Below are 72,089 nucleotides of genomic sequence, written 5' to 3' on the forward strand. Positions count from 1 at the left end.
ACGGTCGCGAGCTGGCGGTTGTGTCCGTAGCCACGCCCCCTCCTCCTCGCATTGTTCAGGTCAAAGCCGTATATGGAGTGCAGAATTAAACTTTCTGCGCGTTTATAACTGCAGTTACGGTTCCTGATCTGCTTCACCTCACAGAAATCCTCAGTGCAAAGGTTTACACACCCTCATGGTACTAGATTTAGAGTTGGAGGATTTATCAGACTCAGGGCCTCATCAAACGTTTCTCTAATTTTCACTTTTCGTTTTAATTCCTTCAAAAAGATAAAAACACTCGGATTGTAGAACACACGCCGGAAGTCTGGAGCAGAACAGCCGGACGTCTGTACTGAAACAGATCGCGTATATGACAAGGGTCATACGCTGGATCTGGTGATTGCTAATGGCTCATTTGTATCGCAGTTTTCATCTATTGACATTGGACTGTCTGATCATTCAGTTGTCTTTTTTAACCTCGAACTGTATCATTCAAGTGAGCCTACCATCCGAACAGTAACCTTCCGGAAGTGGAAGTCTATCGATCACACAGCTTTCTCCAAATCTGTGGTTTCCATCCTAAACGATCTTCATCCCTCATCACTGGAGGAGAAAGTTCTGCAGCTAAATTCCACTCTTGCTGCTAATCTTGACACTTTTGCTCCTCTAAGGTCACATTCACCCGCACTGCTCCCTGGTATAATGACAATCTGCGCTCTAGAAAGGCTGTATGTCGGGAAATGGAGCGAAAATGGCGCCTTACTGGACTGAATGTCTACTATCAAGCGTGGAAGGATCTTCTGGGGGATTATCATGCACTACTGGAGACTGAAAGATCCTCTTACTTCTCTCAGGCTATTGTAAATAATCAAAATAATCCCAGACACTTGTTCCAAACCATAAACAGATTGCTTCAAGTTAATGCTACTACCACTTTGCCTGTTTCTCATCAGCTCTGTGATTCTTTTTTTTTTTTTTACAGTTTTTTAATTCTAAGATTGTTAATGTTCGTAAAGAAATTCCTGTTAACCCTGACTGTGCCACTTCACTCCTTCGTCCATCTGGGTTCACTGGTGCTTCTTTCACTCATTTCTCACTGCTTAATTCTGAGGCTCTCACAAGGGAGGTATCCAGCATGAAATCTACCACTTGCTTGCTGGATCCAATTCCTACGAATTTATTCAAATTGTGCTTCGCTGTGTGGTGCCCTACTATCCTCAGCATTATAAATGAATCACTGGAGACTGGGGTCGTTCCAGCAGTACTAAAGACTGCTGCTGTTACACCTGTACCAAAGAGAGAAACTGTTTCTGTGGATGATTTTAACAATTTTCGTCCCATCTCAAATCTTCCGTTTTTGGCAAAAATACTTGAGTGTGTTGTTGCCTCTCAACTCTGTACTTATCTTACAACCAATAACCTCTTTGAACCCCTTCAGTCAGGTTTTCATAAATTTCACAGCACTGAAACGGCGTTGGTCAAAGTCACCAATGACTTGTTGATGGCCTCTGATTCTGGAGCTACCTCACTTCTTATTCTTCTTGACCTTAGAGCCGCCTTCGATACTGTGGATCATGGTCTTTTACTTACCCGCCTTGAAAGTGTTTTTGGTGTGTCCGGGACAGTTTTAAACTGGTTTAAATCCTATTTTACTGACCGTTCCCAGTTTATTTCTGTGTGGCTTTAGGTCTGACACTTGCTCGGCGCTCACTGGTGTTCCTCAGGGTTCAGTTCTAGGCCCTCTACTCTTCAATATTTATTTATCTCCACTTGGGCATCTGCTGCGATCGCTTGGTCTCCATTATCACTTTTATGCCGACGATACCAAAATCTACATTCACTCTAAATCTGGTGAAAACATTGATGCTTGTTATCTTTCTGACTGTATTTCTGAGATAGAAACCTGAATGAACAATAACTTTCTGTGCCTGAACAGCGGGAAAACTGAGGTTATGCTTATAGGTTCCCGTCATCAAATTCGCAAAGCAGCTCCACTGTCTCTGTTTGTTGATGGCTCTGTTTTAGAGACCCAAAGTAAGCTGAGGAACCTTGGTGTAATTTTTGACCCCAGCCTCACTTTTGATTTTTTTGTTCAGGGCACTGTGAAGGCATCCTTTTTTCATCTCAGAAATATAGCCAGACTACGGCCAATGCTAAACTTATCTGTCGCTGAAAAGTTGATTAATTCATTTGTTGTCACACGGCTGGATTGCTGTAATGCCGTTTTAGCCGGAGTTTCTAAAACCACAATAAACAAACTGCAATATGTTCAGAACTCTGCCGCCCGGATCCTGACGGGAACCAGGAAATGTGACCATATTATGTGACCATATTATATTATATATATTATGTTTTGAAGTCCTTACACTGGCTCCCAGTAAGGTTCCATGTCGATTTCAAGATCATGATGTTGACATACAAGGCATTACATGGATTGGCTCCGCAATACTTATCTGGTTTATTAATCCCTTACACCCCAAATCGCAGACTGCGCTCCTCACAGTGTAATCTGTTAACTGTTCCACAAACAAACCTAAAATCTATGGGTGACAGGGCTTTTTCTGTCTATGCTCCTTCACTTTGGAACTCTCTTCCTTCTGAACTCAGGTAAGCCCAGACTTTTGGCATTTTTTAAGCTCTTCTCAAGACACACTTTTTTAAACTTGCATTCGACTGCTGATGTCTTTTTAGATTGTTTTATAATTATTTTTATTAATGTTGTTGTTTTTGTTCTTATTTTTATTTGTTTTATTTTTCTGTGGACTGTGATTTTATGTACAGCACTTTGAGAAGCTGCTTCAAAGGCGCTTTATAAAATAAAGTTTATTATTATTATTATTATTATTATTATTATTATTTAGTGTTAAACGTCTCATCACGAGAAAGCGGTGTGCGCTTTCCCTAGCGGCCACTAAGTGTACTGCAGTCACTAATACTGAAAAATAAAATAAATAATGACATCATAAAGGAGCTTTAATGAGACCCATTTATTAAACAACACACAGAGAGAGAGAGAGAGAGAGAGGGGTGAGATTAGAGTAAGGTGAAGAACACGTCTCAGACTTTCACACTGACAGCTTTCTCCAGAACTTTAGCCACCTGATCAGCGCTCATGTTGTCCAGAGGAACACTCTGCTCTTTACCCAGTGCTGGAACAATCACAACACAGAGCGGTTATTACATCTTATTTACATTACACACACACACACAGTAACACATAAACAGCTTGTCTGTGCTGAAACACTGAAACAGACTGATGATGGATGAGGAGATGAACTCTACAGAGTTTTAATCTCTCTGGACATGGAACAATCTGGACGTTCTCTCTGAACGTCAGACTGCAGCATAAGTCCGATTTAGCTGGATTACTGAGAGAGCTGGATTAGACTGTTGATGATTTGAAATGATCCAGGATTTATCCTTTCTGTAAATCTGTTAGAAGGCTCAAACCTTCTCAGGAGCAGATTATTCAGTGTACAGATGATTTAAACAAATTTATACAAGTTTTAAATAAACACAGAGAACCATGTGTTTGATGTATTAATAATTCTATTTTATTTATATGGTTAATACGGTTACTAAAAGAAGGTCGGGTTCATCTAACGTAAACGTGTGGAGTAAATATGTCTGATTCTGTGACTGGACACACGTGTGACTCGATTTAGTACGAGGATGTGAGACAGGCCGTTGCAGTAGGAGTCTCTATACTCTACACTGATACTTTACATATTCTTATTATTAATCTATTCAATTCAATTTAATCATCATCTGCATGGTTTGTTTACACAAAAAATTCATTAAATAAATAAAATATAAAGGCCACAATTTTATTCGTTGCAGGACTCGAAATAACAAACTGAGTCTGAAGTGTAATAACTCCCCGACTCGGACTACTACAGCCACATTACACCGACATGCTCACAACTTTCACAAGAAAATAAACCCTTTATTCTTCTCTCCAGGCTTCTGCCAATCACTGACTGATCAGAGTTTTGAGAATCGATATCTATCCACACTATAGGACCAAAAGTATGTGCACCCCTGACCAGCACACCCATACGTGCTTCTTCCCCAAACTGTTAACATAAAGTATAAACCACACAGTTGTATAGAGCGTCTCTGTACTCTGTAGCTTTACAGTTTCCCTTCACTGGAACTAAGAATCCCAAACACTGTTCCAACATGACGATGCCCCTGTGCACAAAGCGAGCTCCACGAAGACGTGGTGTGTGAAGGTTGGAAGAAGGTAGAAGAACTCGAGTGTCCTGCACAGAGCCCTGACCTCAACCCCGCTGAACACCTTTGAGATGAACTGGAGTCTCCTCACCATCATAACATCAGCACCTGAACTCAACCTCACTAACGCTCTTGTAGCTGAATGAACACAAATCCCCACGGCCACGCCCCAAAATCTAGTGGAAAGCCTTCCCAGAAGAGTGGAGCATATTATAACAGCGAAGAAGGAAAAAATCTGGAATGAGATGGTCAGGGGTGCATATAGTTTTGGCCATATAGTGTGTATATATATCTGCTCTTTCCAGGCAAAGCAGGAGTGTGTATGTGTACAGAGTCGTGTGATGACTCAATGATTCAGCTCACCGTATCTCGCCCACAGTCGGGGCTGAACACCAGAACATTCTCTGATCAGGATGGGAAACTCAGGATTCGCCTTCTTCAGGGTCACATAGTGCTGCTGTACAAAATCCCTTCACACACACAGTTACATTTACAGCAGGTTTGTTTTATTCTGGACATAATTTGCTATTTAATTTATGGTTAATTATCATTACTGAATTATTGACCATGATGATTATTATTAATAATCATTAATAATTATTTGACACTTATTTTGAAAGTTGTAGTTTTTGGCTCTAACACTCCTCATATAATTACTTTAATTCCCAGCAGCTGTAGTTTTACAGTGTAAATAAATAACACCAGTAAATTAGTCAACTAGTGTATATAATTAATCATATTAAAGCCATTTCTGACTGTTTGTTTTTATCCTGCAGAAAATATCCTGTCGCAGCTAATACCGAATAAAACTGATTGAAATTATATAACTCGTTGTAATTCTCCGTGTTTTAGGTTTTTATGATGAATATAAATAAATGTCCAGTGAACAGCAGGAAACAAGCTGTGTTGTGAAGGCTATTGTTACTTAGCTAGTGCTAACTCAGCGTTAGAGTTTATGAACAGTAGAATAATGTTAATAAACTCTGTATTAAACTCTTTACCTCGCTCCCTGACTGCCAGCTGAAGTCTGACAGAAATGAAGGCGAATTTCACGGAGGTTTTTACTGAGGTTAGAGCCGATCGCTCGCACTGCGGACGCCGCCATCTTGCTGTCCGACCTTCCCGGAGCTGCTTCTTCTTCTGTGGTGTTTGTGTTTGTGTTCGGAGGATCCTAAACCGCCACAACGCCACCTAGCGACCACCGCACACATTACACCCTGAAACTCTAACACTAATTTCAGTGTTAAATTCAACGATATGGAGATTTGAAAATAAACAATCAAATCTTAATCCAATCTAAATCAAACCTTTTATAATACTTCAAATACCCATCTACTGAATTCAATCAGATGTAAAAAAAAAAAAAAATGTCACTGTGATTTGAATACAGAACATATAGAGTTTTTATGTGCCTTTTTTGCTTAGTATATTATTTTAATGACTAATACCAGACAATGCGTTTAAATGTCCACTTTAATTTAGAAACTTATATTTAAAAAATGAAGTTCATAATTATTGTCCTAAACATTTTAATGAGCATGATAATGTTGTGGGAAAAATGTTATATAAATAATTTCTTCAAATCCACTATTTCTGGTGTTCAGAAAAAGAAGGTACTTTTCGCCCTTTCAGTTCAATATTTTATGCAAATCATAATTTAATATAAAGTAAATAAAATTTCTAAATACTATATAAGATAAATACATACAAATGATTACTAATTATAAGAAAAGAAACTATGTTAAACGGTGAGCTCACCAGGAGGCAGTGTTGACTTTAAAATCGGCTCAAAATATCTCCACTATGACAGAATATTTGTTTGTTTGTTTGTGTGTTTGTGTGTTTGTTCTAAAAATGATTTTTCTTTTCTTGTAGCGGGTTGTCTCCGCGACATTGTTCCGTTTCGGACTGCCCATGCGCAACACTTTCTCGCTTAGCGCAGGCGTGACGCGTGTTGCGCATGCGCAGTGTAAATCCGTGTTCGTATTTGGGTTTTGGTGCTCTTTCGGTTAGCACGAAATTATCCGGAGACATTTGTGAATTTTTATGAATTACAGCTCTCAGAGCAGCAGAACTCGGAGTCATCATGCCTGAGCGCGAGTGTAAGTGTGCTGTAAATGTGTATTGAGTGTGTTATATGCTGTAAAATGTGCAGTGGCTGTGCTATGTGTGTTAGCATGTTTTGCTAACACAGTGTTTTGGAGAATTTTTGAAAACAAACACATCGGATCTCATTTGTATGGAAATATATTAAAGGTGCAGTGTTGTAGTAATACTTTCATTATAAATGATTTATTTGTAATCAGACATATATTCGGCAGACACTGAAAGAGTAATAGTAAGCGATTTGGCAAATATTTGAGATTGGTTATTTGAGATGACCGGTTCAATCCTGAATGGTTCAATCCTGGATGGTTCCTGCTCCCTTTTAAGTGCACTACATTGGGCACGACATTCATGACCGCTGCGTTTAGCGTCCATTAACTCCTTTTTCCTCCAGGTCAGGGCATCAGTAATGTCCCTCTGTAGTCCATTAGGGAAGTGAATTCCTTCATTTCAGTCCAGAAGGGCGCACGGTGGCTTAGTGGTTAGCACATTCGCCTCACACCTCCAGGGTTCAATTCCCACCGTGGCCCTGTGTGTGCGGAGTTTGCATGTTCTCCCCGTTCTGCGGGTACTCCGGTTTCCTCCCCCAGTCCAAAGACATGCATGGTAGGCGGATTGGCATGTCCAAAGTGTCCATAGTGTGTGAATGTGTGTGCACGGAAGGAGCCTTCCCTGGCGCACCCTGGGCAACGTTCAGTATCATACTGCTGAGCGGCTAATCCTTCCACAACGGATATCCTTCCACAGATCCTTCCACAAATCCTTCCACAAATAATAACATTATGAAGTGGAACCTCAACACGAAAAGAAGAGAAGTGCAGAAGTAGATCACACAGTTGGAATAATACGTTTTGGCACCCCCGGCACTGTATCTGTCAGTAGGGCGTGATTCCAGGTGTAGGCAGGTGTTTGGGAATCAGCTGTCTTGTTTGATTCTCAGTTAAACTGTGTGTGTGTCCTGTAGCGGAGCTGTACTCCAACCCTCTGGCTCCAGACGGCCATGACATGGAGGATCATCGATCGGCTCTACAGTGAGTTTTTACCGCTGAGTGTGTACATCACACCTGACTATAAAACACACACCACTGACTCCCTTGTGTCTTCTTCGACATTTTCAGATCCAAGCTGACCAATGAGGACTTCAGGAAACTCCTGATGACCCCCCGGGCCACGCCTTCATCAGCTCCGCCGTCAAAATCACGCCATCATGAGTACGGCTGAGGTTTATTTCCTAAAAGTGTCTATATAATCATCTCAGTGATGATCAGTGTCTATCTTGTGCACTACATATTATACAGTAGAGTTATTATTGCTCTTCCTGCTCCATGTAGAAGAGCTTTAGTGTGCTATGTAGGAATCCTTCACTCACACAGTGCAGTTGTTTCTATTCCCTATGTAGTCTATTTCCATCTTACTCCTTATATACACTTGTATAGTAAAAATCTAGACGATGTAGAGTCAGACAGATAATCATGGCTTCCTTCCTGTTTGTAGTGCACTATATTAGAGCTGCAACAGCTAATCAATAAAATCGATAATAATCAATTATGAAAATCGTTGTCAACGAATCTCATTATGGATTAGTTGGTCTGCACGTGGCACGGGGGGAGATTTACTCATTATGTTACTTCTGTTCCGAAAACACGCTTCGGAGAGTAAATATTAAAGTTGTGTCCCAAATGAAGGACTGTACACTTACATTGTGCACTTTACCGTCTAGTGTATGAATTATAGAAAGGTAATATCATCTCAAATATAACACTAGCGGTTTTTTTACTAACCGGAAGTATAAGCTACGACAGCGCATGACATCATACGCACGTTAGAATTAGCAAACACCCAGAGTCACCGATAATGACTTTCTTCAGTTTACTTTCTGTCAGTGTTACCTTTTATTCCCAACATGACCTGTCACCATCAGACGGAGACAAAATCGTCACGTGACTGAGGAAGAAAGTGTGTAACCTCCAAATCCTCGTAAGACAGGGTGCATTTTAAACACCGTGGAAATTAAACTGATGCACGAGGACAAAGTTATGTTTGTATCCAAAATGCTCCACTGTGTGTAAGGGGCAGGGGAAACTGGTGCAAGCTGCTTAAAATGTTTAGTTTAATCTAAGTTTGTTGTCATTATATGGTGTATTTGCACGCTTGCAGTGTAAATTCTGTCGTTTATTATAACGGAAGTGATGTGTTAGTAACGAGGCCACGTTGTTGATCACGTGCAGTGTAGACGCGCTGATACAGAGTGTAGCGCGAGTAAGATCTGTAATGTCTAATTAAAACATGATCAAAGTAAACACAAGTAAAATAATATTCCTAAAGGCAGCGAGTAACAGAAACCACAAGGTGCAGTGAAAGTGAGTTTTTATTATTAGTTTAGGACTGTAGTTTAATTCGGTGCTTTTTGCGCAGCCATAAAAAATACTATAAAATTATTATTATTTATTTTTATTTATAGTATTTATGCATTATTTTTATGGATGCACAAAAAGCACCAAATTAAACTACAGTCCTAAATTAATAATATATATTCTGATGTGTGTGTATTGGGTTCTTTTCTGTTTTGGACAAACAGTTGTCTAAAGTTTTAATCTGAAGTTTATATTTGTAACACTCAGTTTGTGGATTTTATTTTAAATAAACAAAAAAAATGGTACTGAAAGTTTGCCCCACCCCATCCGATTAATTGAAAAATAATTATGATGAAAATAATCGTTAGTTGCAGCCCTAGACTATATGTTCCTTCCTGCCCTACATAACTGCTTCTATTGCCTAGGTAGTGCACTGTGTGCACTTTGTTTACATCTGTAACACCTCTGTTTCCCAGAATGCCTCGGGAGTATAACGAGGATGAGGATCCTGCTGCTCGCAGGAGGAAGAAGAAAAGGTGCGTTTATTTTTAAACTCCGTAATTTTTTTCTATAAAATAGAGTATATAGGATTTAGAAACTAGTCCCTGCACCCTAACTAGTGTACTAGATGTCCAAGAGAGAGTCATTTCACCTGCTTATTGTCTATAAGTGCAGCCATTGAGACTCTGTGTGCATGTGTGTGTGTGTACGTGTGTGTGCGCGCGCAGTTATTACGCTAAGCTGCGGCAGCAGGAGCTGGAGAGAGAGCGAGAGTTAGCAGAGAAGTACAGAGACCGCGCCCGTGAGAGACGAGATGGCGTCAATAAGGACTACGAGGAGACAGAGCTCATCAGCACCACGGCCAATTACAGAGCTGTGGGACCCACTGCTGAGGCGTAAGTGTGTGTGTGTGTGTGTGTAAGCAAAATACACACCAAAGTATAAAACACTCACATTATTAACCCAAACTCTCTCTCTCTCTCTCTCTCTCTCTCTCTCTCTCTCTCTCTCTCTCTGTGTCTGTGTGTGTGTGTTACAGGGACAAATCAGCAGCAGAAAAACGTCGTCAGTTGATCCAGGAGTCCAAATTCTTGGGTGGTGATATGGAGCACACTCACTTGGTGAAGGGTCTGGATTTCGCCCTACTGCAGAAGGCAAGTCTCAGCGCAGAACCTCCAAAAACTATCTAATGAAGCTCGACCTAATGAACCTCACAGAACTTTGCAGATCTGTTCACTCTCCCTGCCTGTGTGTAGTTGTGAGCGTGAGCAGAGAGAAACATCAGTCAGGGTTTAAATAGTAACTGGACCGCGTCCTAATTTTATCAGCACAACGGAGATGTTCAGTGCAGTAGCTCCGCCCACAACAGCTCCATCTCCTCATCCTCCGTGTTCAGAAGTAAATGGTGTGAGAGGAAACGCTCTGTAGTCTGGTGTAGTGATGATCTGATAATTACAGGAGTCACAGTGTTGATATAACTTGCTCCTGATACTCACCTGCTGTTTTTGTGTGTGTGTGTGTGTGTTCATTCTATGGTGTTCAGGTGAGAGCTGAGATCACCAGTAAGGAGAGAGAGGAGGAGGACATGATGGAGAAAGCACAGAAAGAAGTCAAGTATGACGCTCGTATAGACATGCACACACACATTGACAGACACACTCGCGCGCACACACACACACACATACTATACTAGGGCTGCAACTAGCAATTATTTTCATAATCGATTGATTATTTATTTTATTTTTTTGATTAATTGGATAAAAAAAATTCAAAGCTTTTTCTTGTTTATTTTAAATGAAATCCACAAGCTGATCTACAATCTGCACTGCAAGCATAAATACAGCATATAATCACAATAAACTAAAACTTTAAAGTAACTCGCACCAGTTTCTCCAGCCCCACACACACACACACACTAGAGCATTGTGGATATAAACACAAATTTGTGCTCGTGCATCACTGTCGTGTATCCGTGCTACACGAGCTCCACTTTATAAAGTCTGAAATGCCCCCCTGCCTTAGAGCACTTGGTTTATACTTCCGGTTACTAAAAAAACGTTCCATTTGAGACGATATTACCCTTCTACACTTCATACACTAGACGGAGGAGTGCATAGTGTAAGTGTATAGTACTTCATTTGGGACACAACTTTGGTCTGTATGCTCTGCACACAGACCAACTCATTGATAATAACATTCATTGACAGCGATTTTCATAAATCAATCTTTATTGATTTTCTCGATTAGTTGTTGCAGCTCTACACACTACACTATATTATACGTTTCATTACATTAATCTGAGTTTCTCCAATGACTGTTTTGTAGGAAAGATGAAGATCCTGAGCAGAAGATTGAGTTTAAGACTCGTCTAGGTGAGTGTGTGTATTACAGAATCTTCAGACAGTACACTTCTTCACGTTTAAAGATATTTCAGTATTATAAAGTTCTGATACGAATCTAACATCTGGGTTGGAAATAAGTCCTGAACACTTTATCACAGGCAGCCGTGTGTGTGTGTGTGTGTGTGTGTGTGTGTGTGTGTGCACGGTTTCACAGGAAGGAACATTTACCGCATCCTGTTTAAGGGGCGTCAGATTGAGAGGAACGAGCTGTTCCTGCCGGGGCGGATGGCGTACGTGGTGGACCTGGAGGATGAGTACGCAGACACGGACATTCCCACTACACTCATCCGCAGCAAAGCTGACTGTCCGACCATGGAGGTACCGACCCACTGACCCTCTGACACACCTCTGAGCTCAGACGTTACACACTGCACTGAGAGATGTGGGCTGATATGTAGACAGACAGATAAGCAGAGAGACAGACAGGAATGCAGGTGGGAGGCAGACAGATGAACAGAGAGACAGATGAGAAAATAGACAGCCTGAGAGACAGATACAGGCTTGTAGAGAGAGAGAGAGACAGGTGGATGACTCGGTAGTTGAATGGATAGACGATAGAATCCATAGACAGGTGTTTGGTCAGACAGATTGATGGACTGATGGGTTACATGTCTTAATAGCCTCTTTGGAATTTTTGTGCTAAATTAACCGTGTGTGTGTGTGTGTGTGTGTGTGTGTGTGTGTGTGTGTGTGTGTGTGTGTGTCCAGGCCCAGACCACTCTCACCACTAATGACATCGTGATCAGTAAACTCACCCAGATCCTGTCCTACCTGAGACAGGGGACACGCAACAAGAAGCTCAAAAAGAGAGATAAAGGTCTGTCTGAAGTTCTGTCTGTCTGTAAATTTCTTTGTAATTCTGTTTCCATCTGAAATTAATCTGTTTCTAATTTTTGTATTTAGCAGTGTACATAAACCTGATATGTGTTTGCTGTTTATTGTTGTTGTTGTTGTTGTTTATTGTTGTTGGTGTTTTTGTATTCAGGGAAGCTAGATGAGCGTAAAGCCCCTGAAGCTGACATAAAGTGAGTCTCAGTCTTTTCCCTTCTCTAATACACCTTGAAGTGTAGATCTAGTGTCACTGATCACATGCAGTGTGTCACTGAGTTAGTGTGTGTGTGTGTGTGTGTGTGTGTGTGTGTGTGTGTGTGTGTGTGCGCGCAATGGCGATGATGCTGCAGTATCTTTGATGACATCGGAGACTACCTCCCCACTACATCCAAATCCACGCGGGATAAAGAGAAGGAGCGCTACCGGGAGAAAGAGAGAGAGCGGGAGAGAGAGAGAGAGAGGGAGAGAGAACGGGAACGAGAAGAAGAGAAACGACGTCACAGCTACTTTGAGAAACCTCGAGCTGACGATGAGGTGATGAGTATCGCTACACACCGCTACCCACCATTACACACCGTTACATACCACTGCCTACCGCTACACACCATTACACACATCCTGAACTGTGCTGCTCTGTCACTGATCAATAATCTGTAAATCACTGAACATCTCACACTTGGATTCCTCTATGCAAATGCACACCTTTGTATCACATGTAGAAAGGGGCAGAGCATGTAGTGAATGATGTGTTCCTAATTTGCATATTCATACAATCTGGATTTGGTGTTGGTGCTTCTGTGTTTTTCTGACTAACATTTTTTGTGGATTTGTGAAATTAAGAATTATGTTTGTATGTGTGTGTGTTTTGCTGACCACAGTCTCTTGTTTTTCTCCACAGCCTGTGGAAATGGATAAAGGTAAATGAGTTATTTTGCTCCTCTGGTGCTGTGTGTCTCTGTGTGTCTGTGTGTGTGAGAGAGCATCATGGTGAGTTAATAAATGACAGGAACAGTATAATATACTCAGGTCATATGTTACTAAATAAAATGAAATAAAAAGCGCAGTGTAGCTCAGTGCAGGATGTTAGTGTAATCCAGCTGTTTGCAGCACTGCCACCTGGAGGACACTGTCAGTAACTACCTAAAATAATCATACTACTGTTTCTAATTTTCTGTCTTTTTTTTCTTAACTTCTTTTTTTTTAATTATTTATATAAGATTATCTTGGCTGAGAACTTTGCTGAGTTCTGTAGGAGTTTGACATTGGTGTGCTTGTGTCCCATCGTTTGTCTGTACAGGTCCAGGATCAGTGAAAGACCAGCTGAAACTCATTAATGAGAAATTTGCAGGAGCTGCTGCAGCAGACTGGCAGCAAACATATCCTTTCTTTATTTACACACACACACACACACACACACCTAGCTGATGTTCACTCAGCTTGTCATGTCTTCATCTGTTTGTTTGTTTACGTCCTTAACCGCTCCACACAGCTGGGACGAGACGTGAGGAGAAGAAACATTTGGGAGATTTCTTCGGGATGTCCAACAGTTACGCTGAGTGTTACCCTGCTACGTGAGTATATACGCACACATGCACACACACACGCACACACACATAGCCATATAGGCACACTGATCCTCATAAAATCCTGAAACACTGTTTTCATCTGGTGTGTGTGTGTAGGATGGATGACCTGGCTGTGGACAGTGATGAAGAGGTCGACTACAGTAAGATGGACCAAGTGAGTGCAGAGTGTGTGTGAGAGAGAGAGAATGTGGCATTCACCTGTTATAGCTGTTACAGTTACTGTAAAAACAGTATAAAGCGTCCGTGTGTGTGTATATCAGGGCAATAAGAAGGGACCGCTGGGCCGCTGGGACTTCGACACACAGGAGGAATACAGTGACTACATGAACAACAAGGAGGCTTTACCAAAGTAAGTGCTCTCACACACAGAGGAACCTAATGGCTACCTGCTCACCCAAACACAGCTGAGGGTGCCAGAACTTTAGTGAGAAGTCTGATTGTTGATTTAAAAATGTATTTTTTTGGGGGGGGGCTGTACCTCAAATGCTGTTCTACACTATGTATGAGGGGCCCTAGGCTCAGCTTCTTTATATTACACCCTATGTAGGGGTAAACAGGAAGTGATTGGAGATCTGATTTGGGATCTGGTTCTCTCTCTCTGTCTCTTTGTCTCTCTCTCTGCCAGCTGATGTCTCTCATTCAACAAAAACACACAGATGAATTGTCTTCTGTTGCTTATTTATTTTTATTATCAATAATGGTCATTAATCATTTTAAACAATCACTCACACTCCACAAACACACATGTCTCTAGTTCTTATTAATCTCTGGTGCTGCTGTGTGTGTGTTGCTTAGGGCTGCGTTTCAGTACGGAATTAAAATGTCTGAGGGCAGAAAGACGCGTCGTTTTAAAGAGACCAACGAAAAAGCAGAGCTGGACCGGCAGTGGAAGAAAATCAGCGCTGTGAGTCTTTACACATCGTCTCATGCACACACACACACACACACACAGTTCTACACACACCATCAGCAGTGGAAACTCTGTGCTGAGAGTGCCAAGAGGATCATCAGTCCAGTGCAGTTTGAGATGATCTGTTCTAGAGCTTTAACTCCGAGTTAAATAACGACGCGTTTTGCCTTCTCTCCGATTGCTCACGCTGCAGTACATTACATTTCTAAACCCAGCAGCGGAATAGTTTCATTGTGTAATTAGGGAAATAAAATGTGCACACTTATTCATAAAACCTTTTTTAATCGTATTTATTTAGACTAAACTACACATAAAAGTGCCAGATAAACCATGTTTGTTTCGCTCTGCTTCATGCAGCAGTATCTTTACATCATTATCCGTGAAGTTCATCGTCTTAGACTTTGTCCTGTTCCGTGGCGAGCAGCCTGCCGTGCTTTTTAAAGGGAAGCTGTTTACCATGTATGGCAATTTGGGTGTGTTTCTTTATGCAAATGAGCGTGGTCTTGCACAAGCATTTCGGTGAGATTTTTATTAATTATGTACAATTATGCACAAATTTTACCTTTTAATTCTCAGATCATTGAGAAGAGGAAGAAGATGGAGGCTGATGGGTGAGTTAATAAAGTCATATTGTTCTGTTATGAATATATAATTGCATACAGTAGATCTACATGTTTATATGACGCTGTAATTAAATTCACGTCTGTGTTTCAGGGTGGATGTGAAGAGGCCGAAATATTAAAACGTGCGTGCCGTGATTTACTGAAATGCAGATGTGATCACACATTGTCTGAGTAAACACATCAGATCACCAGTAAACTATATGCTAATAATACACCTGACTCTGTGTGTGTCTGTGTCTGTCTGTGTCTGTCTGTGTGTGTGTGTGTGTGTGTGTGTGTGTGTGTGTGTGTGTGAGAGAGAGAGAGAGATGTGTTTCTGTGTGTTATGTAAACATTAACACATTTTTCTTCATGCAGTCATTTGTCATGTGGTTTCACACACAACACTGACATCCCACCATGTTAATTGGCAAAAAAGGCTTTTATTCAATACATGGAGTGTTTGTGTATAAATATTAGCATCAGAATGATAACAGATTGAGTAATAAAGAGGTAAAACTGAGTTCAGTGAATTTGTCACATTCTCCTTTTGCTTGTTATTATGTCCGTCTTTAAATTACACAGAAAACAAACACTCTTTATAATCTTTATAAAGTAAATCAAAGCAGAAATAATGATTGAGAGTTTTCAGTGCTGCTGACGTTTACTGTAAACGTGTGTATATAAGTGCAGCAGGATCCCAGCGAGGATGCCGTTATTTCTCCTTCACAGCGCAGTGATCATTACATCATCCTCTGGAGCTTCATCTTTACTCTATACACACACACACGCACATTAAACACCTTTTATTAAACCTCACCACTGATTTATTAATTATTATTATTATTATTTATTATGCAACTCAGTTCTGAATGTTTCAATCATTACTGTATTTCTCAGACTATAAGTCACTCTGAAATGTCTGAACCCAGCTTTACAGCTGATGCTGGTGTGTGTACAGTGGATTTGGAGTGTTTTACAGCTCTCACACACACACATGATCAGTGATATGGGAGATGATTGAACCCTCACCAGGAAGACAGCTGTGTGATGGACGATGAGCTCTCTCGTCAGATTCACCATGTTTATGTTCATGGCCAAATCCTCAAACAGCGTGGGAACAAAGACCACTGCTAGGTTCTTTGCAGTCATCTTGTTCACCTGACTGTAGAGCTGCATGCTGTGTACACACAGTGTCAGGTAAAACAAATTGGATAAACACAACAACTCAAAGAACTGGGTTTACAATCAGATGGATAGATCAGCAGACAGAGAGAGATACAAGTGCACAGACACTGATAAGAGGGAGACAGACAGGTGAGGTGTGTAGGGTGTGGTATTACATGTAGAGGTGATTGAACAGGGTAGACAGTAGGGCCCTGTTGTCAGGAGGAAGATGTTTCACCAATCTGCAATACTCCTGCAGTCGGTTACTGAGATCAGTCTGAGCTGAAACACACACACACATTTACCACATCACACAAACTTAACAACACCATCGGTTCTGTTGGGGTGGGGAGTTATATAATAATTGATATTTTATATTAAGACATTGATATGCAGTTATTAGAGAGAGCGCGAGAGGTTGCTTGTAGTAATGAGACAGAAAAGCAGATGAACAAGCATCAATATTTATTTATTTATTTGTTATATTTTTATATTATCAGCATTAAACCAAAAACACGTGAACTCTCTCTCCCCAGTAACTGCATATAAAATGGTGGTGTGCGATGAGCACCAGAGGCTTGAGATGAGACGTGTAATAAAGTAGTCCCACACACAAAAGCGTTTTAAGGACAAAAACCTGACAAATGTCTTGAAATAAAACATCTGAACAATGTCCTGAGGTGGTAATTGAATAATGCAGACCCGAAGTGTAACGACCTCCGCGTCACTTCACATCACCACCTCATTGTGTTTTTTCCTAACGTACAGTATCTCACAAAAGTGAGTACACCCCTCACATTTTTGTAAATATTTGATTATATCTTTTCATGTGACAACACTGAAGAAATGACACTTTGCTACAATGTAAAGTAGTGAGTGTACAGCTTGTATAACAGTGTAAATTTGCTGTTCCCTCAAAATAACTCAACACACAGCCATTAATGTCTAAACCGCTGGCAACAAAAGTGAATACACCCCTCAGTTAAAATGTCCAAATTGGGCCCAATTAGCCATTTTCCCTCCCCGGTGTCATGTGACTTGTTAGTGTTACAAGGTCTCAGGTGAGGAATGGGGAGCAGGTGTGTTAAATTTGGTGTCATCGCTCTCACACTCCTTCATACTGGTCACTGGAAGTTCAACATGGCACCTCATGGCAAAGAACTCTCTGAGGATCTGAAAAAAGGAATTGTTGTGCTACATAAAGATGGCCTAGGCTATAAGATTGCCAAGACCCTGACACTGAGCTGTAGCACGGTGGCCAACACCATACAGCGGGTTAACAGGACAGGTTCCACTCAGAACAGGCCTTGCCATGGTCGACCAAAGAAGTTGAGTGCACGTGCTCAGCGTCATATCCAGCGGTTGTGTTTGGGAAATAGACGTATGAGTGCTGCCAGCATTGCTGCAGAGGTTGAAGGGTGGGGGGTCAGCCTGTCAGTGCTCAGATCATACGCCGCACACTGCATCAAATTGGTCTGCATGGCTGTCGTCCCAGAAGGAAGCCTCTTCTAAAGATGATGCACAAGAAAACAGTTTGCTGAAGACAAGCAAACTAAGGACGTGGATTACTCGAACCATGTCCTGTGGTCTGATGAGACCGAGATAAACTTATTTGGTTCAGATGGTGTCAAGCGTGTGTGGCGGCAACCAGGTGAGGAGTACAAAGACAAGTGTGTCTTGCCTACAGTCAAGCATGGTGGTGGGAGTGTCATGGTCTGGGGCTGCATGAGTGCTGCCGGCACTGGGGAGCTACAGTTCATTGAGGGAACCATGAATGCCAACATGTACTGTGACATACTGAAGCAGAGCATGATCAGTATGCAGTATTCCAGCATGATAACGACCCCAAACACCCCTCCAAGATGACCACTGCCTTGCTAAAGAAGCTGAGGGTGAAGGTGATGGACTGGCCAAGCATGTCTCCAGACCTAAACCCTATTGAGCATCTGTGGGGCATCCTCAAACGGAAGGTGGAGGAGCACAAGGTCTCTAACATCCACCAGCTCCGTGATGTCATCATGGAGGAGTGGAAGAGGACTCCAGTGGCAACCTGTGAAGCTCTGGTAAACTCCATGCCCAAGAGGGTTAAGACAGTGCTGGAAAATAATGGTGGCCACACAAAATATTGACACTTTGGGCCCAATTTGGACATTTTCACTTAGATGTGTACTCACTTTTGTTGCCAGCGGTTTAGACATTACTGGCTGTGTGATGAGTTATTTTGAGGGAACAGCAAATTTACACTGTTACACAAGCTGATTCTGTGCAAATTAGAGCCTCAGCTGTGTGTGTGTGTGTGTGTGTGTGTGTGTGTGTTACCTGCCGCTTTGACCCACCCCTCTCTCTCAGATGATGGGATGAGTTGAGGTGAGTTGCGAAGGAAGTGCTTCAGCGCTCCTGCTACTTCCTGTACAGACACTTCATTTGTCTCCAAAACAACATCGTCTGGAGCCTTACGCAGCTTCTCCACCAACTCCGCAACCTTAACCACCGACCCACAGCAGCGGTACAAACCCTCCACCTTCAGGCCTAATACACACACACATATACACACACATGTTCATGTTCTATAGATGAAACTTGTGGCTTCTCCTCCTCTTTCATTTATAAATGTTTATATATTTGACCAATCAGAGAGCAGAATTTCTTCACATGACCATTTTCACTCAACTTATGAGGTAGTTATGAAAGCAATGAGGCTTCATTAAATGTTTCTCAGTAGCTTGTTACCGTAGTAAAGCATGAAGCATGTTATTAACTAAACTATACACATTATTAAAAATGGCAGCCATTGTGTATGGACAACGTTTGACCAATCAGTGACATGCTCATCCTAAAGGCTCCTGACACAGGAACAGGAAGTGAAATCATCCCAGGTTCCTCAGGTGGTGTTATTGTATGAGAGAGTTTAATATCTGTATTATTGATTTATTGATTTTCTCACCGTACAGCGTGATGTGAGAGATGCAGCGCTGCACCTCAGGAGGAACACGCCCACTAACCGCCGCAGGAAGTGTGTACAAGGAGTGATGATCTGACTTCCTGTCGCTGGAGGCGGCGCTGGAGAGCAGAGTGTAAAATTTGCTGCAGCTCTCATCACGCTCAAACTGAAGATACACCGTCCTGATGGGAGGAGAAAATACATGAATATGCGAATTAAATATGAAATATGCTAATTAGAAGCACCGCCCTTCCATTAGAACAACACTCACTTCTCTGCTGTAGTCACCTCCACTGTGTTCTCCAACTTACACACACCTGTGTACACACACACACACACACACACAAAAAAAACCTCATTAACACAACACCTCATTACCACAACACACACCTGCACAAACACACAACACCTCATTAACACAACACACACATGCACAAACACACAACACCTCATTAACACAACACAACTGCACAAACAACACCTCATTAACACAACACACACCTATGTACACAAACACAACACACAACAGCTCATTAACACAACACACCTGCACAAACAACACATACCTCATTAACACAGCACCTCATTAACACAACACACACCTATGTACACAAACACAACACACACCTGCACAAACAACACACAACACCTCATTAACACAACACACACCTATGTACACAAACAACACACAACAGCTCATTAACACAACACACACCTATGTACACAAACACAACACACAACAGCTCATTAACACAACACACACCTGCACAAACAACACCTCATTAACACAACACACCTGCACAAACAACACACACCTCATTAACACAACACCTCATTAACACAACACACACCTATGTACACAAACACAACACACAACACCTCATTAACACAACACACACCTATGTACACAAACACAACACACAACACCTCATTAACACAACACACACCTGCACAAACAACACACAACACCTCATTAACACAACACACACCTGCACAAACAACACAAAACACGTCATTAACACAACACACACCTATGTACACAAACACAACACACAACAGCTCATTAACATGTTGAGATGAAGATTAGGTGAGTGTGATATTATGACTACAACAACATTATAACAAAATCAGCATTAGTTTTACTAATTAGTTTTCAAAATCAGCATTAGTTTTAGCTGGTGTGTGTGTTTATACTCACTGTAGTATGTGTGTTGGTTGAGGATGATGGAGGTCCGGGGTGTTTGTGTGTGTAAGGGATAGATTAAGATTTCCCCCGGTCGGATCGTCACCCAAACCTCAGTGTACTGAAGTCCACTTCCTTCTCTCAGAGACAACCGGGACACGCCCATCACCCCAACAAGCTCCGCCTCCAACAGGGGGCCAGGAATCACCACCTGAACACGAGTGGGGGCGTCATCAGTAATCCAACAGTGTGTGTGTGTGTGTGTGTGTGTGTGTGTGTGTGTGTGTTAGTTACCTTGACAATGTGCTGCAGGTGATTGAGCAGCTGGTCTTGTGTGTCCGCAGAACAGGTGAGATTGTCTGTCAGTGTCAGAATCTCAAACTCATGTGTTTGACTGTAACACACACACACACACACAATGAATATCTTACTAGAACAGAGTGTGTGTTCTGTAGCATTTGTGATGAAGCTCTACTCCGACATCGCAGAATAGTTCTGCTATTCCAACCAAAGTCAGTATAAAGAGTTACCTCACGTGCACGCACACACACACACTGTTCTCACCCTGATTGATTGAACACAGAGATGACCTCTCTCAGGTCGAGAACATCACATGCAGCTGACTCGGTCTCCTGAGAGAAGAGGAAACGCTCATCATCCAGCCTGCCATGGAGCTCCTCTAATCCTACACACACACACACACACACACACACACACATACAGAGTTGTAATAATAGAAACATACAATGTTTTAGTAAGTAATAAACAGTGTGTGTGTTTTACCTGTCTGCTCTCTCATCTGTCTCTGCTGGTCAAAGTCAGGAGTTTCTGTAATACACACAGATGTGAGCTGATGTTTTAAAAATAATAAAATTTTGGAAAACATTGTTAGTGTTAGTGTTGTTATTGTTATTATCAGTAAAAGGTTGTGAGTTTAAATCCCACCGTGTCTCCGGGTCTCCGGGTCTCACCTATGAACTCGTTGTGTCGGAGTAGCTCGGTCTGTAGAGCCTGTCCGGCTTTTTCCGCCAGCGTGATGGCTGATGAAGAATCTCCACCCAGAACCTTGGCTCCTGAACACAGCAGTGAGAGTGTCTCCTCCACATCAGGTCCACACACCACTTCACACAACCTCTACAGTGGAAAAACACAACACACACTGGGGTGGTAAGTTAAGCGTGTGTACACACGTCACTGACCAGTGAGGTGTTTCAGTTTTAAAGCAGCAGTGTGTAATGTGAACTGCACTTTAAACAAAACACTTATAACTCACTCTCCGAGTCTCCAAACAAACCCATGTAGTGGGCGGGGCTCTGAAGCTGTTCTCATTGGGGGCAGAGTCTGCAGCTCACTTGTATATATTACTTACAGTCCATTCACTATCGATCAGAACTCTAAACTAGACACTGTTAGAGACACTTGGAGACAGACCTGGTTGAGGAGCGTCTGGCTGGAGGCAAGAGGATGCGCTCTGCGGTAAAGACCGTTGCAGTACTTGGCTTTGATGAAAGCGGCCCGTTGTTGCTGCCCGGCGTCAGGGCGGATCTGATCCACCGCCGGGACATTGTGACCCCACACATTATTGCCAGCTTTGTTCCCGTAAAGCACAAACAGCTGTACAGAGAGAACACATGTCATTATCAGCACAGAGCTTCTCCAACACCGTTCCAGCACTTCTTACTGCTTACTGTTCTTCTTAAACTTCCTGTTTAACTAACAGTTTGAGATGCTGTTAGTTAACGCACACGATTCAGGAGGTGTGGCCTATTTATTTATATAAATATACAGCAGCACTATTGAGTTCTGGATTGTGATTGGTCAGAAGGTGTTTAATTTTCTATAACAGCGGCTCCGACAGTAGCGCAGCTTCACATCACAGGCGCTCTCATACGTTATGGTTTCTATAGTAACTGCTCGTTTTTTCTTAAATTCTTGATTTTCTTATTAACTTCATGAGAGAGAATAAAGAGAGAGGATAAAGAGAGAATATAAAGAGAGAATAGAGAGAGAGAATAGAGAGAATAGAGAGAGAGAGAATAAAGAGAGAAAATAGAGAGAGTGAAAGAATAAAGAGAGGGAATGAAGAGAGAATATAGAGAGAGAATAAAGAGAGGGAATAAAGAGAGGGAATAAAGAGAGAATATAGAGAGAGAGAATAGAGAGAATAGAGAGAATAAAGAGAGGGAATAAAGAGAAAATAGAGAGAGAAGAGAGAGAATAAAGAGAGGGAATAAAGAGAGAGAATAGAGAGAGAATAAAGAGAGAATAGAGAGAGAATAAAAAGAGGGAATAAAGAGAGAATAGAGAGAGAGGAGAGAGAATAAAGAGAGGGAATAAAGAGAGAGAATAGAGAGAGAATAAAGACAAAATAGAGAGAGAGAATAAAAAGAGGGAATAAAGAGAGAATAGAGAGACAGAATAAAGGGAGAGAGAATAAAGAGAGAGAATAGAGAGAGAGAATAAAGGGAGAGAGAATAGAGAGAGAGAATATAAAAGGAGAGAAAATAAAGGGAGAGAGAATAGAGAGAGAGAATAGAGGGAGATAATGAAGGGAGAGAGAATAAATAGAGGGAATAAAGAGAATAGAGAGAGGGAATAAAGAGAGAATAGAGAGAGAATAAAAGGAGAGAGAATAAAGAGAGGGAATAAAGAGAGAATAAAAGGACAGAGAATAAAGAGAGGGAATAAAGAGAATAGAGAGAGGGAATAAAGAGAGAATAGAGAGAGAGAGAATAAAGAGAGAGAATAGAGAGAGAGAATAAAAAGAGAGAGAATAAAGAGAGGGAATAAAGAGAGAATAAAGGGAGAGAGAATAAAGAGAGGGAATAAAGAGAGAATAGGGAGAGAGAGAATAGAGAGAGAATAAAAGGAGAGAGAATAGAGAATAACTTTATGGGAATCCGCTTCATCACACCATCACTGAGAATTTTAGTGTAACACACGCAGAAGAAGATGAAGAAGATGAAGAAGATGATGAAGAAGAAGAAGACAAGTTGCAACGTGTACAATGACATTTTGTTTACTCTCCTGCAGCAGGACACAAGTCAGTATAACCATATAATATAACTGTACAAAACAATAAAGCAGGTGTGAAGGGAGTGGTGAAGTGTACAGTAGAAAGGGGAGGACAAAAATGATAAGACACTGAATATAAAAAGAAGAAGAAGAAGAAGAAGCTAAAGACACTTGAGGATAAAGAAGTATAAAGTGAAACCCTGCAGATCTGTAAGATCAGGACTGTGTATCTGCACTGCCAACATTAGCAGTGTTTATTATTGATATATTATTAAAGCATGCCTTTTTAACAGTGTGTGTGTTTTACGGTTGCGGTCTGTCCAGTTTTCTGACCTGGAGCAGAGGCTCGGTCCACACTTTACTGTCCAATTTCAGACTCCGCACTTTGGCTCTGTTGCTCCCCATCATGCGATGAAATCCTGTAAAACAATACAGGTATATAAAATGAGAGCAAGGATGAAGAGACTCGAAGTGTGTGTAACACAGAAAATACTGGAACACTGGGATAAACACTGGGATTAACACTGGGATTAACACTGGGATTAACACTAGGGTAAACACTGGGATAAACATTGGGGTAAACACTGGGATTAACACTGGGATAATCACTGGGATAAACACCGGGATTAACACCGGGGTAAACACTGGAATAATCACTGGGATAAACACTGGGATTAATACTGGGATAAACACTGGGATTAACAGTGGGATAAAAACTGGGATAAACACTGGGATAAACACTGGGATTAACACTGGGGTAAACACTGGGATAAAACTGGGATTAACACTGGGATTAACACTGGGGTAAACACTGGGATAAACATTGGGGTAAACACTGGGATTGACACTGGGATAAACACCGGGATTAACACCGGGATTAACACCGGGGTAAACACTGAGATTAACACTGGGATAAATACTGGGATTAATACTGGGATAAACACTGGGATTAACAGTGGGATAAACACTGGGATAAAAACTGGGATAAACACTGGGATTAACACTGGGATAAACACTGGGATAAACACTGGGATAAACACACTAAATACACTAAAGTGTGACTGTAGATTGGAAGTGCAGCATGAATGTACCATTTTGAACAGAGAGCAACAAGGACAAGGCACTTTATTTTGTTTATTTAATTTAGCATATTTAGTGTCTTTATTATCTTTTCCTTTTTTTTGTTGCTCAGACTGTAGTATGGTGCTTTTCTTTGCATTTTTAAACAAACTGTATTGAATAATTCACAATGTGTTCCAATCTGTTTCCTTTCTTTTCCTCTCCAATTCGTAGCCTGTTTTCACTGTCATTAATATTTATGAGCAGACCCCTGACTCTTATTAATATGCAGATGTTGAAGCAAGGCTCACAGCTGTATTTAATTAAACAGTTTTCTCTCCAAAGCAGTGACGATTCCTCAGTTTGAGACTTCTGGCTGATATATATTCCTAATAAAACCCCAAACAGGAAGTCCAGCACATTTCCTGCTTACAGGAACATAAACTCCACTGGAGATATTTCCTCACCTGCGCAGGCCTCACAGATGACCATCAACAGGTTGACGGAGGCCCACTCTGGGTTTGGACTGCCGCAATCAGCACACACTTTATTCCAGGGACTCGACCACAAGCGCTGCGCCACCTCATTGCAGGACAGGGCATTGCGGATCACCTCGTTCAGATGATCCAGCCACATCATTAAATCTCGTGAAGAGTCCGCTGAGAAACTGAAACATGCAGCAATGGACCGGAAGAGGAAGAAGAAGAAGAGGAAGCAGAAAAAGAAGAGTGACAGTTTTTGATGTTTGTTCAAAGATGCAGAAAAGATGACAATTGCGGTCTTCAACATAACTACAGAAAGAACAGGAGGTTACTGACTTGAACGTTTTATAAGGTGTAATGAGGCTAAAGTTGTGACGTCCAGTCTGCTGTACCGACGCCACATTCATGGGCACAAAGGTCATCCCGAAACCCAAATTAAAGTCCTGCAAAACATTCCGAAAATGAATTCTACCTCAGTAGAAAGACATCATTTAACACTTTGTTTAAAAATGTAAGATTTGTGTGAGGAGTGATTGAAAAATGCACTTTATAATAACACTCTGCTTCCTGCAGCGCTATAATGTGGGAAGTCAAAAGAGTCAAAACCAGACTATATAATAGGCATATGAATTTCAGATTGATTTATAAATGTATAATGGAGCACCACTTCCTCATCCTCTCGTGTCTCTACCTCTTTGCTCTTGTAAATCCACAGGTTGTGTCCGCAGATGGCGGCACAAACTTTGCTACGCGGTTCCTTCATAGTCAGTGAACCGTGATGACCAGGAGGTGCAGGTGGTTCTCGTCCTCGAGAAGCGAGCAGTGACGTCACCCATCTTGTCTTCACGTCTGTGCACGAAACATTCCCCAAAACTAATTAACAAGCCACCCCGTGTTTATACGTGACTCACTGTGGGTGTTTTCACAAAACATTTTCCACTAAATGGACATGACAGATGACCAGGAGAGACTGCATTGATCTGTGGCCTACCGTATGTTGCTAATGTTAATGAGAACCGAACCAGCACAGCTGCTGAAAAAGAACGCCTATATCATTCTCACCTTCATTGTGAGCCATGAACTCCAAGTGCTTCTTGTGGAAGTAAATGAAGATGCGTCCTCGGTCCTGCTGACGCACGTTGGTGATGCTCGACACGTGGAACACGTACTCGGAAAACTTGTCCTGCATGAAAAGAATGTGATGATATCATCACCTGAAAATAATGTGAAAGACGTCATCATATGAAGCAGTGACTCCCTGAGACTCTGATCACACTACCAATAATCTGCTTTGGTTTAATTCAGTTACCAATCAGTCATATGATTACATTTTTCCTAACAAGACTCTATCGTTCCTCACTAATACAGTAGCATAGAACTAAAGACCCTGTCTTCTGGAAGTAGAATAAACACGAAACAAACTCTGAAACTCTGAAGAAAGAAAGAAAATACAGAGAAGAGAATGGAAGGAATGAAGTAGGGAAAATTATATTAAAAGGAAGAAATAAACAAAGAGAATGAGAGAGAAAGAAAGAAAGAAAAGAAAGAGGTTTAATTACAGTGTGTAGTGAGTGTGTGTTGAGGTGAAGACTGGTTTATCTGTATTACACATGAATCACAAACAAAACTATTTTAGGAATTTGTGCAGTGATTTCTCAGAATCAGCTCCGATCACCATACACAGGTATAAAATGTTTTATAACGGTTTCATAACGTATTATGAACGGTTTTATAATCTCACCGTGCGTTTCTTATACAGAGACATCACCTGACCGTCAAACGTGGTCCACAGCACATTGTGTCTTTAGGAATAAGAAATAAACAACACATTGTATTAGACTGAACTGCAGTGGGAGGGGCCTGAGTGAGGGTGAGGATGGGGCAATACACTCAAATCATCATATCACAATATATAAACACTGACATAAGAACATTGTGTTGTGATGATTCTCCTTTTGTGTCAGGCTTTATCTAATCCCTATGCATTAGATGTTGCTGAGTGATGAGCATTCCTGGAGCAACAGTTCAAGTTCTGTTCACATTTTCAGCTGCTTGAGCTTTCTGACACAATTTCTTGTGATATTGAGACAATATGAACCCAGCTCTAAGTGACATGATCATAAGAACATTGTGAAAGTGAAAATGCTAAAGCGTTAGTTACTTGCGGCCCTTCCAGACATCCAGCCAGCTGGAGCGTGATACGGCACTCTCTCTGTGGGAGTTCTCTTCAGGCTGGACGCCGTTCCCTGCTGCTCCTGACAATTTCCTCCGGCTAACACGGATGGTAGCGGCACTAGAGAACCATGAGGAACAAGGGACTTTAACAAGGGGGTACAAATCAAATGAACATTGAGCAGACCTTAACTTCTCATTCCTTTACTCTGTACCCTGGTTAACCCTGTGACCAGAAATTAATTCTGCTACCAGGATAGGTTCAGCCCAAGTAAAAGGAGTTGTGTTAGCTCAGTGGATAAGAAGGCTCTCCATCTGTAACTTAAAGGATTTAGTCCCACAACTAGCAGAGTTTAATGGAGAGTGCCCACTGATGGAGGAGTTTCACCTGTTCCACCACTCTGTCCTGATATACCTGATCCAAGAGCCTTTAACCCCTAACTAGTCCTGAACCCTAACCTTCCAGGACCTAACTGCCCCAATGTAACCTGTAACCCATCACTTTCAAATGGTGCCACAGTAATGCTTCTGTACCTGTAACCATAATGTTGTGTGCTCAAGTCTCAAGACTGACAGAGTCAGAGGAAGAACCAATGCCACCACTCAGTCTTAACTGATCAAGGGCTCTTAACCTTTAACTAATTCAGGGGACATAACTCCTAACCACTCTAAGATCTTATTCTTTACAATGTGACCTGTACCAGAAGGTTCCAGTCCCATCACTGGAGCCTTGAGAAAGACCCTTTACCACCCCTGAACCCTAACCTTTAGGACCTAACTGAGCCAAGTCATAACCCCTAACTGTTCCACAACCTTTAACCTATACAATGGCTGATCTTGTGTCTGGATGCAATTCCCAGATGAAGAATAGTTCAGTAAGTTACAGACCTGCATTCATAACCACAAGGATGTGAGTTCAATCCCAATACTGGTAGCAGAGTGTACCTGCTGCAGTAATCATCCTGCTCCAACTCAGTTCTTGAGCAAGACCCTTGACCTCCAATTAATCCTTAACAATCTCTGACCTGCCTGGGCTGTTAAACCCTCCACTAACCACACCATAATCCTTAACCTTCACAATGACTGATCAGGACCGTGTCCTGTCCCAGAAGGTTCCAGCACCAACACCTTCACCTGCCACACCTGGGTTCTTGAGCAAGATCCTAACCCATAACATCTCCAAGACCTTAACTGCTTTGGAGACATTAACCCATAACTTACTCCGTTAGGGGATCTAGATCTTTATCTAAATGTTTTTTGTTAAAAGTGCTGTTAAAATAAAACTGAACTGAAGTAAATAACTCTTCTTATCTGGGTCTCTAAACCCTAACCTCCTTACACTCATACATATATGCACTATGGTTCTCCTCTCACCGTGGTCTCTTAGGGGCGGGAGGATGATCCGGTCTCTTCAGTACTTCTGGCTTTAATGGATCTGTATTTTTAGACTGAGAATTATTCACCTGAGGAGCACTGTTAAAAAAAAGAGAAAGAAAAACCAGTGGATCAGTGCACTCTCAGCGAGATTTCTGCAGCATGTATGGTTTCATTTGACTACACCAGTATTCTTACCCACCTTTCCGCGTTCATGGAGTTTTTACATTCTTTAAGAGGAGGGATGTTAAAACTTGTGTCTGACTGTGGGGTGAAGGGCGTCGTCGGGTACTCGTCAGCCGAGGAATCAGAGGTAACACACTCCTTCACTGATTCTGATAAACTTTTAATATCCTCATCATCAGACGCTGAGGAGCTTTGAGGAGGCGAAGGTGGCCACACGTACCTCTCCAATACGTCTCCTCCGTCTGTGTCGTCTGTCTCTTTAAGCTCAGGAAGATCAGCAGGAATGAAGCACGAGCCACCGTTCAGTTCTGACAAAACAAAAGCAAAAACTCGTTCTTCATGTCTTGTGTTATCAGAATGTGTGTTTTACAGCTATAACACATGCTGCATACCTAATAAACACTGTGTGTGTTACAGAAAAACACAGAGTGACGCTGTGATGAAGCCGAGCTACTGTTACCACCCTGAAGGTAATTATTTTCTTACAACAGCAGTTTTTTATTTCTCTTATACAACAACAATTGGGAAGAATCATAAGACTCTCAGAGAACCAAACCAGGACAGCTGCTGAAAAAGAACCCTGAGAAGCTTTTTAATAATCCATCACAACTTCCTTCTGATGTCTTCAGCTTTTGTTAACACACACTGTGGAAGAATTTGGCTTCTTTACTGAGTTTTTTTGCCCTTGTGTGGTTTCACACAACAATCATCTCCAACTATAATCTCTGTGCAAACAATGTGTGTGGTTTTTCCGGTTCTCTCAGTAATCCATAAACACATCAGCATTCCATTAAGCAGATGTCACTGTTGTGCTGTGGGTGTTTTTTTTTCTTTTATATATCATGATTAAATAATAAAACGTACCTGGGCCGGTCACTTCAGATATTTTATTTTCTGTCTTGGGTTCATCCTGAGCCACGTTACTGCTGAAGAACACGAACAGAAAACGGTTCTATAATTAATAACTAATCAAAAAAGGTGTTCCAGATAATAATATGAATAACAATGATGCAGTAACACATCTCCATGTGAGTGTAGCTCACCTCTCTGAGGAACCACTCCGTAAACTCTTCCCGAGCATGTACCGGGTTCTCGGCTTCGGCACAGGAGCCGTCATGGCAAACAGTGAAGGTGACACAAGCTAAGGTGACAGAGTAAATTTCACTGTCATTTTATTTATGGTACAAATCAGCTTCACTCCAAAACAAAATCATGAACATTTTGTAATAAAGTGTGTTCCCAGTGCCAAAACTAATGAACAGGCATCTCTGAATGTGTCAGATCATATCAAATAACTAGAAACTGTTAAATAACAAACAACTAAAATAGAAAGCTATAATAATAATAATAATAATAATAATAATAATAATACATTAAATAAGTTACATTAAATATAGGATAATAAATTCTATCATTTTAGTTCATGGGTTCATGTGAAAATAATCAAACTCAGATGACACTCAGAGACTAGAGCATCTCAAACTGCTTTTAATCTTTTAATATTAAACCCTAACAAAAATCTAATAACAGAATTAAATTTAACTTTTGAAAAAAAAAAAAGGTTCTGTCCAAATGTGCTTCTTTATCTCTTACCTTTATGGCAGGACTTTATCAAACACAGCTACTGTCTAAATACAGTTCATTCTTCCTGAAACCAACAAAACAAAACAAATCCTTTAAAACAATTAAACACTAAACTGAACGATCATGAGATCAGACCTGAGTGACTAGAGCTGCTTACCTGAGATCAGACCGGAGTAATTAGAGCTGCTTACCTGAGATCAGAGAGACTGTGGAAGTCATCACAGGACTGAACGCAGCTGAACTCGTGCTCATATAAACCGGTTCCTGTGGTTTCACCTGTCCAACCCGACTGTTCTCCCCTCAGACTGTCTCACTCTTTGCATCACAACTCCAGCTGTCTCACTCTCATCCTGCTAAAGATTTACTAACCACATCCATAATCATTTTCCAGCGAGGGAAAAACAATACAAATGAACCTTTAACCCTAGGAGTTGTAAATAGACTCTGCCCACTGATGATGTCACAAGACACACCCTGCTGTGTTTACACTGATTCAGGTGTAAGCTGTAAGAGAGAGAGAAAGAGATAAAGAAAGAGACTCATCTGTTTCATAAATATAACTTTCATGTTATTTATCATTTATCTTTTCATCACATGGTGAGATTCACACACACACACACACACACACACACACACACACACACACACTCACACACAGCTGGTGGACTGTGAATTGAATTGTTTGTTGGTTAATAAATGATATTTTTAATTGTTGCTGTGGTATAAGAGGAATAATCGCTGTTACAGGAATCCTGAAAGTTGTGATGCTGCTGCTTCATCTCTCCTCTTCATTGCTTCCTTGGTATCAGTATCAGAAAATACTCTGGTATCATCTGTAATAATTTACTGTAAATTAGTGAGTGTTCAACTGCCTGAATTACACTGAACTCCTCTCTCTCCTTTTCCTCTTCCTCTTTATAGTGGTCAGTATCTCTGATCCTTGCTGATCCCGAGTAAAGTGATGCTGCAGTGACATCATGCTGATGTTTGTTCATAATTAAAATGGTTGATTACATTTATATACAATCCCATCTGAAAGTACGGGCCAAGTCTATTGTTTTGCTATACACTGAAGACATTTGGGTTTGAGATCAAAAGATGAAGACGAGAACATAGATCAGATTTTAAAACCAGATTGTAATTCACAAAGAAATACAGAGATGAGCCATAAAAGTTCTGGAACCAAGATGAACCACTACCAAAGTGATGGAAAGTCCAAAGTGTGGAGAAAGAAAGGATCTGCTCATGATCAAGAACATACAAGCTCATCTGTGAAACATGGTGGAGGTAGTGTCATGGCTTGGGCTTGCATGGCTGCTTCTGGAACATTCTCACTAATCTTTATTGATGATGGAACTCATGATGGTAGCAGCAGAATGAATTCAGAAGTTTACAGGAACATTCTGTCTGTAGATTTACAGAAAAATGCATCCAAATGAATCAGGAGGAACTTCATCATGCAGCAAGACAACGATCCAAAACACACTTCCACCTCAACACAGGACTTCATCATTGGGAAAGTGGAAGGTTTTAGACTGGCCAAGTCAATCACCAGACCTTCACCCAACTGAGCAGCATTTCACCTCCTGAAGAGGAGACTGAAGGGAGAAACCCCCCGAAACAAACACCTGAAAGAAGCTGCAGTAAAAACCTGGAAAAGCTTCACAGAAGAAGGAACCAACAGTTTAGTGTCAGTGAGTCGCAGTCAAATATAAAGTGTTATTTACTTTCATTTACTTCAAGACTTTTCTGTTCCTATACTTTTGCTCACATAAAAATTGGTTGTTCTTCTGTCTTCTAACACATCTAGATGTAAATATCAGGAAATTAAAGCTATTTTTTAAAGATTATATTACATTACCTTATATTACAGTGGTGCTGTAACTCAGTCATGAAGATTTTAATTCACTTCCATATTACTGTTATAAATAATCAGTGTTTTATATATAATCAGTGTTATAAATAATCACCTCATCTCGATTCAGATTAAATCTGATAAACTGGATTACACATCATTAAACACTTACTTTATGTCTATGCAAACGCACATCATATAAAACTATTCAGCTCTTTATTGCATGTTGGAGGGTTCTTGTTAATCTTTGTCACGTCTTGTGACGTAACAAAGATAGGGACGGATGCAAATGCAGTTTAACAGTTATTTAATGTGAGACACAGGCAGGTAAATCCAAATACGTAATCCAGAAACATAATCCACAAACATGCAAAGGTCAGGTGATTGGCAAACAGGCATACATGGGGCAAAGCATGAATCAAGGTCGCGGTCACGGAATACAGGGTTGATATACAAAACAAGAAACATAAACTATAACGAGGAACCAGTGTGGACTAAGTGCACTATTCTAAACATGGAACATGACAAGGACAATAACTAAGACTATGACTGTGGTTAACTATCGTATGGAATCTAAACTAATCTAATCTAATCTAATCTAATCTAATCAAATCTAATCTAATCTAATCTAATCTAATGTAAGTACCTTCTCTTATCTAATCTATTCTAATATTCCGCGCCGTGTGCTGGGAGACGCGCTGTATATATACAAACATAATCAGCGTCAATTGCTGACGGCTGACACCAATCTAGACACACGTGAAATAACAGCCAATGACAGAACAGGGAGGAGACATAACAGAAACATAATAAAAGCACGTGTCCAATGTACACAATGTCACGATTGTCAACATACGAAAAGCAGGTGCTCGCGCACCTTGCTCGTGCACGCGCGCCCACATGCTCTCCAGCGCGCTGCTTAAAAGGGAAACCGTGACAATCTTGGTTTTATTTTTGGTGAAATGTTCTGCTGCCTGAAGCACAAACAGAACCGCAGTTCTCCGTCCTCTTTAGTACTTTTTCATATTTCACAGAAACGAGCTGCTGAAGTAGACTACTCAGAATAACTAAAACAAGGGTGTGACCAGGGTGTGTGCGTGTGTGTGTGTGTGTGTGTGTGAGAGAGAGAGAGAAAGAGAGAGAGAGAGAGAGAGAGAGAGAGAGTGGGTAAGTGTTTCCATCCATGAGTAAACCCTCTGAGTCCGAGTGTGTGGGACTTGTGTGAAAATCTGATGATGTTTTATATTTATGCAGATATATATGGAAAATTATATTAATTATATATGGAAAATTCTAAAGGGTTCACAAACTTTCAAGCACCATAGTATTCTGTTCGGTCCACTGAAATACATTTATGGGTCCAGCAATTAACATCACCTGGTCTAGTGTATATACTCAATACTCAGTGTATATAATCAAATTTCATTCCTGCCTTTGCAACCCACTCCAACCTCAGTGTGCTGGCTCTGACTGAGACCTGGATCCGTACTGAGAACACTGCTACACACTTGATATTCGTTAATACATGTTTTTGTTCCAAAGTAAGGATGGCCTTTGATGGCTTCCTCCCGGCCCCGGCGGAACTTCACACGGCCGAGCCGAGTCTTGGGGTTCTTCTTCAGGAAGCCTATGAGGATGCTGACTGCATTTTTGCTGAGAATTGATGGGTACTTCAGTTTATCCTTGACGATGGAATCAAACAGCTTCCGCTGGTTTCCATCGTCAAACGGCCTGTAGCCCATCATCATCTCGAACAGGATAACACCCAGGGCCCACCAATCCACTGATGTGCTGCATTTTAATCCCTGGATCATCTCAGACGCCATGTACTTGGGTGTGCCACTGAATGTCATCTTGACATCTTGAAAGCTCTCTATGCACAAGGCAAAGTCTGCAAGCTTGCAGTGGCCATTTGCATCTACGAGGATGTTCTCGGTTTGAGATCCCTGTGAATGGTCCCGTTGTGGTGTAGGAACATGAGAGCACAGGCAATCTCGGCAGCATAGAATTGGGAGCGGGGTTCGTCAAACCCACCTGAGCGTGTTATGTGGTATGAAAGATCCCCTCCATTCACATATTCCATACTGCAGCACAAATAATCGTGGGTCTGGAAGCAGCAGAAAAGGTGTGTCAGGTAGGGGTGTTTGCTGGACTGTACCAGGATGCATCTCTCCGTAAGCGTGCGGTCCGCGATATCACATGCCAGAATCCTGTCTTTCTTCATAACCTTCAGCACGTACACCTCATCCGTGCTTCTGAGTTCGGATGACCTTGCCGAATCCACCCCTTCCGAGAACGCTGAGGAAGTTCAAGTCCTTCAGGCTCTTTCTTTGAGGGTGTAGCTCCTCATTCTCCAGCCTCTCCTCTGAATTCCAGAGACTGAGGTGCTGCAGCTTCACTGATGTTTTTCCAACTCTCTAAACTTTCCACACAGATGGCCTGCACTTCCTCATCAACTCTCAGCTTCACCTTGTTCTTCTTTTTCCATCTCAAAGAATGGAAAAATGACATTTTACCCGTGGTAGATACCCAGTCTGTTTAACTTTAACAGACTGGAACTGTTACCTGAAATGTGTTCACTCTACAGGTGTTTAAAGCCAAAGTGGACAAAAGCTATAAGTCAGGCACAAACAAGTTCAGCCTTCATTTTGGAACAACAGTACAGTGTAAAAAAGCAAATTTACTGTTCTGTATAAAGTCACAGTTAAACAAAAAGTAAAAAAAAAAAAGAAAAGAAAAGAAAATGAAATGACAATGTTTATATATATACACAGTATCTCACCAAAGTGAGTACACCCCTCACATTTTTGCAAATATTTGATTATATCTTTTCATGTGACCACAGTGAAGAAATGACACTTTGCTACAATGTAAAGTAGTGAGTGTACAGCTTGTGTAACAGTGTAAATTTGCTGTCCCCTCAAAATAACTCAACACACAGCCATTAATGTCTAAACTGCTGGCAACGAAAGTGAGTACACCCCTAAGTGAAAATGTCCAAATTGGCCCCAATTAGCCATTTTCCCTCCCTGGTGTCATGTGACTTGTTAGTGTTACAATGTCTCAGGTGTGAATGGGGAGCAGGTGTGTTAAATTTGGTGTCATTGCTCTCACACTCCCTCATACTGGTCACTGGAAGTTCAACATGGCACCTCATGGCAAAGAACTCTCTGAGGATCTGAAAAAAAGAATTGTTTCTCTACATAAAGATGGCCTAGGCTATAAAAAGATTATCAAGACCCATTAATGTCTAAACCGCTGGCAACGAAAGTGAGTATACCCCTAAGTGAAAATGTCCAAATTGGGCCCAAAGTGTCAATATTTTTTGCGGCTACCATTATTTTCCAGCACTGCCTTAAACCTCTTGGGCTTACAGATCTTTACTGGAAAGGGTTTAAACAATGTTTTTCAATTAACCATAAACAATTATTGCACATGCAACTGTGGAACAGTCCTTAAGACATGAACAGTTTACAGGCGGTAACAGGGCCGTAGCTCAGGAGTTCTGGGCCCCTGATAAAATATTGATGTGGGCCACACCGCCTCCCACCCACATCATATACGGTGTAAGATATGTGCATGGAGAACCACATCTACATATTATTTAAAAAGTTTAATATCGTATCACTTTGACACAGTTTATTTACTCATAACAGAACACGCTAATGTTGTTGTGAAGACTTTTATTTCAAAAGTTAAATGTTTATATAAAAAATTATGTCACGGTATGAGGTTAAGGATAGATGCAATTGTAGTTAAGAACTTTATTGAAGAGAGATATGCAGATAAATCCAAATCGTAAGACAGAGGCGTGGTCGAAATAACAGGCAAGGGGTCAGGCGATCAACATACAGGCATAAACGAGGCAAGGCAAAAATCAAAGACGAGTAACCAGAAACAAGATCAAAAACCATGAGTAAATATGAGGAACAAGGTAACCGCTTGGTAAATGACAGAGACAATGGCAACTGCGCATATTACTTCACAAACACATTGTGAATGAGCAGTCTCTTTTAAAGTGTGGCATGATTGTGAGTGTGATTGGGAACAGGTGTGTCTGACTAGTGGTCCGGAGAAGGTGAACATGTGTGTGTGTGGGAAGTGTAGTCCATGGCAGCCATGTTTGTAGGCCACAGTGCAGGATGGGAACTGTAGTCTGTAAAATGTCATGCTGTGACATGACATTTTACATCAAAACTATGGCGCTAAGCCATTAATAACTTCTTATGAAACATTGTATAAAGTCATCAAGCAATTATTTAAGATAAACTAATAAAATAATAACAAAAGACAAGAAATTAATAAAATAATAATAAATTTTAAAAAATTTTAAGTAAAAGTTAGTTTGGTGTCTAACAGCTTAAGTAACATTCAGAAATTGAAAAGAATGCAGTCAAATGTAAAATAAAACCACTTAAATGACTCATTTTGTTCATTTTTGATGAAGATAATATGCTATTGCATAATATATTATCCAATAAAGCGAATAAATTTATCCATCAAAGAGAAATGAGTTGTAAATCAATGAGCATTAACGTGGAATTGGTCCTCTCTTTGCTCTTATAATAATCTCCACTTTTCTGGAAAGGCTTTCCACTAGATTATTGAGCATGGCTGAGGGGATTTGCCCCAGGTCAGGGCTCTGTGCAAACCACTCCAGTTCTTCCACATCGGCCTTGGAAAGCCATGTCTTTATGGAGCTCACTTTGTGCACAAGAGCATTGTCATGCTGAACAGGTTTGAGCCTGTTAGTTCCACTGAAGGGAAACTGTAATGATACAGCATGTGGTAACAGTTTGGGGAAGAACCATATATGAGCGTGATGGTCAGGTGTCCACATACTTTTGGCCATATACTGAAGTGTGTGTATGTGTGTATAGATGGATTCTCACACACACACACACACACACACACACACCATATTCAGCCCTTTTGGACTCTCACACATTTTGTATTGTTACAATCTGAAGTTAAATAAGTGAAGGCTACCTCGAATACTGAAGGCTACAGCAGGGGGGAGAGCTGTCGCTTATAGAGCCCCACTGTTGTGTAACAGTCTTCCTATTAGTGTTCGGGACTCAGACACAGTCTCAGTGTTTAAGTCTAGGCTTAAAACGTATTTGTTTACTCAAGCCTACCCTGACTAGACTTTCTATTATACTAATTCCCAGTCCTAATAATCTTTTCTCTCCCTCTCTCCTTCTGCCAAGCCACACACGATTTTATGGAGATACTAGAGATCCAGATCCTTTCTGCCTCTGGATGGAGCTCAAATCTTCTCCAATTCCAGACTGCTGGGACTACGGCTGCTCCTAAGGCCATACTGACTTCATATAAGTCAGTAATTAACTTTTTCACATTATCTGTTGTTACCCAGATGAGGATGGGTTCCCTTCTGAGTCTGGTTCCTCTCAAGGTTTCTTCCTCTTAAAACATCTTAGGGAGTTTTTCCTTGCCACCGTCGCCACTCAGTGGCTTGCTCAGTTGGGATAAATTCGCACCTTTAATATCTGTATACCGTGTTTGATATTTCTGTAAAGCTGCTTTGAGACAATGTCTATTGTAAAAAGCGCTATACAAATAAAATTGAATTGAATTGAATTGAATAAATAATCACACAGCTTTATTCCACAACAATAACAACAATAATAATAATTCTTTAGCCCATTTCATACATTTAAATGCAGCGCAAAGGGACAAAAAAATCCAGATATAGAATGTCTCTGTACTCTGTAGCTTTACAGTTTCCCTTCACTGGAACTAAGAATCCCAAACACTGTTCCAGCATGACACAAAGTGCACAAAGTGAGCTCCATGAAGACTTGGTGTGTGAAGGTTGGAATAAGGTAGAAGAACTCGAGTGTCCTGAACAGAACCCTGACCTCAACCCCACTGAACACCTTTGGGATGAACAGGAACTGGTGTCTCCTCACATCAACATCAGCACCTGATCTCATCCTCACTAACGCTCTTGTAGCTGAATGAACACAAATCCCCACAGCCACGGCCCAAAATCTAGTGGAACGCCTTCGCAGAAGAGCGGAGCGTATTATAACACTAAAAGGAGAGTAAATCTGGAATTTTGCATTTTTTTGTGTATCTATATATAAATCAGTGTTTACAGAACAGGCAATAAAAATAACCTACACACACACATACACACACACAGTGTTACACACTTTATTGGCTGTGTTTATGCAAAGCAGAACAATAAATCACACATAATCACAAAACATTATTAAAATTAGATTATTATCAGTAAAAACCCAGTGCAAGGTATTCCAAAGCCTAGGAGCAGCCACCGAGAAAGCCTGGTCACCTTTAGCCTTAAAACATGAACGAGGAACTAAGATAAATAATTGACCGGATGATCGAATTCTACAAAAGATCAAAACGACAGTCCATATAATTTTCCATCTGATCGGAAAAAAGCCAAAATCAGACACAAGTACTCACTTCACGCAAGGACTGTACTACTACTACTAAAATAATAATAATAATAATAATAATAATAATAATAATATAGAACTGGCATGAACATTACTAGTTATATTAGTTTTATATATAGAAGTGGATATTAATATAAATAAACATTGTCAATAATATAACGTCAACAGTTATACAATCAGATTATATAAGAGTTCATCTCTTAAACACTGAAATTCCACACATCAGTATTCAGACCTCAGACGTAACTACTGACTTCAGCACTATTCAGAAGTTAGGTGAGAGTTACGCATGCAGGGGCGGAGTTTATCTAGAACAGAGGCGTGTCTCGGTTCCGCTCGATTCTGATTTTGAGCTTAAGCGCATGTTTGTTGTGTGATATCGGCTGAGTGAGAAGCGGTGTTAAGTCCAGCGCCACCATCTGACAGTTTGATGGAACGACAATATGTCAGGCTGAAATGTATATTCTGGCTGTAAATCCACTCACATACTGGGCAATGTCATTCAAAGACAACAATAAATACACTAATATCACACGATTCATTCATTAATAATTAACACAACATTTTCTACAGTGATATAACAGTAGTGTCCCATTCAGAAGTAAGTCAGCATAACAGCTGACTGCTTAAGCAACGTAGTAAAATAATGCTGTGATAATATCTGAAAATATTAGCAAACTAGCTGAAAGGCTGATCGGTATAGATGTCATTGTATATTCATTATATATGTGTGACCTTTCGAGACATCCAGAGACACCCGGCATTATTAATATTAGTAGTAGTAGTAGTAGTAGTAGTAGTATTAGGATTACTAGCACTGTTATGAAAATTTCTGTCTTGTTAATTTCAGATAAGAGTTGTCTAAGAGGTTTTTTTAGATAATAAACTGAACAATGAGGTGTATAAAAGAGTGACACTATGCTAGCTTGCTAGTTATCGCTAGCTAACATTTGCAACATCCAACTGCCTCTGTTGCACAAAGACACTCTTACTGACCATCTCTGCTAACAAGTACATTTCACTAAACATTTCACTAAAAGAAATAAAGCAAGCTTATAATATAAGTAAATTCAATTTAAAAAGTACATTTAAAAAATAGCATTAGCTGATTACTGTCCCAAAGTCTCAGGTGTGTGTCTTGATGTGTCGAATATACCCTTCCTTCCTTGCTGGCATTCTGGGTGCCTCACAATTCTCACAATTCTCTGTGGCAGTTAAAAAGGTGAATAAATTTGCATGACGTGTGTAAGTTTTAAAATGTACCTAGGCTCAGAGTTATGTTTATGTTAATATTAATGATAATGTTAATGTGAAATGCGACTGTTGATTTTGGTTAAATATATCCTACCTATTTTTTTTAATTTATGAATATGTGTGTGTGTCTAAAGAATGCAATACATTTTTAAAAGAATGTTAGCCAGTAAGATTTAAAATAGACTTGTAAAAGTGTATACAGAAGGTCGTTATGATTTTTTGGTGATTAAAATAATCTTGTGAGCTAGAGAGGAACTGCTTATCTAACATACAGCCTGGACTTTGGGATGCTAGCTTGCTAATCCAGTAAATAAGAATGTAACACTTCTATAAATGCATAAACAGGAAGTACTAAATGCTAGAGAATTAGTTAATAATATACTGTACATCCAGTGTAACACTAAAGTGACTAAAGTGAGTCACACAGCTGTTTCCCGCTGATTGTCCTGAACGACAGCCTGTCCTGAACGACTCCTTACCACTTCTGTCTGTGACTTCCTGTCTCCTCCTAACAGGTAGTATGTGTGTGTGTGTGTGTGTGTGTGTGTGTGTGTGTGTGTGGGTGTTTGTGTATGGGGGGCGGGGGGTTGTTGTGTAGCACAAACCTGTAACACTGTATCCACCATCTCACGCCGCCAATGATGAACAATATGAAGATGGAAACACCAATTCCAGTGTTCAGGCCAGTACCTGAGAGAGCGAGAGAGAGAGAGAGAGAGAGAGAGAGAGAGAAAGAAATATATAAGGAAGAAACTACTACACAATACTACATGCTCAAACAGTGCAGTTGTATGTGTGCAGTGTGCCGACGCACAAGAAACAGAGATCGCTCCTCCCGCGACTGCCGCTGTGGTGCTGAAGCGACAGCTCCGCTTCAGCACCACCAATGTTTTGGACAGCCAGAGAACGCATGGCGGTGAGGCAGGGTCGCCGACACACACACGGCTGCTGAATGGCGGGCAGCACGGGAAAATTCCACCATCCAGCAGGCGATGGGAGAGTATAAAATGGCCGATACTCCACTCGCAAGGGAGAGAAGGCTCTCCGGGCACATGTACTAATCCGTGTTGTGTTTTTTTCAGATGAGACCGATGCGATCGGAGACTCCGCCCCCTGACTGCACCCGCGGCGCTGCCTGACGGAAAAAAAGGATCCCCGCCACTCGGGAAAACCCCAGCATAACGCCGGCAGCCCCGACGACTGAACACTTAATCTCATGGTCACAATCTCTTGTGCACACACACACGCATACACACACACTCTCACGGACTTTTGTAAATAAAATTCCCCATGTGTTCACCCAAAGTAGCCTGATGTGTGTCTGTGTTCTGCCCATTGCTGACTAAATTCCCCACACTGGTGGAGGATGCGGGCATAAGCACAGACCCGCCCCTATATAAAAAATAAATAAATAAATGAGTAAAAAATTCCCTTTCCATAGATGGAGTCCCTGCTGCAGCAACTGATGGAGGCCAGCCTCCAGCAGCAGACCATAGCACAGCAGCTCGCCGAGAGCCTACAGGTCGCATCCTGGGAGCTGCTGGCCCTGAAAGCCACGACCTCTGTGACCGCCCCTCCTCACCCTGATCCCAGCCGAGAAGCCCAGGACCTGCTTCCCCACTTGTCCCCAGAGGACGATATCGAGGCCTACCTGGAAGCCTTCGAACAGGTCGTGCACCAGGAGTGCTGGGGTATCGAAGAGAGGCTGCGCATCCTCGGCCCGCTGCTTTCCGGAGAGACGCGCGCAGCTTACTATGCCCTCGCTCCGGAGGCAGCAGGGGACTACGCAGAGGTAAAGAGAGAGATCCTGGCATGGTGTGGGCGGAACCCCCTCCAGGCGGTGACAGAGTTGGCTACAGGCCAGGAGCCAAGCCGCGTGGACAGATGGACACTCTCCTGTGCCTCACCAAGAGGTGGCTCCAGCCAGACCTGCACTCTGCCACCGAGGTTGTAGAGAGGGTGGCCATGGACCGGTTCCTGAGGACTTTGCCACCCACAGAATGCCAGGCCGTGGGGATGCAAGCCCCCGGGACACCCAGGGAACTACTGACCACCCTGGAACACACCCTGACCACCCTGGCGCTCGGCGGAGAGGGACAGCACCACCAAGGCCGCCCGGACTATGGGACACCCAAGGACGAGCCCAGCCCGACCGAGGCAGACCAGGGGACACTGAAGAAGACCCAGAAAACCTGGCGAGCAGGGTGTGTCCTCCCCACGCTGGACCTGCCAAAACTGCCCCAGCAAACAAAGGAAGCACGAGTGCGGCAGGCCTACATGGCCCAAGGCGAGGTGGACACCGGGACAGAAGGTAAGCTGCACACACACTCTAACCCACTCTTGTCTGTGTTCCAGCAGGTAAACCGGCAGGGGAACTTCGGCCAAGAGCAGAAAGAGGACAGCCGCCTGAAGTATTGTTGGGCCCAGGTGCATCAAATCAAGGGGGTCGACCAAAGCCCGAACCAGAGACTCCCCTCCTCCTACTTTCTGGTCAAAGGAGGCTTACTATACCGGTGGATAGTGACCAACCGCAGAGGGGAACCCGTGGAACTCTTGGTCATCCCCAAAGCCAGAACGCAGGCCCTGATGCACCTGGCCCATGCCGATCCACTCGGGGGCCACCTGGGGGCAAGAAACACCCTGGAGAAGCTGAAGGACCGCTTTGTCTGGCCAGGCATGGACGCCCGGGGCTTCTGCCAACAATGCTCTTAGTGCCAACGCACGGCCCCAAGGAAGCTGCCGTCGGCGCCCCTCATTCCGCTTCCCATCATATGCGTCCCCTTCAAGAGGATCGGCACGGACCTCGTCAGACCGCTCCTAAAATCGGCCCGAGGTCACGAGTATATATTGGTAATCGTGGACTATGCCACCAGGTACCCCGAGGCGGTACCACTGTGTAAAGCCATCTCCCGGAACATTGCTAAAGAACTGGTGCTCCTGTTCAGCCGTGTCGGGATCCCAAAAGACATCCAACTGACCAAGGTACCCCGTTTGTGTCAAAGCTTATGTCTGATCTGTGTCGGCTGTTGCAGGTGAAACACCTAAAGGCGTCTGTCTACCACCCACAAACAGATGGGCTGGTCGAACGGTTCAACCGGACCTTAAAGCAGATGTTGCGCCGGGTAGATGAGGAAGGGAGGAACTGGGACCTCCTCCTGCTGTACGTCCTCTTCGCCATCCGAGAGTGCCCCCAGGCATCCACAGGCTTCACATCCTTCGAGCTCCTCTTCGGACGGTGACCTCATGGACTGCTGGATGTGGCACGGGAAGCATGGGAAGAACAGCCGTCCCCGTTCCGCTTGGTCATCAATTATGTACAGGAGATACAGGAGAAGATCGACCGAGTGGCCCCGATAGTCCAGGAACATATGAGAGCCGTATAGGAGGAACAGAAACGAGTGTACAACCGTCCAACACAACCTTGCGAGTTCCAACCTGGTGATCGGGTACTCCTGCTAGTACCCAGCAGCTCCTGCAAATTCCTAGCTCCGTGGCAGGGCCCCTATACAGTCCTCAAGAGGAGAGGTGCCGTGAACTATCGCCTGCAGCAGCCCAGTAAGCCAGCAGACACAAAAACGTACCACATAAACCTGCTGAAGAGGTGGATAGAGCCCGAACCTGTACTGTCTGCGTTTGTGGCCTTAGAAACAGATCACGACCAGGGCACTTTAGTCCATGAAGAGCTCACCCCCACACAGAGTTGGTGGGGCAACTTACTGATGTTTTTTCTACCTCCCCAGGCATGACGCAGCTGGTACAACACAAAATCAAGACTCACCCGGGAGTGCTGGTGTAGCAGTGGCCCTATCAGGTCCCAGAGGCTCTCCGTAGGGCTATCGAGGAGGAGGTCAGCCGGATGCTGCGGGACAACATCATAGAGGAGTCCAACAGCCCCTGGTCCAACCCTATCCTACCAAAGCCCGACGGTAGTATGCGCCTCTGCAATGACTTCCGGAAGCTAAACCAGGTCTCGGAGTTTGACAGCTCTCCCCTCCCCCAGGTGGATGACCTAGTGGAGCGATTGGGGAGGGCTCGGTTCATCTCCACCCTGGACTTAACAAAGGGGTACTGGCAAGTGGCGCTGGCCCTAGATGCGAGACCGAATGGCCACTGGCAGTACCGGGTTCTCCCCTACAGTCTACATGGAGTGCCAGTGACATTCCAGTGGCTGATGGACATTGTCCTGCAACCCCATCGTGCTTTTGCAGCCGCCTACCTGGATGATGTGGTCATTCACTCCTCCACCTGGTTGGACCACCTGTTCCACCTGGGGGAGGTCCTGAAGGAGCTCCGGAAGGCCGGGCTGACAGCCAACCCCAAAAAGTGCCACCCGAGGCTGACCGAGGCACAGTACCTTGGGTACTGTATTGGCCGGGGCTTACTCAAGCCCCAGGCGAAGAAAATTGAGGCAATAAAGGGTTATCCTCGACCTACGTCAAAAAAACACGTACGTGCCTTCTTGGGGTTGGCGAGGTACTACCATAAGTTTGTGCCTAACTTCTCCTCTGTAGCCTCCCCCCTCTCAGATCTCACAAAGAAAGGCCAGCCGGACCAGGTGAAGTGGTCTACAGACGCGGAGTGGGCATTCCAGGCCCTGAAGGAAGCCCTCACCAGCGCTCTAGTGCTACATAACCCAGACTTTGCCGTCCCGTTCACCGTGCACACAGATGCATCCGAGACCGGGCTGGGCGCAGTCCTCTCACAGACCTTTGACAGGGAGGAGCACCCGGTCCTCTACATTAGCCGAAAGTTATCCCCAGCTGAGAGGAGGTATGCGGCCGTGGAGAGGAAGGCCATAGCAATAAAGTGGGCCATCGAGGAGCTACGGTACTACCGGGCCGGACGGCACTTTGTCCTGGTGACAGACAAGGACACTAACGCCCGGGTAACTCGATGGTTCCTCTCCCTACTGGATTTCTTGTTCCAAAATTCCACCATCCAGCAGGTGACAGGAGAGTATAAAATGGCCGATACTCAACTCGCAAGGGAGAGAAGGCTCTCCGGGCATGTGTACTAATCTGTGTTGTGTTTTTTTTCAAATGAGACCGATGCGATCGGAGACTCCGCCCCCTGACTGCACCCACGGCACTGCCTGACAGAACAAAAAAGGATCCCCGCCACTCGGGAAAACCCCAGCACAACGCCGGTAGCCCCGCGATGACTGAACACTTAATCTCATGGTCACCCTTGTGCACACACGCGCATACACACACACTCTCACAGACTTTTGTAAATAAAATTCCCCACGTGTTCACCCGAAGTAGCCTCCTGCGTGTGTGTGTTCTGCCCACCGCTGACTAAATTCCCTACACAAGGAAAATTCATTACAGTTTTGACATGAAGTCTGTTTTGTTGAACTTCTCCACTGTTCACTGATGGAGACTTGAGTGCAGAACTGATTGTGGTAATTGTAGTGCTAAAGCTATCGTAGCATCCTCTCACTACTCTCTCTATTCTCACCCCTCTCACACCCCAGAATTCATAATTTTTGTAAATATACCACATGTCTATTCCTAAAACAATCTGCTGCAAGAAATAACAGAAAGTTTATCTGCGTGTGATACAAACCTCCGTCATCTCAGTCACCTCCGTCACTCTGATTTGTCTCATGCCTCTCTGTAAAGCATACTTGTTGGGGTTATGACATTTTATCTTCTCATGAAATTGCTCTTTCATTCTTTCTTTCTCTTATCTTTCACTCTTTCTTCCTTTCCTAAATCCCTTTCAGCTTGTCGGAATCAGTATTTATTTCCTTTAGATTTAGTTTTAGTTTTGTTTTAATCTATCAATTTGATGATCTAGCCAGTAATAATAAAACGTAATAAGTGGTGATGAAATAATGTGCCTCACCTTCAATCAGAAGGTTAGCTGATCCCGGTTCACACAATTCTGCAGGAGGACTGTCACGAATCAAGGATGGGTTCGGAAGCAATCGCAGATATATAACATTTATTATATAAACAAACAACAAAACATAGACACTAAGACAACTAGGCAAAATACTGTGGCATGAAACAAAACACGGAAACATGGAACATGGTAGTCTAAGACAACGAAAGACAGAGAATCAGTGCAAACAATGGCTATATATACACAAGAGTGCTCATTAACAGAAACGTGAATCAGGTGCAGGTGGTCATGTGACATGTAGTGCAGTGCAGTGGCTGATGGGAACTGGAGTCCAAAGTTTCCTGATACATGACAGAACCCCCCCACTCAGGGCGCTACTCCCGGAGCGCCCAAACATGCACCCCCTCCATCTGGCGGTCCAGGCCCCCTGGGCAAAATGCCCCCAGAAGAACCAGGAGACTGAGTGGCCTCCTCAGCAGAGCAAAAAAAAGGTGCAACGCTCCCAGCGGGCCTGGAGCTCAGAGCGAAGTCTGCATGGCAGGACAGCGGGACAACTTCCTCCGCAGGACAGGAGAGGGGAGCGAAGTTCTCTGTGAGGCCCGAGGGAAGCTCAACAATTTCCGCGAGGCCAAAGAGGGGAGCGAGGTTCTCCGCGAGGCCAGGGAGAGGAGCGAGGTTCTCCGCGAGGCAAAAGGGAGGAACAATGCTCTCCGTGGAGCATGAGGGGGGAATGATGTCCTCCGTGGAGCAGGAAGGGGGAGTGACATATGGCGCGCAGCAAAGAAGAGGAACGACGTCTTCAGCGGAACATGGAGGCAGAGCGACGTCCTCCACGAAGCAGGACGGCAGAGAGACGACCTCAGCCGAGCAGGAAGGCAGAGCGACGTCCACAGCCGAGCAGGAAAGCGGAGCGACGTCCACAGCCGAGCAGGAAGGCAGAGCGACGTCCTCCACGGAGCAGGAAAACAGAGCACTGTACTCAGCGGTGCAGGCAAATGGAGCGCTGTACTCAGCGGAGCAGGAAGGCAGAGCGACGAAATCAGCTGAACAGGAAGGCAGTGCGACGTCCACAGCCGAGCAGGAAGGCAAAGCAACGTCCTCCGCGGTGCAGGAAAACAGAGTGCTGTACTCAGCAGAGAAGGAAGGCAGAGTGACGTCCTCAGATGAACATGAAGGCAGAGGGACGTCTTCAGCTGAACCTGAAGGCAGAGTGACGACCTCAGTTGGGCAGGAAAGTACAGCGGCGTGGAGTGCGGGGTTGTTGAACAGAGGGGAGTACTTGGGTATGTCAGGAGACGGAGCAACGTCTTCAGCCAACCCGGGTGACTGAGCGGCGTCCTCAGCTGAACTGCAAAGCTGAGCGGCGTCCTCAGACGAGCAGGGAGGCTGACCTTCGTTCTCCACTGACTCTGCTTGCTGAACTAGATCCATAATGGGGGAGGGAGGGTGGGAGATGGAATTAGCCCCAACCACAGACTCCCCCTCCTGTTGGTGTGGCGTGGCATAGTCCTTCGTGAACATGGGAAGTGAGTTGAATGCCTGGTAATTCCTAGCGACCTGCTGCTTTTGTAGCACAGCTTGGTACTCCTCCGCCTCTTAGCGTAGCGTGGCGAAGTACTCCACAATCATCGGTGGCATCCTGATGCCCCAGTTCTCCATCCTAGCGATCTGCTGCTTCCGATTAAAGGTCTTTTGTTCTGTCACAAATCAAGGATTGGTTCGGAAGCAATCGCAGATATATAACATTTATTATATAAACAAACAACAAAACATAGACACTAAGACAACTAGGCAAAATACTGTGGCATGAAACAAAACACGGAAACATGGTAGTCTAAGACAACGAAAGACAGAGAATCAGTGCAGACAATGGCTATATATACAAGAGTGCTCATTAACAGAAACGTGAATCAGGTGCAGGTGGTCATGTGACATGTAGTGCAGTGCAATGGCTGATGGGAACTGGAGTCCAGAGTTTCCTGATACATGACAAAGACAAACAGGTGTGAGATAACATTTTACACACACTGGAAAAGAGAAATGTTTTATTCTGATGGTACGTAGTTCATGTAAACCGTAAGGAAGAGGATTGTCCTGCCGAGACGGATCTTTAAAGCATTTAACGATTTCTAAACAAATCGACGTAGGTAAAAACTGCATGATTAAATAATAAAGCATGTGTGTGTGTGTGTAAGCAGAGTTACTGTTACCACCCCAAAGTTGATTTTCTTCTTTTAACATCACATCACCATGCATTTTATTTCTCTTATACCACAGCAATTTACCAACAATTAAAAAATTTAGGAGGAGGAGGAGCAGAAATGGCACTTAGATGGAAGTATTTTTGGCATGTTATTGTAACTTTTGACTAGTAGGTGGTGCTGCCACAACAATGTTTCATATCACATCACTGGTTTCAGATCACTGTATCACATCACTGTATCACATCACTGTTTCATATCACTGTATCACATCACTGTTTCATATCACTGTATCACATCAATGTTTCATATCACATCACTGTATCACATCACTGTATCACATCAATGTTTCATATCACATCACTGGTTTCAGATCACTGTAGCACATCCCTGTTTCATATCACATCACTGTATCACATCACTGTATCACATCACTGTTTCACATCACTGTATCACATCACTGTTTCATATCACTGTATCGCATCAATGTTTCATATCACATCACTGTATCACATCACTGTATCCCATCAATGTTTCATATCACATCACTGGTTTCAGATCACTGTAGCACATCCCTGTTTCATATCACATCGCTGTATCACATCAATGTTTCATATCACATTGCTGTATCACATCACTGTATCACATCAATGTTTCATATCACATCACTGGTTTCATATCACTGTAGCACAACGGTGATGTGATACAGTGATATGAAACAGTGAAGTGATACAGTGATATGAAACAGTGAAGTGATACAGTGTTATGAAACATTGATGTGATACAGTGATGTGATACAGTGATGTGATATGAAACACCGATGTGATATGAAACAGTGATATGAAACAGTGATATGAAACAGTGATGTGATACAGTGATGTGATATGAAACAGTGATGTAATATGAAACAGTGATGTGATACAGTGATGTGATATGAAACAGTGATGTGCTACAGTGATATGAAACAGTGGTGATGTGATAGTGATGTGATACAGTGATGTGATACAGTGATGTGAAACAGTGATGTGATATGAAACAGTGATGTGATACAGTGATGTGATACAGTGATGTGATATGAAACAGTGATGTGATACAGCGATATGAAACAGTGATGTGATACAGCGATATGAAACAGTGATGTGATACAGTGATGTGATATGAAACAGTGATGTGATACAGTGATGTGATATGAAACAGTGATGTGATAGTGATGTGATATGAAACAGTGATGTGATACAGTAATATGAAACAGTGATGTGAAACAGTGATGTGATATGAAACAGTGATGTAATATGAAACAGTGATATGTAATATGAAACAGTGATATGAAACAGTGATGTGATATGAAACAGTGATGTGCTACAGTGATATGAAACAGTGGTGATGTGATAGTGATGTGATACAGTGATGTGATACAGTGATGTGAAACAGTGATGTGATATGAAACAGTGATGTGATACAGTGATGTGATATGAAACACTGATGTGATACAGTGATGTGATACAGTGATGTGATACAGTGATGTGATATGAAACAGTGAAGTGATACAGTGATATGAAACAGTGAAGTGATAGTGTTATGAAACAGTGATGTGATACAGTGATATGAAATAGTGATGTGATATGAAAGTGATGTGATACAGCGATATGAAACAGTGATGTGATACAGCGGTATGAAAAAGTGATGTGATACAGTGATGTGATATGAAACAGTGATGTGATACAGTGATGTGATATGAAACAGTGATGTGATAGTGATGTGATATGAAACAGTGAAGTGATACAGTGATATGAAACAGTAATATGAAATAGTGATGTGATACAGTGATATGAAACAGTAATATGAAATAGTGATGTGATACAGTGATATGAAACAGTGAAGTGTTACAGTGTTATGAAACATTGATGTGATACAGTGATGTGATACAGTGATGTGATATGAAACAGTGATATGAAACAGTGATGTGATATGAAACAGTGATGTGCTACAGTGATATGAAACAGTGGTGATGTGAAAGTGATGTCATACAGTGATGTGATACAGTGATGTGAAACAGTGATGTGAAACAGTGATGTGATATGAAACAGTGATGTAATATGAAACAGTGATATGAAACAGTGATGTGATATGAAACAGTGATGTGCTACAGTGATATGAAACAGTGGTGATGTGATAGTGATGTGATACAGTGATGTGATACAGTGATGTGAAACAGTGATGTGATATGAAACACTGATGTGATACAGTGATGTGATACAGTGATGTGATATGAAACAGTGAAGTGATACAGTGATATGAAACAGTGAAGTGATAGTGTTATGAAACAGTGATGTGATACAGTGATATGAAATAGTGATGTGATATGAAAGTGATGTGATACAGCGATATGAAAAAGTGATGTGATACAGTGATGTGATATGAAACAGTGATGTGATACAGTGATGTGATATGAAACAGTGATGTGATAGTGATGTGATATGAAACAGTGAAGTGATACAGTGATATGAAACAGTAATATGAAATAGTGATGTGATACAGTGATATGAAACAGTAATATGAAATAGTGATGTGATACAGTGATATGAAACAGTGAAGTGTTACAGTGTTATGAAACATTGATGTGATACAGTGATGTGATACAGTGATGTGATATGAAACAGTGATATGAAACAGTGATGTGATATGAAACAGTGATGTGCTACAGTGATATGAAACAGTGGTGATGTGAAAGTGATGTCATACAGTGATGTGATACAGTGATGTGAAACAGTGATGTGAAACAGTGATGTGAAACAGTGATGTGATATGAAACAGTGATGTAATATGAAACAGTGATATGAAACAGTGATGTGATATGAAACAGTGATGTGATACAGTGATGTGATACAGTGATGTGATATGAAACACCGATGTGATACAGTGATGTGATACAGTGATGTGATATGAAACAGTGAAGTGATACAGTGATATGAAACAGTGAAGTGATACAGTGATATGAAATAGTGATGTGATATGAAAGTGATGTGATACAGCGATATGAAACAGTGATGTGATACAGTGATATGAAACAGTGATGTGATACAGCGATATGAAACAGTGAAGTGTTACAGTGATATGAAACAGTGATGTGATACAGTAATATGAAACAGTGATGTGATATGAAACAGCGATGTGATACAGTGATGTGATACAGTGATGTGATATGAAACAGGGATGTGCTACAGTGATGTGATATGAAACATTGATGTGATACAGTGATGTGATACAGTGATGTGATACAGTGATGTGATATGAAACAGTGATATGAAACAGTGAAGTGATACAGTGTTATGAAACAGTGTTATGAAACAGTGATGTGATACAGTGTATGAAACGGTGATGTGATAGTGATATGAAACAGTGAAGTGATACAGTGTTATGAAACATTGATGTGATACAGTGATGTGATACATCAATGTTTCATATCACATTGCTGTATCACATCACTGTATCACATCAATGTTTCATATCACATCACTGGTTTCAGATCACTGTAGCACATCCCTGTTTCATATCACATCACTGTATCACATCACTGTATCACATCACTGTTTCATATCACTGTATCACATCACTGTTTCATATCACTGTATCACATCAATGTTTCATATCACATCACTGTATCACATCACTGTATCACATCAATGTTTCATATCACATCACTGGTTTCAGATCACTGTAGCACATCCCTGTTTCATATCACATCACTGTATCACATCACTGTATCACATCACTGTTTCACATCACTGTATCACATCACTGTTTCATATCACTGTATCACATCAATGTTTCATATCACATCACTGTATCACATCACTGTATCCCATCAATGTTTCATATCACATCACTGGTTTTCAGATCACTGTAGCACATCCCCCTGTTTCATATCACATCGCTGTATCACATCAATGTTTCATATCACATTGCTGTATCACATCACTGTATCCACATCAATGTTTCATATCACATCACTGGTTTCATATCACTGTAGCACAACGGTGATGTGATACAGTGATATGAAACAGTGAAGTGATACAGTGATATGAAACAGTGAAGTGATACAGTGTTATGAAACATTGATGTGATCTACAGTGATGTGATACAGTGATGTGATATGAAACACCGGATGTGATATGAAACAGTGATATGAAACAGTGATATGAAACAGTGATGTGATACAGTGATGTGATATGAAACAGTGATGTGATACAGTGATGTGATATGAAACAGTGATGTGCTACAGTGATATGAAACAGTGGTGATGTGATAGTGATGTGATACATGATGTGATACAGTGATGTGAAACAGTGATGTGATGTGATACAGTGATGTGATACAGTGATGTGATATGAAACAGTGATGTGATACAGCGATATGAAACAGTGATGTGATACAGCGATATGAAACAGTGATGTGATACAGTGATGTGATATGAAACAGTGATGTGATACAGTGATGTGATATGAAACAGTGATGTGATAGTGATGTGATATGAAACAGTGAGGTGTTACAGTGATATGAAACAGTGATGTGATACAGTAATATGAAACAGTGATGTGAAACAGTGATGTGATATGAAACAGTGATGTTAATATGAAACAGTGATATGTTAATATGAAACAGTGATATGAAACAGTGATGTGATATGAAAACAAGTGGATGTGCTACAGTGATATGAAACAGTGGTGATGTGATAGTGATGTGATACAGTGATGTGATACAGTGATGTGAAACAGTGATGTGATATGAAACAGTGATGTGATACAGTGATGTGATACCAGTGATTGTGATACTGAAACACTGATGTGATACAGTGATGTGATACAGTGATGTGATATGAAACAGTGAAGTGATTACAGTGATATGAAACAGTGAAGTGATAGTGTTATGAAACAGTGATGTGATTACAGTGATATGAAATAGTGATGTGATATGAAAGTGATGTGATACAGCGATATGAAACAGTGATGTGATACAGCGATATGAAACAGTGATGTGATACAGTGATGTGATATGAAACAGTGATGTGATACAGTGATGTGATATGAAACAGTGATGTGATAGTGATGTGATATGAAACAGTGAAGTGATACAGTGATATGAAACAGTAATATGAAATAGTGATGTGATACAGTGATATGAAACAGTAATATGAAATAGTGATGTGATACAGTGATATGAAACAGTGAAGTGTTACAGTGTATGAAACATTGATGTGATACAGTGATGTGATACAGTGATGTGATATGAAACAGTGATATGAAAACAGTGATGTGATATGAAACAGTGATGTGCTACAGTGATATGAAACAGTGGTGATGTGAAAGTGATGTCATACAGTGATGTGATACAGTGATGTGAAACAGTGATGTGAAACAGTGATGTGATATGAAACAGTGATGTAATATGAAACAGTGATATGAAACAGTGATGTGATATGAAACAGTGATGTGCTACAGTGATATGAAACAGTGGTGATGTGATAGTGATGTGATACAGTGATGTGATACAGTGATGTGAAACAGTGATGTGATATGAAACACTGATGTGATACAGTGATGTGATACAGTGATGTGATATGAAACAGTGAAGTGATACAGTGATATGAAACAGTGAAGTGATAGTGTTATGAAACAGTGATGTGATACAGTGATATGAAATAGTGATGTGATATGAAAGTGATGTGATACAGCGATATGAAAAAGTGATGTGATACAGTGATGTGATATGAAACAGTGATGTGATACAGTGATGTGATATGAAACAGTGATGTGATAGTGATGTGATATGAACAGTTGAAGTGATACAGTGATATGAAACAGTAATATGAAATAGTGATGTGATACAGTGATATGAAACAGTAATATGAAATAGTGATGTAATACAGTGATATGAAACAGTGAAGTGTTACAGTGTTATGAAACATTGATGTGATACAGTGATGTGATACAGTGATGTGATATGAAACAGTGATATGAAACAGTGATGTGATATGAAACAGTGATGTGCTACAGTGATATGAAACAGTGGTGATGTGAAAGTGATGTGATACAGTGATGTGATACAGTGATGTGAAACAGTGATGTGAAACAGTGATGTGATATGAAACAGTGATGTAATATGAAACAGTGATATGAAACAGTGATGTGATATGAAACAGTGATGTGATACAGTGATGTGATACAGTTGATGTGATATGAAACAGTGAAGTGATACAGTGATATGAAACAGTGAAGTGATAGTGTTATGAAACAGTGATGTGATACAGTGATATGAAATAGTGATGTGATATGAAAGTGATGTGATACAGCGATATGAAACAGTGATGTGATACAGTGATATGAAACAGTGATGTGATACAGCGATATGAAACAGTGAAGTGTTACAGTGATATGAAACAGTGATGTGATACAGTAATATGAAACAGTGATGTGATATGAAACAGCGATGTGATACAGTGATGTGATACAGTGATGTGATATGAAACAGGGATGTGCTACAGTGATGTGATATGAAACATTGATGTGATACAGTGATGTGATACAGTGATGTGATACAGTGATGTGATATGAAACAGTGATATGAAACAGTGAAGTGATACAGTGTTATGAAACAGTGTATGAAACAGTGATGTGATACAGTGTATGAAACGGTGATGTGATAGTGATATGAAACAGTGAAGTGATACAGTGTTATGAAACATTGATGTGATACAGTGATGTGATACAGTGATGTGATATGAAACAGTGATATGAAACAGTGATGTGATATGAAACAGTGATGTGCTACAGTGATATGAAACAGTGGTGATGTGAAAGTGATGTGATACAGTGATGTGATACAGTGATGTGAAACAGTGATGTGAAACAGTGATGTGATATGAAACAGTGATGTAATATGAAACAGTGATATGAAACAGTGATGTGATATGAAACAGTGATGTGCTACAGTGATATGAAACAGTGGTGATGTGATAGTGATGTGATACAGTGATGTGATACAGTGATGTGATATGAAACAGTGATGTGATACAGTGATGTGATACAGTGATGTGATATTGAAATAGTGATGTGATACAGTGATGTGATAATGAAACAGTGAAATGATACAGTGATGTGATATGAAACAGTGAAGTGATACAGTGTTATGAAACAGTGATGTGATACAGTGATATGAAATAGTGATGTGATATGAAAGTGATGTGATACAGCGATATGAAACAGTGATGTGATACAGCGATATGAAACAGTGATGTGATACAGCGATATGAAACAGTGATGTGATATGAACAGTGATGTGATACAGTGATGTGATATGAAACAGTGATGTGATAGTGATGTGATATGAAAACAGTGAAGTGTTACAGTGATATGAAACAGTGATGTGATACAGTAATATGAAACAGTGAAGTGATACAGTGATATGAAACAGTAATATGAAATAGTGATGTGATACAGTGATATGAAACAGTGAAGTGTTACAGTGATATGAAACAGTGATGTGATACAGTGATATGAAACAGTGAAGTGTTACAGTGATGTGAAACAGTGATGTGATACAGTGATATGAAACAGTGTTGTGATATGAAACACTGATGTGATACAGTGATGTGATATGAAACAGTGATGTGATACAGTGATGTGATATGAAATAGTGATGTGATATGAAAGTGATGTGATACAGCGATATGAAACAGTGATGTGATACAGCGATATGAAACAGTGATGTGATACAGCGATATGAAACAGTGATGTGATATGAAACAGTGATGTGATACAGTGATGTGATATGAAACAGTGATGTGATAGTGATGTGATATGAAACAGTGAAGTGTTACAGTGATATGAAACAGTGATGTGATACAGTATTATGAAACAGTGAAGTGATACAGTGATATGAAACAGTAATATGAAATAGTGATGTGATACAGTGATATGAAACAGTGAAGTGTTACAGTGATATGAAACAGTGATGTGATACAGTGATATGAAACAGTGAAGTGTTACAGTGATGTGAAACAGTGATGTGATACAGTAATATGAAACAGTGATGTGATACAGTGATATGAAACAGTGTTGTGATATGAAACACTGATGTGATACAGTGATGTGATATGAAACAGTGATGTGATACAGTGATGTGATATGAAACAGTGAAGTGTTACAGTGATATGAAACAGTGATGTGATACAGTGATATGAAATAGTGAAGTGTTAGTTATATGAAACAGTGAGGTGATACAGTAATATGAAACAGTGATGTGATACAGTGATATGAAACAGTCATGTCATATGAAACACTGATGTGATACAGTGATGTGATATGAAACAGTGATGTGATACAGTGATGTGATATGAAACAGTGATGTGATATGAAACAGTGATGTGTTACAGTGATATGAAACAGTGATGTGATACAGTGATATGAAACAGTGAAGTGTTACAGTGATATGAAACAGTGAGGTGATACAGTAATATGAAACAGTGATGTGATACAGTGATATGAAACAGTGATGTGATATGAAACACTGATGTGATACAGTGATGTGATATGAAACAGTGATGTGATACAGTGATATGAAACAGTGAAGTGTTACAGTGATATGAAACAGTGAGGTGATACAGTAATATGAAACAGTGATGTGATACAGTGATATGAAACAGTGATGTGATATGAAACACTGATGTGATACAGTGATGTGATATGAAACAGTGATGTGATACAGTGATGTGATATGAAACAGTGATGTGATAGTGATGTGATATGAAACAGTGATGTGATACAGTGATATGAAACAGTGATGTGATATGAAACAGTGATGTGATACAGTGATGTGAAACAGTGAAGTGTTACAGTGATATGAAACAGTGATGTGATACAGTGATATGAAACAGTGAAGTGTTACAATGATATGAAACAGTGATGTGATACAGTGATATGAAACAGTGAAGTATTACAGTGATATGAAACAGTGATATGAAATAGTGATGTGATACAGTGATGTGATATGAAACAGTGATGTGATACAGTGATATGAAACAGTGAAGTGTTACAGTGATATGAAACAGTGATGTGATACAGTGATATGAAACAGTGATGTGATATGAAACAGTGATGTGATACAGTGATGTGATATGAAACAGTGATGTGATAGTGATGTTATATGAAACAGTGATGTGATACAGTGATATGAAACAGTGATGTGATATGAAATAGTGATGTGATATGAAACAGTGATGTGATACAGCGATATGAAACAGTGATATGATATGAAACAGTGATGTGATACAGTGATGTGATACAGTGATATGAAACAGTGATGTGATACAGTGATATGATACAGTGATGTGATATGAAACACTGATGTGATACAGTGATATGAAATGAAACAGTGATGTGATACAGTGATATGAAACACTGATGTGATACAGTGATATGAAACAGTGATGTGATACAGTGATATGAAACAGTGACGTGATACAGTGATATGAAACAGTGACGTGATACAGTGATGTGATACAGTGATATGATACAGTGATATGAAACTGTGATGTGATACAGTGATATGAAACAGTGACATGATACAGTGACGTGATACAGTGATGTGATACAGTGATATGAAACGGTGATGTGATACAGTGATATGAAACAGTGAAGTGTTACAGTGATATGAAACAGTGATGTGATACAGTGATATGAAACAGTGATGTGATATGAAAGAGTGATGTGATAGTGATGAGATATGAAAGAGTGATGTGATACAGTGATGTGATATGAAACAATGATGTGATACAGTGATGTGATATGAAACAGTGATGTGATAATGATGTGATATGAAACAGTGATGTGATACAGTGATGTGATACAGTGATGTGATATGAAACACTGATGTGATACAGTGATGTGATACAGTGATGTGATATGAAACAGTGAAGTGATACAGTGATATGAAAACAGTGAAGTGATAGTGTTATGAAACAGTGATGTGATACAGTGATATGAAATAGTGATGTGATATGAAAGTGATGTGATACAGTGATATGAAACAGTGATGTGATACAGCGATATGAAAAAGTGATGTGATACAGTGATGTGATATGAAACAGTGGTGATACAGTGATGTGATATGAAACAGTGATGTGATAGTGATGTGATATGAAACAGTGAAGTGATACAGTGATATGAAACAGTAATATGAAATAGTGATGTGATACAGTGATATGAAACAGTAATATGAAATAGTGATGTGATACAGTGATATGAAACAGTGAAGTGTTACAGTGTTATGAAACATTGATGTGATACAGTGATATGAAACAGTGAAGTGTTACAGTGATATGAAACAGTGATGTGATACAGTAATATGAAACAGTGAAGTGATACAGTGACATGAAACAGTAATATGAAATAGTGATGTGATACAGTAATATGAAACAGTGAAGTGATACAGTGACATGAAACAGTAATATGAAATAGTGATGTGATACAGTGATATGAAACAGTGAAGTGTTACAGTGATATGAAACAGTGATGTGATACAGTGATATGAAACAGTGAAGTGTTACAGTGATGTGAAACAGTGATGTGATACAGTGATATGAAACAGTGTTGTGATATGAAACACTGATGTGATACAGTGATGTGATATGAAACAGTGATGTGATACAGTGATGTGATATGAAATAGTGATGTGATATGAAAGTGATGTGATACAGCGATATGAAACAGTGATGTGATACAGCGATATGAAACAGTGATGTGATACAGCGATATGAAACAGTGATGTGATATGAAACAGTGATGTGATACAGTGATGTGATATGAAACAGTGATGTGATAGTGATGTGATATGAAACAGTGAAGTGTTACAGTGATATGAAACAGTGATGTGATACAGTATTATGAAACAGTGAAGTGATACAGTGATATGAAACAGTAATATGAAATAGTGATGTGATACAGTGATATGAAACAGTGAAGTGTTACAGTGATATGAAACAGTGATGTGATACAGTGATATGAAACAGTGAAGTGTTACAGTGATGTGAAACAGTGATGTGATACAGTAATATGAAACAGTGATGTGATACAGTGATATGAAACAGTGTTGTGATATGAAACACTGATGTGATACAGTGATGTGATATGAAACAGTGATGTGATACAGTGATGTGATATGAAACAGTGAAGTGTTACAGTGATATGAAACAGTGATGTGATACAGTGATATGAAATAGTGAAGTGTTAGTTATATGAAACAGTGAGGTGATACAGTAATATGAAACAGTGATGTGATACAGTGATATGAAACAGTCATGTCATATGAAACACTGATGTGATACAGTGATGTGATATGAAACAGTGATGTGATACAGTGATGTGATATGAAACAGTGATGTGATATGAAACAGTGATGTGTTACAGTGATATGAAACAGTGATGTGATACAGTGATATGAAACAGTGATGTGATATGAAACACTGATGTGATACAGTGATGTGATATGAAACAGTGATGTGATACAGTGATGTGATATGAAACAGTGATGTGATAGTGATGTGATATGAAACAGTGATGTGATACAGTGATATGAAACAGTGATGTGATATGAAACAGTGATGTGATACAGTGATGTGAAACAGTGAAGTGTTACAGTGATATGAAACAGTGATGTGATACAGTGATATGAAACAGTGAAGTGTTACAATGATATGAAACAGTGATGTGATACAGTGATATGAAACAGTGAAGTATTACAGTGATATGAAACAGTGATATGAAATAGTGATGTAATACAGTGATGTGATATGAAACAGTGATGTGATACAGTGATATGAAACAGTGAAGTGTTACAGTGATATGAAACAGTGATGTGATACAGTGATATGAAACAGTGATGTGATATGAAACAGTGATGTGATACAGTGATGTGATATGAAACAGTGATGTGATAGTGATGTTATATGAAACAGTGATGTGATACAGTGATATGAAACAGTGATGTGATATGAAACAGTGATGTGATATGAAACAGTGATGTGATACAGCGATATGAAACAGTGATGTGATATGAAACAGTGATGTGATACAGTGATGTGATACAGTGATATGAAACAGTGATGTGATACAGTGATATGATACAGTGATGTGATATGAAACACTGATGTGATACAGTGATATGAAATGAAACAGTGATGTGATACAGTGATATGAAACACTGATGTGATACAGTGATATGAAACAGTGATGTGATACAGTGATATGAAACAGTGACGTGATACAGTGATATGAAACAGTGACGTGATACAGTGATGTGATACAGTGATATGATACAGTGATATGAAACTGTGATGTGATACAGTGATATGAAACAGTGACATGATACAGTGACGTGATACAGTGATGTGATACAGTGATATGAAACGGTGATGTGATACAGTGATATGAAACAGTGAAGTGTTACAGTGATATGAAACAGTGATGTGATACAGTGATATGAAACAGTGATGTGATATGAAAGAGTGATGTGATAGTGATGAGATATGAAAGAGTGATGTGATACAGTGATGTGATATGAAACAATGATGTGATACAGTGATGTGATATGAAACAGTGATGTGATAATGATGTGATATGAAACAGTGATGTGATACAGTGATGTGATACAGTGATGTGATATGAAACACTGATGTGATACAGTGATGTGATACAGTGATGTGATATGAAACAGTGAAGTGATACAGTGATATGAAACAGTGAAGTGATAGTGTTATGAAACAGTGATGTGATACAGTGATATGAAATAGTGATGTGATATGAAAGTGATGTGATACAGTGATATGAAACAGTGATGTGATACAGCGATATGAAAAAGTGATGTGATACAGTGATGTGATATGAAACAGTGGTGATACAGTGATGTGATATGAAACAGTGATGTGATAGTGATGTGATATGAAACAGTGAAGTGATACAGTGATATGAAACAGTAATATGAAATAGTGATGTGATACAGTGATATGAAACAGTAATATGAAATAGTGATGTGATACAGTGATATGAAAGTGAAGTGTTACAGTGTTATGAAACATTGATGTGATACAGTGATGTGATACAGTGATGTGATATGAAACAGTGATATGAAACAGTGATGTGATATGAAACAGTGATGTGCTACAGTGATATGAAACAGTGGTGATGTGAAAGTGATGTCATACAGTGATGTGATACAGTGATGTGAAACAGTGATGTGAAACAGTGATGTGATATGAAACAGTGATGTAATATGAAACAGTGATATGAAACAGTGATGTGATATGAAATAGTGATGTGATACAGTGATGTGATACAGTGATGTGATATGAAACACCGATGTGATACAGTGATGTGATACAGTGATGTGATATGAAACAGTGAAGTGATACAGTGATATGAAACAGTGAAGTGATAGTGTTATGAAACAGTGATGTGATACAGTGATATGAAATAGTGATGTGATATGAAAGTGATGTGATACAGCGATATGAAACAGTGATGTGATACAGCGATATGAAACAGTGATGTGATACAGCGATATGAAACAGTGAAGTGTTACAGTGATATGAAACAGTGATGTGATACAGTAATATGAAACAGTGATGTGATATGAAACAGCGATGTGATACAGTGATGTGATACAGTGATGTGATACAGTGATGTGATATGAAACAGGGATGTGCTACAGTGATGTGATATGAAACATTGATGTGATACAGTGATGTGATACAGTGATGTGATACAGTGATGTGATATGAAACAGTGATATGAAACAGTGAAGTGATACAGTGTTATGAAACAGTGTTATGAAACAGTGATGTGATACAGTGATATGAAACGGTGATGTGATAGTGATATGAAACAGTGAAGTGATACAGTGTTATGAAACATTGATGTGATACAGTGATGTGATACAGTGATGTGATATGAAACAGTGATATGAAACAGTGAAGTGATAGTGTTATGAAACAGTGATGTGATACAGTGATATGAAATAGTGATGTGATATGAAAGTGATGTGATACAGCGATATGAAACAGTGATGTGATACAGCGATATGAAACAGTGATGTGATACAGCGATATGAAACAGTGAAGTGTTACAGTGATATGAAACAGTGATGTGATACAGTAATATGAAACAGTGATGTGATATGAAACAGCGATGTGATACAGTGATGTGATACAGTGATGTGATACAGTGATGTGATATGAAACAGGGATGTGCTACAGTGATGTGATATGAAACATTGATGTGATACAGTGATGTGATACAGTGATGTGATACAGTGATGTGATATGAAACAGTGATATGAAACAGTGAAGTGATACAGTGTTATGAAACAGTGTTATGAAACAGTGATGTGATACAGTGATATGAAACGGTGATGTGATAGTGATATGAAACAGTGAAGTGATACAGTGTTATGAAACATTGATGTGATACAGTGATGTGATACAGTGATGTGATATGAAACAGTGATATGAAACAGTGATGTGATATGAAACAGTGATGTGCTACAGTGATATGAAACAGTGGTGATGTGAAAGTGATGTGATACAGTGATGTGATACAGTGATGTGAAACAGTGATGTGAAACAGTGATGTGATATGAAACAGTGATGTAATATGAAACAGTGATATGAAACAGTGATGTGATATGAAAGTGATGTGCTACAGTGATATGAAATAGTGGTGATGTGATAGTGATGTGATACAGTGATGTGATACAGTGATGTGAAACAGTGATGTGATATGAAACAGTGATGTGATACAGTGATGTGATACAGTGATGTGATATGAAACACTGATGTGATACAGTGATGTGATACAGTGATGTGATATGAAGCAGTGAAGTGATACAGTGATATGAAACAGTGAAGTGATAGTGTTATGAAACAGTGATGTGATACAGTGATATGAAATAGTGATGTGATATGAAAGTGATGTGATACAGCGATATGAAACAGTGATGTGATACAGCGATGTGATATGAAACAGTGATGTGATACAGTGATGTGATATGAAACAGTGATGTGATAGTGATGTGATATGAAACAGTGAAGTGTTACAGTGATATGAAACAGTGATGTGATTCAGTAATATGAAACAGTGAAGTGATACAGTGATATGAAACAGTAATATGAAATAGTGGTGATACAGTGATATGAAACAGTAATATGAAATAGTGATGTGATACAGTGATATGAAACAGTGAAGTGTTACAGTGTTATGAAACATTGATGTGATACAGTGATGTGATACAGTGATGTGATATGAAACAGTGATATGAAACAGTGATGTGATATGAAACAGTGATGTGCTACAGTGATATGAAACAGTGGTGATGTGAAAGTGATGTCATACAGTGATGTGATACAGTGATGTGAAACAGTGATGTGAAACAGTGATGTGATATGAAACAGTGATGTAATATGAAACAGTGATGTGATATGAAACAGTGATGTGCTACAGTGATATGAAACAGTGGTGATGTGATAGTGATGTGATACAGTGATGTGATACAGTGATGTGAAACAGTGATGTGATACAGTGATGTGATATGAAACACTGATGTGATACAGTGATGTGATACAGTGATGTGATATGAAACAGTGAAGTGATACAGTGATATGAAACAGTGAAGTGATAGTGTTATGAAACAGTGATGTGATACAGTGATATGAAATAGTGATGTGATATGAAAGTGATGTGATACAGCGATATGAAACAGTGATGTGATACAGCGATATGAGAAAGTGATGTGATACAGTGATGTGATATGAAACAGTGAAGTGATACAGTGATGTGATATGAAACAGCGAAGTGTTACAGTGATATGAAACAGTGATGTGATACAGTAATATGAAACAGTGAAGTGATACAGTGATATGAAACAGTAATATGAAACAGTGATGTGATACAGTGATATGAAACAGTGAAGTGTTACAGTGATGTGAAACAGTGATGTGATACAGTAATATGAAACAGTGATGTGATACAGTGATATGAAACAGTGTTGTGATATGAAACACTGATGTGATAGTGATGTGATATGAAACAGTGAAGTGTTACAGTGATATGAAAGTGATGTGATACAGTAATATGAAACAGTGAAGTGATACAGTGATATGAAACAGTAATATGAAACAGTGATGTGATACAGTGATATGAAACAGTGAAGTGTTACAGTGATGTGAAACAGTGATGTGATACAGTAATATGAAACAGTGATGTGATACAGTGATATGAAACAGTGTTGTGATATGAAACACTGATGTGATAGTGATGTGATATGAAACAGTGATGTGATACAGTGATGTGATATGAAACAGTGATGTGATACAGTGATATGAAACGGTGATGTGATATAGTGATATGAAACAGTGAAGTGATACAGTGATATGAAACAGTGAAGTGATACAGTGTTATGAAACATTGATGTGATACAGTGATGTAATATAATGATGTGATATGAAACACCGATGTGATATGAAACAGTGATATGAAACAGTGATATAAAACAGTGATGTGATACAGTGATGTGATATGAAACAGTGATGTGATATGAAACAGTGATATGAAACAGTGATGTGATACAGTGATGTGATATGAAACAGTGATGTGCTACAGTGATATGAAACAGTGGTGATGTGATAGTGATGTGATACAGTGATGTGATACAGTGATGTGATACAGTGATGTGATATGAAATAGTGATGTGATACAGTGATGTGATATGAAACAGTGATGTGATACAGTGATGTGATATGAAACAGTGAAATGATACAGTGATGTGATATGAAACAGTGAAGTGATACAGTGTTATGAAACAGTGATGTGATACAGTGATATGAAATAGTGATGTGATATGAAAGTGATGTGATACAGCGATATGAAACAGTGATGTGATACAGCGATATGAAACAGTGATGTGATACAGCGATATGAAACAGTGATGTGATATGAAACAGTGATGTGATACAGTGATGTGATATGAAACAGTGATGTGATAGTGATGTGATATGAAACAGTGAAGTGTTACAGTGATATGAAACAGTGATGTGATACAGTAATATGAAACAGTGAAGTGATACAGTGATATGAAACAGTAATATGAAATAGTGATGTGATACAGTGATATGAAACAGTGAAGTGTTACAGTGATATGAAACAGTGATGTGATACAGTGATATGAAACAGTGAAGTGTTACAGTGATGTGAAACAGTGATGTGATACAGTGATATGAAACAGTGTTGTGATATGAAACACTGATGTGATACAGTGATGTGATATGAAACAGTGATGTGATACAGTGATGTGATATGAAATAGTGATGTGATATGAAAGTGATGTGATACAGCGATATGAAACAGTGATGTGATACAGCGATATGAAACAGTGATGTGATACAGCGATATGAAACAGTGATGTGATATGAAACAGTGATGTGATACAGTGATGTGATATGAAACAGTGATGTGATAGTGATGTGATTTGAAACAGTGAAGTGTTACAGTGATATGAAACAGTGATGTGATACAGTATTATGAAACAGTGAAGTGATACAGTGATATGAAACAGTAATATGAAATAGTGATGTGATACAGTGATATGAAACAGTGAAGTGTTACAGTGATATGAAACAGTGATGTGATACAGTGATATGAAACAGTGAAGTGTTACAGTGATGTGAAACAGTGATGTGATACAGTGATATGAAACAGTGTTGTGATATGAAACACTGATGTGATACAGTGATGTGATATGAAACAGTGATGTGATACAGTGATGTGATATGAAACAGTGAAGTGTTACAGTGATATGAAACAGTGATGTGATACAGTGATATGAAATAGTGAAGTGTTACAGTTATATGAAACAGTGAGGTGATACAGTAATATGAAACAGTGATGTGATACAGTGATATGAAACAGTCATGTCATATGAAACAGTGATGTGATACAGTGATGTGATATGAAACAGTGATGTGATAGTGATGTTATATGAAACAGTGATGTGATACAGTGATATGAAACAGTGATGTGATATGAAACAGTGATGTGATACAGCGATATGAAACAGTGATATGATATGAAACAGTGATGTGATACAGTGATGTGATACAGTGATATGAAACAGTGATGTGATACAGTGATATGATACAGTGATGTGATATGAAACACTGATGTGATACAGTGATATGAAATGAAACAGTGATGTGATACAGTGATATGAAACACTGATGTGATACAGTGATATGAAACAGTGATGTGATACAGTGATATGAAACAGTGACGTGATACAGTGATATGAAACAGTGACGTGATACAGTGATGTGATACAGTGATATGATACAGTGATATGAAACACTGATGTGATACAGTGATGTGATATGAAACAGTGATGTGATACAGTGATGTGATATGAAATAGTGATGTGATATGAAAGTGATGTGATACAGCGATATGAAACAGTGATGTGATACAGCGATATGAAACAGTGATGTGATACAGCGATATGAAACAGTGATGTGATATGAAACAGTGATGTGATACAGTGATGTGATATGAAACAGTGATGTGATAGTGATGTGATATGAAACAGTGAAGTGTTACAGTGATATGAAACAGTGATGTGATACAGTATTATGAAACAGTGAAGTGATACAGTGATATGAAACAGTAATATGAAATAGTGATGTGATACAGTGATATGAAACAGTGAAGTGTTACAGTGATATGAAACAGTGATGTGATACAGTGATATGAAACAGTGAAGTGTTACAGTGATGTGAAACAGTGATGTGATACAGTGATATGAAACAGTGTTGTGATATGAAACACTGATGTGATACAGTGATGTGATATGAAACAGTGATGTGATACAGTGATGTGATATGAAACAGTGAAGTGTTACAGTGATATGAAACACTGATGTGATACAGTGATATGAAATAGTGAAGTGTTACAGTTATATGAAACAGTGAGGTGATACAGTAATATGAAACAGTGATGTGATACAGTGATATGAAACAGTCATGTCATATGAAACAGTGATGTGATACAGTGATGTGATATGAAACAGTGATGTGATAGTGATGTTATATGAAACAGTGATGTGATACAGTGATATGAAACAGTGATGTGATATGAAACAGTGATGTGATACAGCGATATGAAACAGTGATATGATATGAAACAGTGATGTGATACAGTGATGTGATACAGTGATATGAAACAGTGATGTGATACAGTGATATGATACAGTGATGTGATATGAAACACTGATGTGATACAGTGATATGAAATGAAACAGTGATGTGATACAGTGATATGAAACACTGATGTGATACAGTGATATGAAACAGTGATGTGATACAGTGATATGAAACAGTGACGTGATACAGTGATATGAAACAGTGACGTGATACAGTGATGTGATACAGTGATATGATACAGTGATATGAAACTGTGATGTGATACAGTGATATGAAACAGTGACATGATACAGTGACGTGATACAGTGATGTGATACAGTGATATGAAACGGTGATGTGATACAGTGATATGAAACAGTGAAGTGTTACAGTGATATGAAACAGTGATGTGATACAGTGATATGAAACAGTGATGTGATATGAAAGAGTGATGTGATAGTGATGAGATATGAAAGAGTGATGTGATACAGTGATGTGATATGAAACAATGATGTGATACAGTGATGTGATATGAAACAGTGATGTGATAATGATGTGATATGAAACAGTGATGTGATACAGTGATGTGATATGATACAGCTCAGTGTGCTCACATCTCTGGTCTACTGCGTGAAATTGGACTCCACGGTGTTGTTCAGTCTGTACACCACTGAGCCGTTACCAAGCTGCTCAAAGCAGCACGACAGGTGTTCCATGGTAGAACCTGCAGCTGGAACCACATTCACCAGGAACAGCATGAAAACACCTACAGAGAGAACAAGAACAAGATTAAAACACAAGTAAGAAGAGTAGCACACACACACACACTTTTTTATTTAAATGTACAATAATTCTTGCCACAGAGCTTTTATTCATAAATTCCAGGCGCGGTTCTCTTCATGCTGACTAGTTCCAGAGTTAGTGAGGTTTAGATTAAATCAGTTTAAGTGATTAGTCTTAAAACAGGCTAATAATCACGACAACTCAACCATTAATATAATTTTTTTGATAATGCTGTGAGACTGACAATGATGCTTTGTGATATTCACCGCTGTAACTAAATTCAGAAAGAAACCTCCAGGCTGTGCTGCACGGAGCTCTGAGAACCAGGAGTGTGCAGTGTGCACGGTCCAGCATGGCAGTTTCCTGGACGTGTGAGAGAGCACTGAGCGGAAATTCAACTGCAGTCATGCGTCCCCCACTCCTCGATGTGTCTGTGTGTGTGTGTGTGTGTGTGTGTGTGTGTGTGTGTGTGTATGTGTGTGTGTGAAAACACAGATCTTTCTTTACACGTTCTTCGTTCCTGGAATGTCACTTCTCCTTTTGCAACATCTCCTCATCACATCATCTCCTCATCACATCATTTCCTCCTCAGAGGCAAAAGTTGTGAAGAAAATCTGGGTGACATCGGATAGGGTCATTATAAATAAATAAAACTCTAATATTACATGCTCAAATAGAGCAGTTGTGTAACCAGGAAATTCATTACAGTTTCTACATGAAGTCTGTTTTGTTGAACTTCTCCACTGTTCACTGATGGAGACTTGAGTGCAGAACTGATTGTGGTAATTGTAGTGCTAAAGCTATCATAGCATAACTGTTAATATGAACTGAGGTCCAAAGCCATCTTTATGGATTTTCAGTGGTACCATCCTCAGTAATCTCAATGCTCTTTAGGCTGCAACATGTGGGCTCATCCTCAGCAATAAATAAATTAAAACAAATATTTAAATAAATAAATTAAAACAAAAGAAATTTGCTGGAAATAAAAGCAGTTGAATGTGAGAGGACCTTTCTTTTTTGCTGGGCTTATATTATTATTCTTTATTATAAAATTAAATAGTTTGGCAAATGATTGTCCCTTTGAGTAAATAAATTTATGTTGTGAACATCAGCAGTGTTTCCTAATATCTTATTCACTGTAGAAATGCAGAATGTAATGCGTAATGATGTGAATAAGGGGAAACCAGCAATTTTTCTTAACTTTGAGCTCTGCATCCCATCATCTACTCATCACAAAACTCTTAAACATCTGACCTTTCCGCATTATGCTATTTTATTTGAAACTTTTGGCACAAAATTAACTTCATAGTGCATAGTGTTAACGATCTTATAGTGCACACACACACATACACACACACACACACACACAAACTCGCTGGCACGCACGCACGCGCGCACACACACGCGCACACACACACGTACTGATCACAGGTGTGTAGTGTTCACTCGGTGTTAATGTTAATGATGTGAGTGTGTGTTAGTGTATTAAAGTGAGTGTGTGTTAGTGTATTTTCTCCCTGACTTTAATCCGGTTCTATAAATCTGAATAAAATTCAGGATTTGCAGCAGATGCGGAGTTTCCTGATCGCGCATGGTGAAGAATAAAATCCGATTAATCCACAAACACAACTGAGGACCTACCGGAACTTCGGGACCTGATAAATGCTCCTGCCGCGCACTGTGCACGCGCACATACATACATACATACACACACACACACACACACACACCGCGCACCCTTTCCCTTTTCAGTCTCCTTTCTCGGGAGCGCGCTCTGAGCACTGGCCGGCATGTCGGTTTTTTCCCGCCAAAATTATTGTTTTATATTGAAGAGGGAGTTAAAGGTGCAATAGTTGATTTTTTTTATTTATTTCTTACATGTACAGATAAAATCTTGGAAATCTGTAGAACATGATTTTAAATGATTGCAAAAGCCATGGCCTCAGCACAAGCAGCTGTTTATGTGGCTGAAAAAAACGTTTGGAAACCAGTGTTTGTGCCTCCTGTCAACCATTTTATAGATGCTCTAGATCCTGGGGCGGAGCTTCCTGAACATGGGCAGGAATAGAGAGGCGGAGGGATGACGTCATTTTGTACCGGAACCGGAAGTTAGCATCACACTGGTTCCCTTGACAAACATCCAATAGAATTTTCCCATAGGCTTTTGGATTATCAGAAAAAATAAGCTCTGTGACCAGCAAAAGTTTACAATACTAACACATTTTGTCTGTCAAGATAATTTTCACAAATGAACACAACTTTTATGAAGTTTGAAGGCTAAATACAATAGCCAGAAATAAACAGCTAACCGTACGCTATAAACGAACTACACCATGGTCGCTCGACTTCAAAATCACAATCACCAAGCTTCCCACAACGTTCCCAAACTTTATTTAAAACATTTTCCATAATACGGATTTATTCTGTGGATGAAACTTCATCCACATTTTTGGGGGGAACTGTGCACGGCAAACCTGAACCAGTTTTTCCTGTTCGGCGTGATGACGTTTAATGTCCCCGACAATTGAGAGAGCCATTGTTCCTTATTACACTGCAGCGCCTTACACTTTAGCTGTGTATTATTCTTTTTATTACTCGACTGTTTATTATTACTCGTGTCCTCACTGTTCTGTTAGCCGATTGTGTAGTTGAGTTCGTTTATCACCTTCTTGTAAATGGAAGAGTGAAAAAACTCACTGATGAAAACCTCAAACTCAAACTTAACTGATGAATATGACATGAATGAGTGATGCAGGAAGTGAAACTCTAGAGAAGAAGAAGTAGTCAGATGTAATGGTCAGCTAGGGAAGAATGGAAGAAGAATGTTGTTTGTATTTCCTCATTTGTAAGTCGCTTTGGATAAAAGCATCTGCTAAATGAATAAATGGAAATGTAAGAAGAAGAAGAACAAGAAGCAGAAGAAGAAGAAGAGGATATGCTGTACAATTAAATCAAGTCATTCCAAACAGCAAAAAAAAATAATAATTTAAATAAATCAATTTAAAAAATGTAAAAAAAAAAATAAAATAAAAAATAAAAAAATTTAAACAGCAGATGAAAAGACAGACATTTTCTTCATAGTAGAAAAATAATTTTTTCTTCAAGTAGAGACCAGCTCAGTGCAAATGACAAGGTGTACAAACCATTGCATTGTACAGATTAATGAGGTAAATATATCCTGTGACCATCAGGTGAACATACAGAGGGCATCGTGTAATAATTAGTAAGAAATGTGCAGAGAGGTAAGGCTGAGAATGAGCTGTACAGGCAAGTTACCATGCTCGTGCAAATGACAAGAAACAAATGGTATTTGAGACTGCAAACAGCATTAATATTGTACAGTACAGGTTTGATTTGAGTTCAATACTACTGACTTTAAAAACATTCAAACTCCTGAGAGAATAAATCTGTTTTTAGTCAGACTTTAAATAGATTAAAAGTAAAATCATTCCCTGAGAATCTCATACAGAGGGATTTTCACCTTGTATTCCCGAGATCCACTCCAGATCTACACTGCTTCGGGGGTTTCCTCCGGGTACTCCAGTTTCCTGTCCCAGTTCAAAGACATGCGGTGAGTGGCATCTCTAAATTGTCCGTAGTGTGTGATTGTGTGTGTGTGTGTGTTTGTGTGTGATTGTGCCCTGCATTGGGTTGGCACCCCATCTCGGGTGTGATCCACCTCGTGCCCCGAGTCCCCTGGGATAGGCTCCATGCTCCCTGCACCCCTGTTCAGATAAGTACTAGAGAAAATGGATGGATGTATATACAGTACCTACACATATATATATCCAATTGTAACAAGCTATTTGAATAATGACCAACATCTGTAGGCGGAATGACGTCACTGCACCATCATTTTAATTAAGATTGGAAAACTCCTTCCTGACTGTCCACTGAAAAGCACTGGGAAAAGCACTGGGAAGCAGTGAACAGGAGCAGTGAAGATCATTTCATCTGTCTGTAGGCTGTAAAAACTGAATGGAACAGCAGTCTTCATCCCTGCAGCACTACACTAAGGGGTTGGAGAAGGAAGGTTGTGTTGTTGGAAGGTTCTAGGAGTTCCACAGATTCTAAGAGTTTTAGTGTTATAATGTTTTTCCCATTACGGCACGTGGAATGATCAAATCTTTTATTTACATTCCCAATACCTCAGTAAACGAATCCCAGTGTTTAGGATAATTCACAGATATAACAATGTGTGTTTTCGTAACGATTGCCCGTGTGAACAAATTGAAATACCCATAATGCATTG

The 72,089-nt window shown here is 40.4% G+C and overlaps 4 protein-coding genes and 1 pseudogene across 6 annotated transcripts in view; 1 reads left to right on the plus strand and 4 right to left on the minus strand.

The window, feature by feature from the left end:
* Positions 1–2,950: 2,950 nt before the first annotated feature.
* On the minus strand, positions 2,951–6,111 carry ndufa2 (NADH:ubiquinone oxidoreductase subunit A2). Its single transcript, XM_053648772.1, has 4 exons — positions 5,977–6,111; positions 5,220–5,409; positions 4,582–4,688; positions 2,951–3,131 (listed from the first exon to the last, which is right to left on the minus strand). Exons 2-4 carry the CDS (start codon positions 5,321–5,323, stop codon positions 3,040–3,042), a joined length of 303 nt encoding a protein of 100 aa, XP_053504747.1. The 5' UTR covers positions 5,324–5,409; positions 5,977–6,111; the 3' UTR covers positions 2,951–3,039.
* Positions 6,112–6,167: 56 nt separating this feature from the next.
* ik (IK cytokine) lies at positions 6,168–15,532 on the plus strand. Its single transcript, XM_053648773.1, has 20 exons — positions 6,168–6,320; positions 7,289–7,355; positions 7,443–7,535; positions 9,155–9,214; positions 9,407–9,574; positions 9,718–9,832; positions 10,222–10,292; positions 11,004–11,050; positions 11,235–11,398; positions 11,789–11,897; positions 12,066–12,105; positions 12,262–12,445; positions 12,810–12,828; positions 13,209–13,296; positions 13,405–13,482; positions 13,594–13,651; positions 13,758–13,846; positions 14,293–14,401; positions 14,984–15,018; positions 15,122–15,532. Exons 1-20 carry the CDS (start codon positions 6,305–6,307, stop codon positions 15,147–15,149), a joined length of 1,638 nt encoding a protein of 545 aa, XP_053504748.1. The 5' UTR covers positions 6,168–6,304; the 3' UTR covers positions 15,150–15,532.
* LOC128622343 (arf-GAP with Rho-GAP domain, ANK repeat and PH domain-containing protein 1) lies at positions 15,433–30,616 on the minus strand. 3 transcript variants are annotated; one of them, XM_053648771.1, is made up of 25 exons: positions 30,364–30,616; positions 30,182–30,236; positions 29,632–29,729; positions 29,453–29,511; positions 28,605–28,896; positions 28,403–28,501; positions 27,018–27,149; positions 26,598–26,658; positions 25,919–26,039; positions 25,548–25,705; positions 25,193–25,299; positions 24,842–25,041; positions 23,649–23,734; positions 21,732–21,914; positions 21,272–21,434; positions 21,084–21,128; positions 20,865–20,985; positions 20,595–20,694; positions 20,316–20,511; positions 19,389–19,434; positions 19,121–19,299; positions 18,496–18,705; positions 16,353–16,458; positions 16,042–16,189; positions 15,433–15,783 (listed from the first exon to the last, which is right to left on the minus strand). In XM_053648771.1, the coding sequence occupies exons 3-25, from the start codon at positions 29,703–29,705 to the stop codon at positions 15,736–15,738; spliced, it is 2,934 nt and encodes a 977-aa protein (XP_053504746.1). In that variant the 5' UTR covers positions 29,706–29,729; positions 30,182–30,236; positions 30,364–30,616; the 3' UTR covers positions 15,433–15,735. The 3 variants fall into 3 exon arrangements, with proteins under 3 accessions (XP_053504746.1, XP_053504744.1, XP_053504745.1); XM_053648769.1 differs by having other exon boundaries at positions 29,453–29,514; positions 30,364–30,615; XM_053648770.1 differs by having other exon boundaries at positions 29,453–29,514; positions 30,330–30,615.
* Positions 30,617–33,332: 2,716 nt separating this feature from the next.
* Positions 33,333–39,475, minus strand: LOC128622687 (protein kinase C epsilon type-like; annotated as a pseudogene).
* Positions 39,476–72,031: 32,556 nt separating this feature from the next.
* oatx (organic anion transporter X) overlaps positions 72,032–72,089 on the minus strand; it is an 11,489-nt gene continuing 11,431 nt past the window's right edge. Inside the window, exon 10 of the mRNA XM_053649531.1 lies at positions 72,032–72,089. This exon is cut by the window's right edge and continues 266 nt beyond it. The gene's annotated coding sequence lies outside the window, so the exon portion shown is untranslated.

The sequence above is a fragment of the Ictalurus furcatus genome, chromosome 18 (assembly GCF_023375685.1).
Source record: "Ictalurus furcatus strain D&B chromosome 18, Billie_1.0, whole genome shotgun sequence".
NCBI lineage: Eukaryota > Metazoa > Chordata > Actinopteri > Siluriformes > Ictaluridae > Ictalurus > Ictalurus furcatus.

Excerpts from the sequence above, each read along its gene's own strand:
- ndufa2 (XM_053648772.1), bottom strand. The coding sequence starts at position 5,323 with ATGGCGGCGTCCGCAGTGCGAGCGATCGGCTCTAACCTCAGTAAAAAC. Across the intron at positions 4,689-5,219 it reads GCTGGCAGTCAGGGAGCGAG|GGATTTTGTACAGCAGCACT; the intron begins GTAAAGAGTTTA and ends GTGTGTGTGAAG. Across the intron at positions 3,132-4,581 it reads CCGACTGTGGGCGAGATACG|CACTGGGTAAAGAGCAGAGT; the intron begins GTGAGCTGAATC and ends TGATTGTTCCAG.
- ik (XM_053648773.1), top strand. Across the intron at positions 7,536-9,154 it reads TCAAAATCACGCCATCATGA|AATGCCTCGGGAGTATAACG; the intron begins GTACGGCTGAGG and ends TCTGTTTCCCAG. Across the intron at positions 9,575-9,717 it reads GTGGGACCCACTGCTGAGGC|GGACAAATCAGCAGCAGAAA; the intron begins GTAAGTGTGTGT and ends TGTGTGTTACAG.
- LOC128622343 (XM_053648769.1), bottom strand. The coding sequence starts at position 29,705 with ATGACGGCTCCTGTGCCGAAGCCGAGAACCCGGTACATGCTCGGGAAG. Across the intron at positions 23,735-24,841 it reads CATCTGTGAGGCCTGCGCAG|GATTTCATCGCATGATGGGG; the intron begins GTGAGGAAATAT and ends ATTGTTTTACAG. Across the intron at positions 20,695-20,864 it reads TCTGTGTTCAATCAATCAGG|TCAAACACATGAGTTTGAGA; the intron begins GTGAGAACAGTG and ends TGTGTGTTACAG.